We start from the raw sequence: 72,089 nt of genomic DNA on the forward strand, positions 1-72,089 counted from the left end.
CAGGAGATCAGAGTGGGAGTGGGGTGGAGAATTAAAGTGACCCTCCTCCTCCTCCCCACCCCCGTCTCCTCATTATTTTGAACACAAGCCACTCCACCATCTCCTGAACTCAAGTCTTTCCTGGGAGCTTAAAACTGTGGACTTCCTTCTGTCTGCAGGGTTTGGAAGGCCAACCTCTCCGCCACTACTCACATGTGTGTGGGATCCTGCCCTGTATTTGGCACCACTGGAAAGCAAGCACGCCCCTGGTGTTAACAATGAAGAGCAGACCTCTGGGGGGTGGCTCACCAATGCCCTGTTAACATGTGGCTCAGGACAGGCACATGGAGAGGTTTTAGACCTTTAACTCTGTGTCCCTTCTCTTTCCATGTGACGACGTCTCTGATCCGACCCTTTCCTTCCCACTCCTGGCAAGAGGGCTCCCCCACCTCCATAGGGCTGAAGACTGAGGAATATGAAATCAGAATCACCGCCAACACCAATGAAGCTGCAGGTAGTGACCCGCCCGAGGTCTGACTGGGACAGCCCTCATTCACCAATCAGATCATACAAGGATGTGATGGACAGCTGGTACACGTGACCCGTTCTCATGGAATCGGCAATAAGCTCCTCCTCCCTTACAAAACCAACACTGTCCCCATCTCTGTGGGACCTGGAGTCTGTGGAATTGAACTGAAGGTCTCTTTCTTCAGAAAAGAATATTTTGAATATAGTTCAGTGTGGTGACCAGAGCTGCATGCAGTACTCAAGCTGTGGCCTAACTGAAGTTTTATTAAGTTGTACCATGACCTCCCTGCTCTATGATCCGGCCAATGAAGGCCAGTGTCCCGTATGCCGCCTTCACCGCCTTACCCACCTGTGTTGTCACCTTTAGGGATCCATAGACTTGTAAATCTCACCGCTCAGCTAAATATTTGACCATGGGAGAAGGGTAACTTCTCGTCCTTTTACTGTGAGCAATTGTGCTACCACAACTCAGGCTGCTTGGGCGTGTCATCGAGTCATACAGCACGGAAACAGGACCTTCGGCCCTACTCGTCCATGCTAACCCAGGTGCCCATCTAAACTAGTCCCATTATAATAAATTAATGTCATAATAAGCTAAAATGATACCGTTCAAATTCCATCTGTATTTCACGACCTGGGTCAAATGTGGTTGATTTGAAGGCCCCAGCGGAATGTGTAACGTTGTCGACATCAGGATTGTCCGCATAAATGAGCTCTTCCAATATAAATTGCAAACTCTGCCGGCAGGGTAAAGACGGATTTACGTCGCTTTTGTTAAGGGCGGTAGTGAGATTTAAAAAGAACAGTTGAAAGCTTCTCATTATTTGCAGATTCTTATCGATTTGGGGGGAAATGAAACTGTAACCACACCTCGACCACGTGCGGGAGGGGGCGGGTTGCTACATCCGTCTAGACGCTTTAATAAACTCGTGTCAGGGAGCAGCTCCCACTTTGGTACTTGGAGGCAGAGTCGTTGTTCGATTCCATCCGGTTAAAAGAAAATTAGAATGAGAATCGTTGGAAAATGACTTTCGAAGAGTGAAGAGGTTAAGTCGCAAGGAGGATTACGGCAGCGCCGATTGCGCCGCGTCTTGTGGGGCCGAGAACGAAATTTACAAAAGCAGCAGTGAAACTTACAAAACCGGCGCTGAAACTTACAAGGCGTCCGAACTTTACAAGACCCTCGCCTACTCGGGAGGCACGCTGCCTCGCAGTCACAAGCAGGTACGGAAGCAACCAAACACACGCTGAAAGTTCCACTTAAAAAAATAAAAACCGGTACCTCTATTTCAGAAAGACTGAAATGATTAATTACATTCACTTGCAAATTATCCAAATTGAAACATTACGTATTTCAGTAACGGGCTGTAATGAGGGAGATTGTTCCTGGTATATTGGCGGGCGCGCCCGTTTGAACCGTGACAAAACTTCTTGGCGAGGACTATTTGCCATTTTGCAAACGTTCTCTTTTTTGTGTGGTTGTTGCAGAATGCCCGCTGTTTAGAAAATATGTAGATCTGTGCTGTATAAACATACAGCCACAGCAGGCGTGTGCGTTCAAGGATGATGAACCTCCAGGAGACACATCCACCGCTCTTGTTTATGTAATCAGATACAATAAGTGGAATTTATCAACAGTCAGCAATAGTGGGGCAATCTTAATTTTTAAATGCTTGTATTTAACGGTTTATTTGGAGCAGGGAGTTTTTTGTTAAGATTGGCATTCTGAGTTTTTAATGAAAGTAATTTTTTCTAAGGGAGTTTTCTAGTTTAAAAGCGAGAGAATTAACGCCTTGCAACCTATTGTTGCAATGATGATAGTCTGTCCCCTGAACAATGGGAGTCAACGAGTTAAAAAAACATTTTGTGGAAGCGAGATGACATCAATATGAAGTGAAACTTTTGATGAATCACAGTTAACTAAATGTACATGGAGCATGTATAGGTGCGCTTCCTCTTAGTATTTGCACGACCTTGGCCAATTACACGATTGCTTTTCATATGAAAGCTAAGTAGTTTAACCCATAGTTCGACGTAGATGATGAGGAACCAGGTGGGTTTTTTTTTCAAATCCTGCGCTGTTGGAAGGCGCCGTGTAAACTCGCATCACCATTGTGTTTGCTCACCCAGGCTCCCGTCGAAACAGCACCTCGATCCTTGTTTTCAGATCTCCCCGCGGCCTTGTCTATGCTGCCCCTCTGTCGAACAATCTAAGCAAGCCCATTCCCCCGCTCTTTCCCCATGACCCAGCAACTTTAAAATATATATCCACGACCCCTTCAAAAGCCACAGTTGAATCTGCGTCCACCGCATGTTCCTAGGATACAACTCACTGTGCAAAACACATCAAGCCTGGAACTTTTGTCAAACTGTATCTTCTGGCCCAGATGAAGGGTCCCGACCCGAAACGAGTCGACTGTCCGTTTCCCTTAACAGATGCTGCCTGACCCAGCTGAGTTCCTCCAGCGACTCGTTATTTGCTCCAGATTCCAACATCTGCTGTCTCTTGTGTCTTCTCTGTATCTTCTGATACTTGACCCCTCCGTTAATCGCCTCCATCTACCCCAACTTAACCTGTCAACATTTTGTCCACCTGCTCTGGACCTTCTTTGCTTCGAGATCAGCTCCAGATTCGACAGCCTATGCATGGAACTAACCCCCCCCCCCCCCCCCCCCCGTCCCGTCCCTATGGCTCTGGATTCCATGGATTTAAATTGCTCTACCACTTGTCATCGTGCGTTCAGATCCCCAAACCGTTAGCTGTGGATTTCCCTCCCGAAGTCTCTCCAGCTATATTTTCTACCCTGATATCTCCTAGTGTGACTCAGTGTCAAGTTTTGTTTGAAAATGTTTCTGCAAACCCTTTCGTGATATTTCGCTGCAGTAAAAGTGCTGTATGAGTGTTCGTTGTTGTGTGGACAGAGCGAATCAGACGGTGCTTCAGGTCGGTCATCTTGGATGCATTAACTTTCAAAAAAGAATTGGATTAATATGTAAAGGGCGAATGGGAAGGATTGGTAGGAGGACGGTGGGTGGGGGGGGGGTGCGTGTAATGAGATACCTCAGCCAAACAGCTGGCACAGGCAAGCAGAGCCAAATAGCCTCTTTCTATAACAATCTGATGAGTCACAAAGTTCTTCTGGACCTTCAGAGGTTGTTAGCTGGGACTTCACGTTGAGCTGCACTTCAATGGAAATGGTTTAAAATTCATCTGACTGGGGAGGGAGCCACTGTTTAATTTCAGCCCATGGATACTCTCAGAGCGCCCCACTCCCCACCTTCATGGGCTCCTTACCACCTCTTGAGGTACTATTGTAAGAAACATCGGCAGAAATCACTATTGCAGGAAAACTTACCTCCTGGATTTCTGTAAGGTAAAAACATTAACATACTACGAGCCAAGGTACAGATCAGTCATTGGTGATAGTATTTCTATCAAATAAGCTATTTATTTGAAACACGATAACCCATTTGAAAGCAGATTGGGAACATCGGAAGAACGTGGACCCTTGCTGCCATTTAATGGGATCGCGATGAGCTTTCTCCTGCCCTTCTCTCATATTCCTTAAGACCCACCTCAAGCGAAAGCCGATCATTCTTGGTTTAGGAGCTGCCTTTGGCAGCTCTTTGTGGGAGAGAGTTTGAAGATGTCATCCTGGCGTGTAACTTTTGATTTAACATTCTATGCTTGAGACAAAAGGTTGAGTGTTGCCACTCAATCTTCTCAACGCACATTGATCTTGTTCCTCATTGTAGGTGCCAATTGATCTCAAATCAGTGTACTTCACTGGGAGTCCATTCCACAAACCCATCCATGTGCACGCTACAACTTGATTTGGTTACAGTGGAAGATGGGCGAGTGTGTGGTGCATGGGGTGTAGGTGTTTCGGGGGGGGGGGTGTTTCTTCTCCATGTGTATCCCTGCCTCCATCCAAGTGTGATTGCTGACTGAGTTGAAATTCAGTCATGTCCTTCTCTTCAATGCCATCCCCCCTTACCGCCCATTAAAAAGAAGCACTAGGTATGAAAAGCAAGTCACTTTGGTCTGAAAGCTAGTCCCCTCCCTGTTTTTCAAAGTTCCTCCAACCCCACAGTCCTCTGTGAACTCTGCACTCGTTGTCTGTTGAGTTCTCTGATGTATTCCCAAAAACACTTTATTCCCCTGGAGAATTGTTGGAATCTGGAACACACTGCCTGAGGGGGGTGGTGGAGGCAGAGACTCCCACAGCCTTTCAGAAATATCTCCATAAGCATTTGAATCATCAAGGCAGAGAAGGCAAAGGACCAAGATTCATGGAATCGGAGAGTGATGGAGTGTACAGCACAGAAACAGGCCCTTCTGCCCACCATGTCCATGCTGACCTCTTTGCCGATCTATACTAATCCCATTCCCTGCTTTTAGGGCCGTAAAGTGCTATGTGACTTAATGACTAACATTGGAAGCCCATTACTTCATGTGGCTAGGCCCTATTCTCTGGAATTTCTCTGCTTCCGTCCTCATTTTAAGATGCCCCTTCGCACCTAATTCCACCATTCCAAATATCTCCTTGCGTGATTCGGCATTGCCTATGTTACTGCTGTTTAGTTTCTTGGGATGTATCCCTATGTTACAGGTGCAAGGCGTTGTTGTTGGAAGGCTATTACTTGAAGCAGGTCTAACAGGCCCATGGTGATTAGTGTTTCCATTTTCCTGTGGGGACGTGTGTGACTGTTCAGCAACAAACCACAATGTCATAGCTGAAATCAGGAGCTGATCATGTGGGGAACTGCAGACAGGGACTGAGGTAACTTTACATGTGGAGTGACATATTGAAACATTTGTGAATGTTTCGACCTAGAGACAGGCTGGGGGCCTGAAAACAAGTCTTAGATCTCAGATCTACAACAGTGGCGCAGCGGGTAGAGCCACTGCCTCACAGCTCCAGAGACCTGGGTTCGATCCCGACCTCTGGCTCTGTCTGTGTGGAGTTTGCACATTCTCCCTGTGACTGCGTGGGTTTCCGCTGGGTGCTCTGGTTTCCTGCCACATCCCAACAACATTCGGGTCGGTGGGTTGATTGGCCGCTGTAAATTGTCCCCATTGTGTGGGTGAGGGGTAGAATCTGAGGTGACTTGATGGGACTGTGGGAGAGAGAACAGGTTGAGGGGAATGGGATGGGATTGATGGGATGGTTTTGAGAATGGGCCAAATGGCCTCCTTCTACTCAAGAGGTAGATGAAACTAATGTACATAAAATTCCCATTGCTTTAACCTATTGGGTCAACATTGGCATTAAAATACTCTGCCAGTTTGTGCTTGAACCAGTCTGCTACCCGCATGTGGCTCCTGTGCCAACTCTGTGTGTGCCTCACTTTCCTAGTTCACCATAGCAGGATGTGTTGTAGTGGAGGCTGCCACTGAGCAGCCGGTTGCTGTCAGAGGGATTTACACTATGGTTAAATATCATTGATGTTCGAAGATAGAACCTAGCAGAGCAACAGGCCCTTCAGCCCCACGTTTTCTGTGCCAACAATGATACGAATCTAAACTAATCCCATCTGCCTGCACACGGTCTCTACCCCTCCATTCCCTGCCTGTTCATGTGTCTGTCTAAATGCCTCATAAGCATTACTATCCTATCTGCTTCTACCACTTTCCCTGGTAGCCCATTCCAGGCACCCACCATTCTCTGTGTAAAACAAAACCTTTGTAAATCTCCTTTAAACTTCCCCCCTCTCACTTTAAAGCTATGACCTCTAGTATTTGACATTTTCACCCTCGGGGAAAGACTCTGACTATCTACCCCATCTATGCCTCTCATGATTTAATGTATTTCTATCAGGTTGTCCCTCAGCCTCTGACACCCCAGAGAAAACAACCCAAGTTTGTCCAACCTCTCCTTATAGCTAGTACTCTCTAATCCGGGCAGCATCCTGGTGAACCTCTTCTGCACCCTCTCCAAAGCTTTCACATCCTTCCTGTAATGGGGGCGACCAGAACTGCACACAAGTGTGACCAAACCAAAGTTTTATACAGCTGCAACGTGACTTCCTGACTTTTATACTCAACGCCCCAACCAATGAAGGCAAGGATGCCGTACGCCTTCTTTACCACTCTATCGACATGTGTTGCCACTTTCAGGGAGCTAGGGACTTCCACCTCGGTACCTCAATGCTCTTTATGTTCCTGCCATTTACTGTACACTTTCCCCTTACATTTGATCTCCCAAAGTGCAACACCTCACACTCTTCTGGATTAAACGCCATCTGCCATTTCTCTGCCCACATTTCCAACTCATCTATATCCTGCTGAACCCTTTGACAACCTTCCTCACTACCCACACTCTGCCAATTTTGTGTCATCTGCAAACTTACCAAACGTTATGTTAAAAGCTTAAATGGATTTAAATATTTAAAAATGTAAAAAGCGAAAATAATAGATGTGGTTAAAATACATTGTACCATTGTAAATTAATTAAAAACACAAAAATATAAAGTTAAATAGAGAAAAATTAATATGAAGTCTTAAGCTAACTTACCTGTTTAATGAAGGTTGGTGACCTCCCCCCATTCAATGAATGGGCTTGCTGCTTGCGCACTGAGGGTCCAGGTGTGAAGTGCACACAGACCACCCCACCCCCCAGCTTGTGGGATCCAGAGCTGCCCTTGGGACTTGCTGCTGAGTCCGGCAGCAGAGTGGAAGTTCAGATGCACAAGTGAAGAGGCCAAATGCATGCTGGTCATTGCAACTTGGACAGAACAGCCTTCCTCACTGGAGCGTAATTTAGCCCATTGTGGTGAGAAAATCTAGATCACAGTGTGGCTATTACAAAACCTCAATCACCAATCTAATTTTTAAGACTAATTCTCCAGATATTGTCAGTGCTAGCAAGGCCTATTCCCAGGTGTCCTTGCAAAACTGGTAATCAATTTATTCTTGAATCGCTAAGGTCCATCTGTTCATGGTACTGCCAGATTACTTAGGGAGCTCCAAGGTTTAGAACCAGTGATATATTTCTAAGTCAGGGTGGTGGAGGGGCAGCTGCAGTTGGTGGTGTTCACGTGCACCTGCAGCCTTTTGGCGGCAGAGGTGGCAGGTTTGGGAGGTGCTGTTGTGGTAGCCTGGGCAAGTAACTGCAGTTACTACATGGCGGTGGAGGGAGTAGCAATAATTCTGGTATTTCAATCACACTTTGCACTACAGATGCTTCTTATATAAAGTATGAGAGCTGCTGTGTGTATTTGCTGTGGAGTTTCACTTCTGAAACAGACTGAAAACTTGTAATTATGGCAAAGCGTTTTCTCTTTTCATTTCAACACTGCGATCTAAACACAAATCCAGGCACATAAACACTAAAGTTTACTTGCTCTGTGGTCAAATGCAATTTGGTCTCAACCGATAATGGTTCTGAACCACATGTGACTTTTCTGAGCAAAAGATAAATTAGCAGCAGTTGTTTGAAAATGGCGCTGTGGAAACTGAGCAAAACAGGCTGGGTTCTGCAGTCGAGGTGGACAATTTCAATTCCTCATCTGAGATGCTGGCTGGGATTTGTGGGCTAGATAATGGGAAACATCACCGGTGTCAGGTTTGCCAGTAAGTGCAGATAACTTCCTTATTAACTGGAGGTCATTGTTTTCCTTAACTCTGTCTATAAAGGTTGATAGTTTGGTGGAAGAAGGTAACCCTGAAATTAGTCAGCAATGTCACGCCAGCAAAACATACATGCTAATACAATGATCAGCAGCACCTGATTGGATCTAATTGTTGAAATGTGATGACGTCATTGTCAGTACAGATTTTCTGATATGGACTACCACTTGTCCATGCAATGAAGTGCAATGAAATCTACCACACACACTAATGACTGAGAGGCTGTATTTATGTTAAGGATGGACAACAGGATGTATAACAGTCCTTTTATGTCCCTTGACTATGTGGGGATGTTCGCTAATAATTGCGCTATGTCCAATTGCAATTGTAAGTTCTTGCAAATTAAGCAGCCCACTCCTGCCTGCAGCAAGAGCTGGACAGCATTCAGACATGGGCTGTTAAGTGTCAACTAACATTCACATTGTAAAAATGCCAGGTGCTAACCATCTCGAACAGGAGAGAATCTAACCACCTACCCTTGACATTCAATGCATTATTGTTGCTAAATCCCCCCCACCGTCAACACTCTGGGAGTCACCATTGACCAGAAACTCAACTGGACCGACCACAAATATTGTTATAAGAACAGGTCAGAGGGTGGGGATCCTGCGGTGAGTGACTCACCTCCTGACACCCCAAGGCCTTTCCACCATCTACAAGGCATGAGCCAAGATTAAGAACATAGGACACAGAACAGAACAGCACAGGAACACACCCTTCGGCCCACAATGTCTGTGAACATGATGCCAAATTAAACTAATTCCATCTGCCTGCACATGATCCATCTCCCTCCGTTCCCTGTGATGGGAACACTCTCCATTTGCCTGGGTGATTGCTGCTCCAACAACTCTCGACACCATCCAGGACAGAGCAGCCACTCAGTTGGCACCCCATCTAAACACTCCCTCCCTCCACCACCGGTGCACAGTGACTGCAGTAGGCATTGTCTACAAGATGAAACTGCAGTTACTTGCCCAGGCTACTTCAGCAGCAACCTCCAAATTCAGGACCCCTACTACCAAGGACAAGGGCAGCAGGTGCGGGGGAACACCACCACCTGCTGGTTCCCCTCCAAGCCACACCACCCCCCCCCCCCCCCCCCCCCCCTCCCCCGACTTGGAACTATATCATCAACTTCACTGTCAATGGGTGTAAACCCTGGAACTCCCTCCCCAACAGCACAGTGGGTGCACCTTCACCAGAAGGACTGCAGCGGTTCAAGGAGGCAGCTCACCCCCTCCTTCTCACGGATGGGCAGTAAGTGCTGGGAAGGCCAGTGATTCCAACATCTTGGAACGTGAATGAGTTTAAAAAATGTCCTATTTATTCCAGAGAGACATCAGCTTCATACTTTCCAATGAACCTGGCACACATAGTCCCGTCATCTCTGGTACCTGAGTTTGGATCCAGTTTGCACCCACTCAGATGAAAATCTCCTGTCTGAAGTGAGTTTAGAATGAGTTCACAGCCTCTGGCCACAACCACGGTGCCATGTACCAGTCTCACACAAAGAGGGCATGGGGAGGGATGATACTCGAAATGGAAACTGTCCAACTGCCACAGTTGGGGTTTCTATTTACAGATTTTTGGGGCAAAGTGGAGGCAGAATACATTGCATTTATGGAGCTGCCCCTGCTGTGGGTGTGGACGACGGTGCGACACACCATGCCCGGAAGGGGAAGAGCTCTATTGATAAGGGCACACGTTCACACAAGAATTGAATGGACCCTGTGGTAACGTTTGGCTGTATGTCATCAAAGTGACCAAGGTTCCCAAGTGCTTTCAGCCCGTCTCTTCACCCCCAACGTTGCAGTTCTGGAAACGTGGTCAGATCTGGTCTGAGCTCTCGGAAGATCCCGCCAACGTGCAGACCAGGTGTTCTACATCCAGTGCAACCGTGAGTGTGCGGGCTGGAGCTCTGAGCCCGTGTGCATGGTTTAGCGATAGAAATGCTTGCAGCTGACACTCTGCAGCAGAGTGCCTCGACAGGACGCCAAGTTACTGGTAATTCTGCCAAGTGCGAGATGTCTCTGCCACTCCAAACCCCGGGGACAGTTTTAGCGCCACCAACTAGCTGCCACCGCACTTTGGAACGGGAGGACCAGCCTGTACCACACAGGGCACTCTCGCCTTGCTTCAACCCCACACACAACTCTCATTTATTCCAGCTCAGCGCTGACACACGCGGATGACGAGCTGCAGATTTGCAGCGGGAGTTTGTTCTTGTCTGATATCAATCAAGACTCGCTCCAAAGAAGAATCACTCCCCGCTGAGTGTGCAGTCGGCGTGACTGGGGCTGCAAGCTCGCCACAAATAGAAACGTGCACTGCCGGTTTAAATAGTTCGAGAGAGAGAGAGAGAGCAAGATCGAACTCTGGCAAAGATCAGCGAGGAGATGCATTGTTGGGTGGGATGTTCAGCGGGTCGAGGGACAGTTTTGTCTGGGAACCAAGGAATGAGGAAATTGCTTTGGCTCTTCAAGAGAGAGAAGGGCTTTAATGTGCCGATTTGAATCTGCTGCCAGTTAAAATAAAATCTAATGGAAACCAGAAGCAGCAACATTTATGATATTATAAATCATCCTCTTCCCCCCCCACCCCCCATTCGCAACCAATCAGGAAAACGGGCTGCGAGGAAACTGATGAAATATCCCTGCAATCCGCACACTGAACCCATCCACAGAGGCCACAGCCGTTAAATTACCGCTGCCTGGTTTTAACTGTAGGGCAGTCCGCACTTTGGCGACGGCGTTGCCTTTCCCCGTCGCATTCGGCGCTGTTTGCTCCCACCCCCGTATGGTTAGGTCCAGTTCTCCAACAGTGTGTTGTTCGAAACTCCGGCTCTTTCACCCCTGTGATCCTTGACATACTTGGCTCCAACGCTTAGAGTATTCTAAAGCTCCTGTTTAAATCATAGTTATAGATCATCCTGCACTGATCGCCCATCAACCACCCACTTTCACTGATTCCACTTTGCAGCCTGATGGTGCTCCCTGTGAAGTGCCCGGTGCATATTACTATGTTAAAGGCTCTATTTAAATACAGATTGTCAAGCCCATTATCCTGAAGGATGAAGCTTTCAGTGGACCTTTGGGTCCCACACAGCATGAGTGAATGGGGAACAGTCCTATCCAGAAGTAGGGAGTGAGCCCCTGAGGACATGGTCACTGGCATTTCCTGTACTTCCAATGCACCCAATCATTGCTTCTGATTAAATCTTTTTAATTGCACATTTTTAAAGCATTAATTCCAGTCGAACCACTGGAGGTAGTGAGTCTCAGGAGAGGACTTTGCTTTGATGTATCACGTTATTTTCCTGCAATTGCCCTGAGTGCATCATGAATTAGATCATGTGGACTTCAAAAGACAGGAGAGCATGTCACGTGGACCTGGTCCAAGAGGTCGAGGACAAGGCATGGCCAGGTGCCCCAGTTAGGTATGTGCCAACAGAGAAATAGAAATTTCATCAGCAGACATGGCCTTTCGCTGTTTGTTGGTGGCAGTGGAAATGTGCCAGAAGTTTTACTGTTGCAGCTTTCCTCCTGCTCTCCTGGTTGGACTTACCACTGAGCAACACCACCACTTGTCCCCCTGTCCTTGCATGGACGGCTGGAGATCTGCCTAATTGATTGGTAGCCAACCAAATCACGCTGCCTCCCACATCGTGGCCCTGGCAAAATGCTGCAATGGAGCAGCACTTTCAAGACTGCGCCACTGGAACAGCACAGCACAGATTTACCAACAGGAATTATGAGACTCCTTTCTCTATTGTCTGTGTGTAGGTATCTGCCTCTGCAGAAAATTAGAAAGAAACCTTTCCTGACAAGCCCAAGCACCGATCTTTTCACCCTTATGTGTCAAACCTTGTCCCTCCCAGTTGCTGTCAGCTTTCTGAGATATTTGCATTCCTCTGATTCTGACCTCTTGTGCTTCCTCTGATACCCTTTGATCCACCACCAGTGGCTGTACCTTCTGCTGCCTTTAAGACCATACAGCCCATCTTTTGGACCAAGCATTCAGTCACCTGGCTGTGTATACCTCCTCATAGTTAGGCCGTGACCAGAACCTATAGAGAAGGAGACACAAGAGACTGCAGATACTGGAATCTGGAGCAACACACAATCTGCTGGAGGATCTCGGCGGGTTGAGCAGCATCTGTGGGGGGGGGGGGGTGGGGAATGAACAGTTGACATTTGAGCTAGACACCCTTCACCTGGACTGAATGATAGAGGGGAGAGAGGTGATGGGTGGGGGGGGGGTGGGTGATAGGTGGATCCAGGTGAGGAGGGGTGATGGGCAGATGAGGAGGGGAGGGTGGAGACAGTGACAGAGGCCGGGAGGTGAGAGGTGGTGGTGACAAAAGGCAACCTCAAGAGAAGGGTTTTATTACAAAATAATCACAACTTCCTCTCAAGGTGGAAGTTTGTATCAAGCGATTTTACGAAGAAGCAGCCCAAATATAAACAACCCACTCAGCCTCAGGCCTTCATTGGATGGTTAATCAGTCCCGGGCCATGCTTTCCTTCTCGACGTTAAGCTCCTTGCCATATAGATGGAATGCTGCGACTGGAGTAAACAGTAATTACATTCCCTCGCCTTCTCCTTTGAAGCTGACTGTAATTTGTTGTTGCAGCCTCCAGCTGCAACATGTTTGCTGCATATGGTGAGCGCAGAGCTTGAAGGTCTGTGCTGGATTAAACCCGCCATTCTTTTTCTTTAAGAACATTGCCGATGGCACTGCTGGGTAGAATCGCGAGCCAGAGAGGCCTGTCTGCACTGAGTTAGTTGGTCTCAACTGGAAGTGTCCTAATTGGCCAAGGCAGCTGAGTCCCAAAGGAAACATATCAGCCAGGATTCCCACTCTGGATCGCTATTTCCTGGCACTGGATGCAACAGTCGTGCAAGTGGTTGTTGTCCAGACCTCTGCCAGCTTGCTTGTTGCAGTGGATTCAACAGACGCAGCAGAGTGAATCCCTCCTGTATTACACCAGGGTGTACGCCACTTCTTCAGAAGCTAGGTTTGAATAATGTGCTGACATTGCCTTGGTTGGTGGATGGCACTCCATCGAGGGGTCCACGAGGGTGCTCCTAAATCTTGTTCAGCTTGTTTGCTCAGGTGTCAGGTCCTGTTTCTCCAGCTGTTGGTACCCATGCATGGTGCCAACTGGACAAACAACTTCTGGCTGATCACTGATTGATGCAGCACTGGCCTGTTCTGCTGCTCTGACCATATAGTGCTGGTGGATCAGTGAGTCAAGAAAAATACACAGGCAAAGAGTGATTGACGAGTGACTTAGACCCCTTCAGCAGATATGTCCTGGAAAACTGTCGATCTACATTTATAAGTGATCTCAGCTGAGCACTTCTCCTTAATGACGTGCCAGCAAAGGATAAACTAGCCTTGCCAAGTCCTGATGTGCGATAAGCATTGTTTACTTTTCCTCATCGAATCCTACAGGGGAAAAGGCACTTTTTTATCAAGGAAGAGGCAGCCAATCTGAAACTTAACTGCATTTGGGAGTTGTGCTTGTGGGTGGAACTGAAGGTCTGTGTGGTTTTTCACTAAATAGCTAACTGGAAATTCAGGAGAAATGTTTTTACTCCGGAATGTGGAACAGTATCACTTGGAGTAGTTGAGGTCGATACCATAGATTAAGGGGAAGCTGGATGAGGAAGAAAGCAACAGGTTATGTTCATGGGGTGAGATGGTGGGGGAAGACTTGCATGGAGCTTAAACAGTAACATTGAGCTGTGGGGCTGAACGGCCAGCTTCTCTGCTGTATGTTCAACAGATCTCCATCCTGGCATCAGTTACCTGCCATCTCTTGAAGACCCTGCCGCACAATGGGTTCCAATACCAGGTGCCCTTGCCAGAATGACCCAATTAACAAAGGCCAGTGTGCTATTCAGCTATGGGAGAATTAGAGCCCAGCTCAATCCCGACATCACCACAAGGATCATGTGTACCTTTTGGCTGGACAAAGGTCAACAAAGGCTGATTTTGTTTTTACTCTTGTCTGGCCCAGAAGGACTGAGCTGGTTCTGACACCCCAAACTGTCAGCTTCAGCAGGAGGTGGGCTGTTTTACTGCAGCCCAGGTCTCTCTGGCTAAGTAACAGAGCCAAAGTGTGCATGTGTCAAGTGAGTTCATAAAATTCGTGGAAGATGGGGATTTGAGCTGGTGTATCAGTTGCGGTTGAACTGAAACACCCTGTGAAGATGAAAGCAACTTCTAGTCGCTGGAATGACCTGGCCACATTGCAGTCCCAGTCAAGACAATTAACAAAATGATTTCATTCCTTACAACAAATATAAACCAGAGATTGACTGTGTATAATGTCACTTCAGCCAGAGCTCGGGGCCAGACCAGAGACACATTCAGGAAACACATTGAGCTGACGAAGGAGCTAAAGAATTTCCTGTGAGGAGATAAGGGTTGTTTCACTGTGGAGATCTGACTCAATGTGTTAACCCCACATAGGTTGCTATAATTCCTGGAAACTGGAGATGCTCCGGAGTTTCCAGGAATTATAGACTGATTGCTCTGGCACTGGTTCCAGCAACTTGGGAGACAAAATAGTTAAAGTTATTTAATCTGAAGTGAGTGAAGGAATTAATATTTTGAGGGGAGGCATCTGCATAATAAATCTGAGACAGCCCAAGAAGGGACCAGTCAGGAGAGGAAGCACAGGTATGCACGTGAAGTGTTGTAATCTCAGGGTCTAGATTTGATCACAAGCCCATTCTTGACATCATGGCACAGACACCAGTTCGTTCAGTGCATTTTAGGTCATAGGGCCAGTCAGGATATTCCCTAATTGTATCAGGAATGCTAATCCAGCTTTTATTTTGGAATTTAATGGTCTGACTTTTTTTGCAGAGGTCATTAATGAAATGGAAAACACTGACAGACGCTCCTGAGCATGAAAGGTAAGATGCATCTTTATTTTTGGGATTAGTTTCAGACTCGGGAAGATCCCAGAGTCAGCGCCTTGACTTAGAGGAGTAAGCTTATTGATAATGTTGGACATTGGGGAAGTATGTCAGCACAGTGGGTAGAGCTGTTACCTCCCAGCTCCAGAGACCCGGGTTCAATCCTGACCTCCGGTGCTGTCTGTGTGAAGTTTGCACTTTCTCCCAGTGACTGGGTGGGTTTCCCCCAGGGTGTTCCAGTGTCCTCCCACGTCCCAAAGCTGTGTGAGTTGGTGGGCAAATTATGCCCAGTGTGTAGGTGGGTGGTAAAATCTGGGGAGTTGATGGAAATATGGGGAGAATGTGGATTAGTGTAAATGGGTGCCACATGGTTGGCATGGGCGTGGTGGGCCGAAGGGCCTGTTCTGTGCTGTATGGCTCTGTGACTGGCAGCAGGGGGCTTCTGTGCTTGTGCACTGGGAGAAAGAGCTAAAATCAGTCAGGTTGCTTCAGATCACCACCCAGTGACTGTTAGAGGGTGCACAATGTATGACGGTGGGATGTTTGAGTGAGAGGTGGAATCAGGTTTGTTAAGTTACCTGATTGGGGAACGTACCTGTGGGACAGTTCCTCGGTAGCTGGGGTGATGAGAAGGAAGAAATTTGGAAGGTAGAAAAGATATTGTTAAAAAAAGACGCATACAGTATTTCCAATGGATGGTATCATTTTTTGTTTTTCTGTCTTTAGGAGAATTATTACCTTAGAAAAGCAAGATGATGAAGCTTTTGGATTTGAAATTCAGGTATGATTCATTTTACTTTTCACCATCTCGAAACTCTGTTTCGGCCCTCTCATTGCATCTGGCGTATTCTCTGAGGAGAGGAGGTGAACTGACAGAGGTTCCTGCAGCCAACGGTCTCCATAAAGACTTATGGTTGTAACCATGTGAGACAAGCATATGTAGCCACCTTCTCCTGCCAAACACTCCCATCCCCCTTCTCTCTCTCACTGCCCCTTGTGAACCGTCATACCCTTGTACATTTCTGTGTTATTTCCCTGTACTTTTATTGAGAGGCACACTTTTATGTTTTCTGTTCTGTTTGCAGACATATGGCTTACATCACCGAGACGAGAACACACTGGAAATGTGCACATTTGTGTGTCGGGTCCGTGAGAACAGCCCAGCCCAGCTAGGTGGGCTGAGACAAGGTAACTAATAGGCAGAGGGAGACATGTAAATCCACCCCCCTTTGTAACCTTTTCTTTATAATAAATGTCTGTCATTAACTTCCTTTGCTTCAGTGATTCTTAACTGTGCTGCAGTCTCCTCCCAATTTATTGTCATGTCTCCTTGTTGGATCAAGGCACCTGAGCAATTCGGTTACACACGTTTGACCTGGAACCCTTTGGCCAGTTCAGGAAAATTGCAGGATAATCTACTTAAAGATACATTAACTGGCAGCTGCCAAAGTTTTGTCTTTTTTGCAAGACTGTCACTGAGAAAGCAAAATAGTAGAGTTTTTTCTAAATCCTTGATTAGGCCTTGGTAGATGAATTGCATCTAAATCTGGGCATCAGACTTTAAAGAGGATGCCAAGCCTTGGAGAGGCTGCAGAGGAGGTTTACCACACGTGGTAAAGTTGAGGTTGTACTCTTTGGAGCAGTGCTGGGCCCGTTGCCCGACAGTTGTCTCTTCAAGTTGTCTCTTCAAGTACATGGCAAAGTCCTGTTTAAGTGTGATGACAGTTTCTGCCTCTCCCATCCTTTCAGACAGTTGAAAGGTGTTTGGAGTGCGGAACTTCAACCCACAACTGTCGTACTTGGAAGTTCAAACATTACTGATGTGTCAAAGTGATGGCTTAAGGCAAAGATTTGGACAGAAATATTAGAGGCTATGGAGAAAGAGCAGGAAGATAGGATTATTGCTCAAAGTGGAGCTAGCCCAGAACATTGGGCCAAATGGCTGTTCTCTGCAAATATTCTCTGTGATTCTGCAACAAAACTGTTTGTCAAGGGAGATTTAAGAAACAGGAAATGCAGGCAATGCAGAACCGAGCCATCAGAAGCCACCTGAGGGAGGGGGATTGATTCGATTCTGAGTAGGTGGCCTTCAGAAGACAGGACCACGAATTCTGGCAACAATCTTCACTGGAACGCTCCATGACCCAGAGGTTCCACCGTTGCAGCTCGCCATCACTTGGCAAGAGATGATAAACAGAGTGGAACAATAATGTAGCTTCAGTTCTCACACTGGGGGGAGGAGAGGAAAAATTCAGGGGTGGGGAGAGACAGGTTGCATGTTGGTGGTGAGGATGTTAAGAAAAATAAATTGACTCAAAATCTGTTATTAATGAAGTTTCCATTCAGTAAGAAACCAGGCCTTTATATATTGATGGTCTATCACCTGATAACGATCTTGTTCTAATATAGCTAGCCAGAAAAGTCACACATCTCAAGTGCTTGAGGTGCTCATTAAATCCACTTCAGGATGTGACTTTTGTTTAATGACCGCAGCAGATCATGGGTTCAACCCTCACTCTGGATCCCGACCACATATCCTGGGCTGATTTACTGGCCCAGTACTGGGTGCACGCTATGCTGTTGGAACTTGTTTGGTCCGGTGGTGGTGCAGCGGTTAAATAACTGGACTGGTAATCTGGAGGCCTGGACTAACAATCCAGAGGCGTGAGTTCAAGTCCCACCACACCAGCTGTGGAATATGGACCAAGTAAATAACCACAAAAACTAACAGATTGTCATAAAACCTGTCTCGTTCACCAATCCTCCTGAGGAGAGGAAACTTTACCCATCCTGGCCTCAAAGTCATTGAGTCTGAAATGGCCCAGCAAGTGACTCAGTTCAAGGGCAATTAGGAATGGGGCAATAAGTGCTGGTCTTGCCAGTGATGCCCAATCCCAAAAAAAGTTAATAAAAAAATTGGAGAAAACTTAAACTGAGTCCCCTGACTGCCTGATTCTGGTCATCAGAAACACCTACTTAGACATTAGATTGTGCCCATTTTCGGTGTGCTAAAACATGGGTGTGTGTAGTATAAATGCCTCATTAGGTCACCAACAAAAACTCACAAAACTGGCCACACTCCAGCCTGAGATGGCGTTAGGGGGTTACACCCAGAAACCAGCACTGAACTGCGGCTCCTGATTGGTCTGAACCCTATTTCGTGCATCAGCTGACAGCTTGTTGCACAGCAACCAGACCAGGGCATCAGCCCTTAAAGGCACAGTCCCCACAGCAGCCACACACTCGGAGGAAAGGGAGGCTGTAGGGGAGAAGGGGGCTGCTCCCACATTCACCCAAAGGGGACACGGAAGTCCTGTACAATGGGAGACAGGCCAGGAGAGAGATGCCAGGAGAGAGGTCCTGGGCACTGGGGGATGGGACTATGAGATTCACCAAGCCCAACATCAGAAGGTCCTGGCAGGAGGTGTCTGCAGTGACCTCCTCCGGGGGTGAGGATCCCCACACACTGGAGTTACACTGAAAGAAATGTCAAGGTGTTCTGCACACCACTGTCTCCACCTGTAGAGTGGGGACCCACAGGGAATGCATTCCCTGTGGGGGTCCCAGTGAGGTGTCACTCATCAAGGATGACAGGGATGTTGCAGCAAGTTGTTAGGAAGTAACTGGGGCAGGGGTCCACTCATTGAGGTGCTAATTGGGGCAGGGGTTCACTCATTGAGGTGCTAATTGGGGCAGGGGTTCACTCATTGAGGTGTTGTGGTCGGTGTAGGTGGACCAGCACAGCAGGATGGGAGTGGATTTATAGATGGTCAGGGCTCCCCTGGCTGGCTCCTGGGGTGGTACATTGGTGGTAATGATTGGGGTGTCAGAGGGTGGGGACTGTGGTTCCTCAGGGTGACTCAATCAGGGAGTCCCTTCTGCCCTGTGTGGACACTGCCTGCCCTCTGCTCAGTGGGAGATGAGTCTGTGGATGGTATCAGGGGCATCCCCCCGCACTCTCCTCTTCCTCCTGTTCATCCTGCTCTCCAGGCTCCACCTCATGGCCCTTGGGCTCCGGCTCTCCTTGCTGCTCTTCCTCCGGCGCTGGTTACTGCCAGGGATTGGCCGGGCTGTGCAGATGGCGGCACACGGTGATGGAGTCTCCACAGCCACCGGGCGTGGACCACGGGGCGTCCCTGCACTGATGCAGCTTCCGGAACCGCATCTCGAGGAGACCAACGGCGTTTCCACAAGGATTCTAGTCCTTGTCTCGGCGCTCCGCCGGTATGGTTGGACAGCATGCCGGAGCAAGGAGCTAGGGCAGGAGAGCAGAGCACTTGTCCCCCGGGATCCATTCCTCCAGACAGTGGGAACGTCCGGCAGTGCAGACTCCCTCAGGATTAGGGAGTGATGGGTGCCTCCAGGAAACGTGGCGTTAACCATCAGGAAATTCTCCTGGTGATCCACGGCCACCTGCTCACTGAGGGCCTGAAACCTTTCCTGTTGGGGAGAAGGTTGCTATTATTCAGGAGACCCCGATGGGTCCATGGGAGCGATCAATGGCTGGTGGCAAATCCCAGTGTCCGAGATGTTACCATCCCCTGACTGAGACCTGTGTGGGTGAACTCGTGTCTCTGTGGACACCGAGCTGGGAGCCCTCTGTGAGGCAGAATGGGAGACATGACATCATGAGGACTCAAGTGTAACACAAAGGTGCTGGAGGAACTCAGTGGGTCAGACAGCATCTATGGAGGGAAATGGACAGGCAACAGTCTAGATGAATGATCTCGACCCAAAACTTCGACTGTCCATTTCCCTCCATAGATGCTGCCCGACCCACTGAGTTCCCCCAGCATCTTGTGTGTTGCTCCAGATTCGAACATCTGCCGTCTCTCCTGTCTCCACAAGAAAGTGTAAGTTTTTAATTTGCATCTGGCATGCAGACGAGTCATTTTGTAGCAGGAAACTGTCCTGCCCAGCCCAAAGAACGTCAGGGACGGTTGTTGTACCTACACAGACCAGAAGCCACTCCTGGGACCTTCCTGGTCTGTGCAGGTCAGTTCCACATGGGGCAACTTAATTTACCAACTAAGCTCAATTCAGTCACTCCTGTCACCTCTGGGTAAGAGTCCTTGCTTCTTCAACTGCACCTCACTGAAGTGATTACTCTTTGTTCCATTTCTTGTGCAGAGTTCCTGTCTTGATAGACAAGTGGGAGGGTGTTTCACCTGAGGGACTGTCACAGTTGTAAGTTGTGGTTACTTTGAGACTCAATGGTTGTGTTTTCTTTCCAGGCGACACCATCACCAGCATCAATAGGACATCTGTTGATGGTTTCCGCCATCGAGATATTGTGGATCTTATCAAGTCATCTGGAAATTGCCTGAGGTAATCAAACACAAGGAATGGTACTGATCCTTAGCCTAATGATGTCTGCAGTTATCTTCTGTCAGCTTTAGAACAACAGGAGGCACTGAACTGGAGGAAGGCTGGTGACGTAAGGTCACGAATGGAATCTCAGGGTGACCTGTTGCTCCAATTGATTCCTGTTCACACAGTTAGAAACCTGTCTTGCATTGGTTGCGTCGCAAGGACATTTACTGTAGTGGCTGAAAGTTGTACTCATGGAATTTGACTCTTTCCTTCCGTAAGATTAAATTTTGGAAAGGCAGCACAAGGCTGGTACAATGTACAAGTGAGTGAGGGCTAATCTCTGACTCCAGTGGTCTCTTCTGCTTTTTTTTTTGATAATACTTCCTCATACTGTAGGTTTCCACAACAACTTTTAAGGCGTAAACTTCATATAGTGGGTTCGCCAACCTCCTACTGGGTAGCAATTGCCACATTAAGCCACTGATGACTCACTTAGCAAATTTCTATTCACTCACTGGACCATCAGAGGGAGGAATGGGTCCGGAGAGTAGCATCCCGGGGGACAAGTGCTCCGCTCTCCTGCCCTGGCTCCTTGCTCCGGCATGCTGTCCAACCACACCGGCGGAGAGGCCTGGAGAGGGGGAGGCACAGAGTGACTATGTCAGATATCCACCTCAGCTGTTCTTCTGTGTGCAGGTAGTTGGTTATAGAGTAGCATCAGGATAGAATGAGGAGCAGCTACAACCAACTACTCAGGGGAAGATCATGGAAGCAATAAGATAGTGCTATGAAGTGGCCAAAAGAAGAAATGAGTGTGGAAAGAGAGGTAATATTTGGAAAATCTGCCCTTCAGTGTTTGACTGCTACCTTTCCACTGGCAGGCTAGAGACTGTGTACGGAACTTCCATCAGACGAGCAGAGTTGGAAACCAGACTGCAATACCTGAAGGTAAACTGCTTTCTGCCTGCCACTATCTATGGGCTGCGGAGTGCTGTCCATGTAACGTGCACAGTGAGTGCAGAATTAGGAGGCACAAAATGCAATATCATCATATTTCTCACAGGACTTGAGATAAGGACAAATTCTGGTGACAACAGGTTCCCAGATTAAGTACTTCTTTGGCATTAGTAGCGTCAAAGGAAGATCTGGATTGGTTTTTGTGAGATTGAGGGTTGTCAAGCTGTATAGCCAGAGGATGTAGAGGTTTTTAAGTAGATGTTCCAGTGTTTGGTATGATTTCTCATTGAAGCTCCAGCAGCACATTCCCTCATGCTCTTGGAAGTGTTTGGCTCTTCCAAGATCTGTGATTGCTGGATCTCACCTCTTCAGTGCCATTCCATGTATAATGTACAGGTGACTGAAAACTGGTCCCTCCTTCTAATAGGTCCTCCAATATCCCATCAGGACCGGGTCCTGTGGCCCACCTGCACTGACTTGGTTCAGCGTGTTCCACACTCACCCACAGAACAGGCACGTTGATGCATGGGAGCACCTTGGTGTTAGAAACCTTGTGTGCCAGGGAGTCATGGTGTGATGTTCTTAAGTTCATCCCTTGAGCTAGTCTGAGACTGGTAACAACGAAACCTCATGGCAGAAAAGCATAGCTTATTTCAACATCTGCCTCTCTACGTCTGACCTCCCTGGATACTAGAGGTAATAAACACGTCTAAGTAGACTCCACGATAGATCAGGATTGAACATAGTCTGTAGGCGGATCACCTCATTGGCCTGTTCCCATTCCATGATCAGTCATGCTGGGGTTTGAGGCCCCGGCCTTTTGCCAGAGCTGTTACGTCCTTTTGAAGAATCTCAGCATCCCTCCCCCATTGTCCCCACCCCACTTTTCCCCTACCCCCCACCCCCCATCTTCTGTTCACCTCTCGGCTCTCTTCACAGCGACTCACTCACCAATGGGAATTGGTAGCTGGTTTATTGTTGTCACCTGTACCGAGATACAGTGAAAAGCTTTTGTTTGCACGTCATCCAGACAGATCATTCCACACATAAGTACATCAGGGTAGTATAAAGGAATAACAGAATGCAGAATGTCGTGTTACAGTTACAGAGAAAGTGCAGTGCAGGCAGACAAAAAGGGCCGTGACGAGGTCATTTGGGAGATGAATTTCTGTCACGTTTGCAGCAAGCTTATTTTTTCCTTTGTGTGTGAGATTTCATTGTTGTTGTTCTTTGCCAGCAAACACTGCAGGAGAAATGGGAGGAGTACAGGTCACTAATGGCCCAGGAACAGAGACTGGTGCATGGTAGGTGAACTCATCATTTCCTTCTCAGTGGTCAGGCCAGGCACAGCAAGCTGATTATATTGGGTAACTGTAGCTTGGGTCATACACAGCAAGGATTTTCTGATTGATGCAGCTTTGATCCCAGTTTTAACCAAGAGGCATAGCAGCAGCAAGCACAGCCCCAGTTGCAAAATAAAGGGCGTGAGGTGGAGTCATTTTAAGCATTCATAATTTTGGCACTGGGGCCATGTGATTGAAGGTCAGCCTGGGATGTCCAGTTTGTGGCTCCTCACATTTATTCATCGAGGTTTTTGGGTCAGGATGGAGGTAATATGTACTTGCCTTTGAACGAATGCATACGCAGATGGCGAGATCATTGCGGGCAGCCGTTTTCTTCACACGGCATGGATACGTTCCCTGCTGCTTGTAGTGGGCCAGCGCAATGTGTCCACTGTGCATGGCGGGGATGTGACAGAAAACCCGTCCCAGAAGCATGGCGAGAATCTTCATCCAGCACCCCATAATAACCAGGCAGGAGGGAGGGAGGGCCTGCAGCCTTTAATGTTGGAGAGCTGGAGGGGGCTGAAGGGTGCAGCAGCATTTCAACAAGGCGCGAACAGTCCGCAAAAGTCGCCGCGCTTAACACGCATTGACCGCCTTTGTGACTGGTGCCTGTGATGATGGCAAATCGTCCAATGCAGGTGGCTGTCGGCAATAAGATAGGTATAAGTGGCAGACCAGTGAACGCATGACGTAGCGAATGGCCAAACACAAGCTTTCTTTCATTTGCCACCAGAGATTAGCACCTGACCCCTCCCCCTACCTCCTGAAGACTGCCTTCCACTCGATCTTGCCCGGACAGCAAGCCCAAATTATGACCAGGCATATTGCCAGCACAGAACTCAGCAGATTGGTTAAGTTCTTTGCAGGCAGGGCTCCAGATCCCAATCCACTGGCTTTGCTGATCTAGACCCTGTGGTCACTATGTCCACAGTGTCCTGACTGGGTTCCTCACTGGATGAATTCAGTGGCTGATGTGTTGGAGATCCAGCGGGGCCACTGAGTTGTACAGGGCAGAAGGTAACGCTTCCTTCTGAGTTTGTGCTGAGGTTTCTGGGGTAGGCACCGAGGGTGCTACAGTAAGTCTCAGCACTCTCGGCCAAATGGGGACATGACGTGGCATGTTGGGGGGGACCTATTGGGGTTCCTCCCCTTCCCTTGTCATCGCCCACTGCACCTTGCTGGAAATTGCAAGTGAGTGAACATGGTTGGGCTTGGTGTTGATGTCCTCACAGTAACAGGAACTTGGGATCATGGCAACAGTTAGACAGAGAAAGGCCAGGGTTCATTTAGATCCTGGCAGTTAACACTGGTAATTAACATGGTTGTTCAATTATTTCAGGCATTGGGTGACCTTCTTTCATAATCTTTCCCTCCGCACTTGATCTGCTAAATCTCGCTCCTTCGTTCTAGTAGCAGAGTTGTAGATTCAGTGCGCAAACTGAATCTGGTAGCCTGCCCTGAAGATGAGAGCGCTGGATTTAGTGACATGAGTGGAAGGAGCTCGGGTGAAAGGATGCCAGTGTTTTGGAACCCGAGTGGCAGCATAAATGTGGCAAACCGTCTAGTCTGTCGACCTTACCGCCTGGTGTTTGTGCCCTCTCTCCAGGGGTCGTGTCAAAAGATCCGAGTGTTTATGACGTTTTCGAATCGGTCAGAGCCAGCCTTTTTGGTCAAGGTCTCTACCACGGCCCAGAGGCCCAGAGGCAGAGCCACTCGAGTGGCAGCAGCACCAGCACCATGGAGGGCAATGACGAGCCCATTTATCAGACTTGTGTCTTTGACCCCTTAGACATGAGCAGCGATGACAGCCGCAGCACTCACAGTAATGAGGTGGTCCTCGCCAAGAAGGCACTGACAAGGAGTGTGAGCGCCAGGGCTGGTCACAACGGAGTCAGCTCCTCCTCCTCCTCCTCCTGGGAGAAATGCAACAACCAAAATGCCTTTGGGACACTTCCAAGGAAACCTAGGAGGAAGAGCTTGCGGAAGAGGCTGCTCAAGTATATCCCTGGACTCAACCGATCAGTGGAAGAGGAAGAAAGCCACTTGTAGGCAAAATGTCTGCCTGTTTATTTATTACGTTTCCTATTTTCAACGCTAATCACCGCCACCAGGAGTCTTAAAGAGAGGTCGCCAGAAGAGGGGAGATGACCAAACCGCTTAGATCTACCCGCTTCACCCAAAGTGGTGGGCGGGATACACCCGAAGTCACCGTGGAGTTGGACGGTATCGGCAAATGCAAAAGTGAGCTGGATAGTCTCTGTGCCAAAGGATGTGACTGAGGGGAGGGTAAGAGATAAGTTTAATGGTTTTTCTGAACTCTGGGATAAACCGGATAGACTGTGATGGTCCTTTTGTGGTTTCCCCACACTCTTGTCTTCCTTTGGAAGAGTGTACTTTCATTATACATTTTCCAGTTGCTTCTACCTTCTGAGGCAGTGGAAGGAGTCAAGAGTTATGGGGCTCTAGGGAAAGAAAAAGGGGTTGGGAATAATATAGAGTGTGAGGGGTTGATCGGCGTCCATGCTGCATCACTCTGTCATTTTCACCCTCCTGTGGGCACAGACTCCCTCTTGGGCGAGCCTGTACAGGTGGCAGCAGCCTTGCTCAGGTGTGGGCACTGAAAATCCCACAGAGTAGGACTGTGAAGCAGGGCCACATTTTGCACCAAGCTTGGCTCTTCTAACTGCTTGATGTCCAAATTCTTTTTTAATGTTGAATTTTGTTCTGTTTTGAGGGTGGGTGTGACTCTGACCTTTTAGCTGTTTCCATTACAGCTCCATTGTTAGGAGAGCTGTGAACAGGCTGCCTTGAGGTTGCTGGCTGATCTCACCTCACTCTCAGTTCTGCTTGAGGGAAAGGAACTTGATACTTGGTGGCTGTGCTGTCTGTGGTCACCAGCACGCAGGCTCCTTCTATCCTTTGTCCTCTCACGACTGCCTGGTCCCCCTTTTTTGCCCTTTGGCCATTGCTAGGTGATCCCTCCTCTATCTTGGGATAACCTTGCAGCCCCGCAGCGCCTTTGAAAGCTCCCAAAGCATTTACGGCGGTGCAAATGAGAAGTGAGTGAAGTTTGGGAAGGTGGTGACAGGAGGAATCTCAGTCAAAAGAGGTGGGGAATAACTGGGAAACCGTGGGCTTGCTATCTGCCTGTTTCCAAGAGGCTGAAGCTTTGGTCACATTTTTTTTGGGAGGGGTGTGACTGCAGGGAAGGAGAGGATTCCAAGAAATCTTTCTTAGTGTGGGTGTCAAATGGAGTTATTCTGCCAATTGGGATGTCCGAACGTCAGCATGAGTGGGATAAAGTCAGGCCCAAACGCACGGCTCACAGACTTTGCCACCAAACAACCTCTCCCAATCTGAATCCAGCCTTTCCACGCCGTGACCTAAGACCACATACAACTGTGGTGAACCCGCTGGGCATCCAAAGCTGAACGGCCAGTGAGATCAAACTTCAGCTGTGCCAGTGGTAAATTTCTGTGCAGCAAATCGTCACGGCAACGCTCCTTGATAACATGTGATTTGTCAGAAACCTAACACAGCGACTTCCCAATTTTTGTCTTTAATCTTTCCTCTTTTGAAGACAGTGGTGTCGATTTTTTTGCCCCTGCAGTAATCAATGCAGTGAAAATCAGAGGGGGACGGGGGGGGGGGGTGGGGGGGGTGATGTGCTCTGACAAATTAACCAACTGGTGAGTGACGCCAAAACTTTATGCCACTAATACCTAATGTTGACAGACCCTATCCTCCCCCATCTCCCACTTCCAACCTAGATCCTCATGTCAAAAGGCCAGTTTTCATGTTTTGTTTTTAAGTGGTGAGAACTATCCAACTGTGGGAGCCCCACAGCCAAACCTTTGTCTACGTTCTCTGACTTATTATCAGGGAACTGTGGATTTAAGTCCCACAGCAGAGAGTTCAAGTTTATTGTTATCGTAGGGTATAAATGCCATGAAAATTAGCTTTTTGCAGCAGGAGCACAGTGCATTATAAGACAAGGGCAAAGATAAGTTAACATAAGCTTAAATTAATATAAATGATAAGTAACTTACACGTGCAAAAAAGCCATCAACATGAACATAATGACATTAGTGCAAGATTGAGAGAGAGAATAAAATGTAGTTCATCACAATCTAGGTATTCTGAGGGACTGCTCCACTGTCCGTGGTACTGTGTGTGCCAAGAGAACACAGAACATAGAACAGTACAGCACAATACAGGCCCTTCAGCCCACAATGTTGTGCCAACCTTTAAACCTCGCCTAATACTATCTAACCCCTTCCTCCCACTATTTTTATAGAGGTTTAAACTATCTCATGTTGGTGGAAACAAAAATCCCATGACACTATCTCAGTGCAAGGGATTTCTCCCTGGCTTCCTGGCCAATACTTATCCCTCATTCAATTTACTGAAAAAATAGATGATCTGATCATCGCTGGCCTGTTGTGTGGGAGCTTGCTGTCTGAAAACTGGTGGTTGTGTTTCCAGTGTTACAACAATGGCTACGCTTCTGAATGCTTCATTAGCCCTTCAAGATGTTCCACGGCTGTGAAAGCGAGTTTAGAAATGCAAGGCCTTCATCTTCTTTGCTCAGTGAACTGTCAGAGGTGCATCTTGCATGGAAGGGTTCAGTGCCACCCTAGTGGATATTGTAGTGTGTGAAAGAACTTGCCTCCAACCACTTGTATCCCAAAGGTGACCAGAGACAGAGAAAGAGTCCACCGTAGTTTGCCTGTAGTTGAATTCCCTCTGCACAGCACTGATTTGATCACAGCAGTAGATTTGTCACTCAAATTTGTTGTTTTGGCTCAAATAACAGACCTGATTTGATGAGGTTTCACAAAGGCCTTGGATCTGTTTTGTTCGGTTCAATCTGACTGAACAGCAGGTAGAAACATGATAAACTCTTGAGTCCTGTGGGACTGAATGGTTAAAAGGAATAGCAAATGAAGGGACTGGGTCACTGCCTCCTTTAGTAGCCTTTTACTGCATGTCGAAACTGATTGCCTCACTATACGCTGATCTCTAAGTAGCCCCTTGGTAATGGCTTTATTCTACGACCACAAAGGCTTGCAAACACCAGCTATGCTGAAAAACGATATATTGTTGTCAATACATGTGTGGGAACTGTCAGGTTTCAGACCAGAATCTTTCACAACTTGAGACACAGTTAAGACAGGAAATAAAATGGTTTGGGAGGGGGTGTAGGTGGGTGCCAACATTAGATGCAACAGTCTAAAAACAGCAAGTGCTCAGCGGAAAGGAAGCCAGGCAACAACACCAAACAATGCCTGGACCTGAAGGGCAGTCACATCCTGTGGAGTGCAGCTAACCTGAGAAGCTAGTTCTGCACCATTATGTTTAATTTCTAAGGCGTGACGCGCTCTGACCAGCTGCCTTTCGGGGTAGGACAACGAAGATCACACAGGCAACTAATCCCATCTTTTTTTTAAAGAGGTCAAACCGTACCGGTTGCCCTCTTATTGCAAATGTTGGCACAAAATTCCACAGAATTTTTCACTGTTTAGGAACACCCAGAGTAACCTTTTACAAACAATATCAGAAAGACCCAGTAGGTGATCTTGACTGTGGCATTATTGCTATAGGTATCAGTGGGTAGGTAACCCTTTCTACTCAATATCTGGAGACTGCAGGCTCAAATCCCACTTCAGAGACTTGAGTGTTACATCTGGGCTGCACGTCCAGGAGAGTACAGTGCTGCACTTTCAGGTATATGTAAAAGAGTGTGCAGCAGTCTTTAAAAGAAGGATTGTGGAGTTACCCCTGGTATCCTGGCCAATACATATCCCTCCAAGCAGTGTCAGTAAAACAGATTATCTGTTCATTTGTGGGAGCTTGCTGTGCATAAATTGCCTTTTGCATTTCTTAATTCCAACTGTGACTTCAGTTCAAAAGTGGCTGGAAGTCATTTGGGATAGCCCAAGGTTGTGAAAGGCGCAAAATAAATGCAAGGTTTGTCTTTATTTGCCAAAATGCAATTGGCCAACAGTCTGGCCCCAGTGTTTATGTCCAGCAAGTTGTTGCTAGCAGGGGTCCAGTCTCCCTCTGTGCTGGAGGGTCCAGAATACCTCTGTGCCTTCCAAAGACTATGGTGGCAGAATCAAAACCACATCAAGGGTTCTTTCCCCTTTCTGCTTTGTTCCAAGGCTATTTTGAACAACCAATGTTGTACCCTCTTTATATTTATTCAATCTACTTTACAATCTCATTTAAAATCCATAAGAGTATCCTTGCTTTGCACATTGCAGGTAAAATTGTGCCTATTTTGAAAGAGGGAAAAGCCATTTGGGCAATAGGTTTGTTCTCAGTTCTGTTTTGACCAGCCTCTCTCCCTCCTTTTGTCTAACTTGCTTTCACTCAATCTTCTGAAGCCCAGAGAAGCTAACTTCTTTGGAGAGGATCACCTCTTCCTCTGTGGGGCTGGGTCTGAATATTGATCTCCCCATGGCCCGAGAATGCCATTTTGTGTTTCTTGGAGATGGTTATATGCAGCAGAAACAGGCTATTCACCCCAAATGGGCCATGGCAATGCTTCTATCCCACTTGTAAGCCTCTTCCTATTCCATTTAATCTCAGCACATCCTTCACTCCTTCCTCCTCCTCTCCCACAAGTATTTCCCCTTAAGTGCTGTTCACCTCAACCGCTCCCAAGTTCCACATAAAGAACTTCTCATTGAACGATCAGTGATTGCTACAACAATCTCCCACACAAGCAGAAACAAACTCTCAACTGTGGTATTATATATTGGTTGAGTAAAAGAAGGAACTTGATTACAAGATTAAAGCTTTCTTCCAAAATGTAGCAGTTTGCATGCACTATTGCTCCCGTTTAAAGCATGTCTGATATTAAGCTTTAGTTAAAATTGGGTATCCTGTGACAAGATAGCACATGGTCAGGTTTGTTGAGTGACCAGCTGTTTATGATGATCAGTTTTCTATTGAAGGAGAGTGCTTGTTTGAACCGAACTGTTACAATGCCCCATCGACCACACCTATTTTAGCAACCCTTTACAGATTGTACAACAGTGCCTTCAAAGAAGAAAATGAAAGAAGAAGCTGGTCTCAATTCAGTATTACGATAGAAGTTGACAGAGTTCTTTTAGGTAAGGGTCATGGGACCAAGGTGGGTAAATGGAGTTAAGGTACAAATTAACCAAGATCCAAATGAACGGAGGAACAGGTTCGAGGGCCCGAGCTACCTCTTGTTTCTGAGGCTCAGTTTCATAATAAACAAGGAAAATCTACACCAGGGGGACATGAACATTGAAATTTCCATTTTAGTAAAATAATGTGTGTTGCATAAAGAATATAAATTTTATGTCATGGAAAGAGAACCTTCAACTAAATCACATTCAAATGTTCAGTTTAGACATGTTGCTGCAGCAGTGGGGTCTAAAGTCAACATCGTTGTGCCCTGTTTTATGGGTGGTAATGAGCAATTTAGTTATTGCACACCAGTTAGGGCCACTGCTAAATTGGTCAGGGGCTTTTTATCTGCTACTGGAGGTTGCCTGAAAAGAACCCAGGAGCCTCATTTCAATATCGCGGTCACTTTCCCTCTAGAGTCCTAAATTTCTTTGCCACAGCTCAACTTGAGCAGCTTAATCAGTGCTCTGTAAAGGAACCACTCAGGCTGATCAGAGAAAAAAAAGTCACAAACCTCCAGCTCATTGTCTTTTGTGGATGACTCTCCTGGCTTCACAAAAACAATAACAAGACACAACAAAGGCGCCCTCAACTTCCATTTCCCCTCCACCCCTTTCGTCCCATTCCTTCAATTCATAATCCCCTCAGCACGGGCAAAAGCCCTGGCTGGCAAGATACATCAGGGTACCTCTCATTAGCTCTCGTAGATTGCCTGATTTATTCTGATGAGGGATGAGATCAACTCTACTTTGGTCTCCTGACCTCTCCTCTCTGGCACGCCATCGCCACCAACCAGGATTGCAACTGCTTGGCCATGCGATTGAATTTATACCCCAGTGTCTTCAGAAACACTGCATGTTGGACTGACCATTGGTTGTTTCGTGAATACGATACAGATCCTTGCACACATTCATTATCAGACTCTCTGTCTTCAGTCTTAACATCAAAGGAAAGAATTTAAAATAAATACATTAAGGGCTCATACGATAATTACATGGCGTAATTTCCAGATTTTAGTTAATAATTTCTCTGTTCAGAAATAAATGTCCAATTTATTCAAATCTACACTGTCACTATTATCTTCATATGAATAATCCTGTAATATTTTGTAAATAGCTTTTTTCATTGTTTAATGTTCTACTAATATTTATTTTAATATTGTTTTTTGCTAAGGTTTATGATGTGATAAGTTCTACAATAAACTTTTTCATTGAAAAGCAGTGACAGAATTCAGATGTGAGGTTTTTTGTAAAATGTAAGATTTGACAATAAAAGTCTTGAAATGTTCTGAGGAGTGTTGGCTTCTTTTTTCAGTCAGCCACAAGAGGACTAAGGGGAAGTGACTTTGGAAGTGCTCAAGACAGTTTTTGCTAAGTCCGCTCCAATCAGTTGGCTCAGCAGTGGGAGGTTGAAGACATGAAGTGAAATCTTTAGCAATCTGTTCATTTCATCAACCCTTATCCACTTCATATGATTGTGAAGAACCACAGCATCTGGCAGTACTAGTCCGGGCAATCGTTATTTTGTAACCAATTATTAGTGCTGGATTGCAAGTGGCTTAGTTCCTGGACTAACTGACATGGGGGAAGTGACTGTAAACACTTGTAGAGGGGCAGACTGTGGTTCCAGGTGCATCTGAGGTGTATGGACTGATGAAGTAACAGAGAGGATGTGGTCTGGGGACTAGTAGTACATGGACAGCAAGAGCCAGCAGCTGCTGGGCTCAAGAGAGGAGTTATTTATAAGCATCTCGATACAGGGCAAGAGATTCCGTCTACAATCTGATGAGCACTAAATGAAAATCACAGAAACCAGCCTCCCCTCCACTGGCTCTGTCTACTCTTCCCGCTGCCTTAGGGAAACAGCCAGCATAATCAAGGACCCCTCCCACCCCAGACACTCTCTCTTCTTCGCTCTCCCGTCGGGCAGAAGATACAAAAGTCTGAGATCACGTACCACCAGGCTCAAGGACAGCTTCTATCCTGCTGTTATCAGACTCTTGAACAGACCTCTCATACACTAAAGATGAACTCTAGATCTCCCAATCTACCTCTTTGTGGCCCTTGCACCTTATTGTCTACCTGCACTGCACTTTCTCTGTAACTGTAACACTATATTCTGCATTCCGTTTACTTTTACCACTTCGATATACTGACGTACAGTACAATCTCTCTGGACGGCATGCAAACAAAAGCTTTTCACTGTATCTCGGTGCACGTGACAATAACGAGCCAATGAAAGGTGCTCCACGTCAGAGACCACTATAGCCATTATTCACTTTACAACTTCATATCCCCGAGAGTAATTTATTAAATTATTCTTGAAAAGTCAGAATCGTTCTTTGCTTGGCATGTCTGGCTTTTGGACAGTGCGGGTCCTTGTAGTTCCTGGAAACCATAGTGTGAGAACTCCTCTGCTTGCGATCAGTAATCACCAATGTGACCACGCAGGGAAATGTCTGGGATGCTGTAATAGACTTTATTTGTCCAAACATGCTGGTACTTTGGACCAAGTGACCTCATGTCATGTGTGGGCTGGAATGACGAGTAGAATGATGACTATTCAACTGCAGGAGGAACCACTGAAAAGGCCGATCTTGTTCTCGGTCGTGAAGGGAAGTCTGTGCTTTTGCCCAATTCTCAGCTTTAGTGACATCCTTGGCGTGATGGGAGACGTGCATGTTTTGGGGGGGATCTGGGGCAGGGATGCGAGGCTAGTGGTTGAGCATTTGTCTTTGTTCGGAAGTAAAACAGGGTTGACATGCTTGTTGTTGCTGACTTCCCTGCAGCCTCTATTATCAGTCAGGCTAGTGTAATGTAACTGAGCTGTGAACAAACTTTCCAGCAGTTACAAGCACAGCAGAGCACAGACTGATATCTCACTGCAACTTCCTGTTCAAGAGATTCCTGGAAAATAAATTCTGTGACCTGCTTATGTTTTTTTTTGGCTCTGGTAACAGGAAACAAATGTACAAAAAAAACCTTTGCATGAAAATTTGACAGACTGAGCAATTGGTTAGCAGGATCCACGGCTGAAGAAATATTCAGAGCTTTTGAGGTTGAACTTTAAACAAGGCAGTGATTATCTTTTCCCGCCCTTCTGAAGCAGGTTGCATGAGGTCAGGGCCATCCTGATTTTTGGGGAACATGCAGTGACCCAGACAATGCAATTGCCCCAGATGGTGCCAGGCTTTCCATGAGAGTGAATGACTGGCAGGAAGGAGGCAACAATCCGTGCAGGAAGGGTGGTGCTTCAACTCTGCGGTGCCTCAGTCAAGGCAAGCAAGAGTGTGCCCTCTGAAACTCACCAGCCCTACCTCCCCTCCTCATCCCCACTTTGGAAGTGGATTTTGGAGGCATGATTGAAGCCAGGTTAAAGTTTTTGGAGTTAATATTAGTGCTCAGAAGTCAGTCCACTAGGTCTTTGAGGATTTGCAAACACAGCATGGTCACTGGGCGTATTGGTGACGCTGCAGACCCGGGCTGAAGATTCTCCTTGGTCGTAGCGTTGTGGAACATTTATGGTAAATAGAAAGGCCGGGTGGCTCAGTGTATCTGTGCCCACAGCTTAACCCCACCTTCCTGCACAGGGTCTGTAGCCCTGCAAGTCACGGCGCTTTAAGCACACACCCAGGTACTGCTTCAATGTGACGAGTATTTCTGCCTCCATCAACCCTTTCAGGCCGTGAGTTCCAAACCCCACCCCTCATCATCCCTCTTGGTTCAGATCTGTGCCACTACGTCTTGGGCCCTTCAGCTAAAGGGAATTGGTTCTTCTTACATAACTCTATCTAGAGCCCTCAAAAATGCAGTCACTTCAATTAAGTTTCCCTTCAGCTTTTCCAGTCTTTCAGCCTGGCTAGATATTTCCAGTCCTGACAAAATCTCTTGTGCACTCCTGGTCACTGGATCTTCACGTCCTGGAAAAAAACATTATGGAGATTCCCGCTGGTCATGGGACCTTGTGACATTGACTGAGCCTTGTCAAAGATCTCCTATGATCCTTAAATAGCTCATATACATGTCCTTCCGCATTGCAAATCTCTTCTCTGCCCCCGAGTTAGGAATCTCCTTTCTCCTCGATCGATTTCAATCCCTCATGAATATCCTTACGACCACATTGTAAACACAGTGGAAAATGCCCCTGGTCGCTGTGTCTTAGTTACATCGTAAGCACAGTTTGAACATGCACCCCATTCACTGTGACTGGGTGGCGTTAGAAACACAGTGTGAAGATTCCCTCTGGTCACCGTGTTCAGTGACATTGTAAACCCAGCGAGCCTTGTCAGTCGTTGGGTCTCAGTGACAATGTAACCACATTGGGAAGATTTCCCCCTGGTCTCCGGGTCATAGTGTAAATGGGAAGGTTTCACCTTATGGAATAGAGTTCTAATGTTTCTGTAAACATAGTGGAAAGAATTGCTCTTGTTACTATGTCTTTCTGACATCGTAAGTTCAATATTTGCTCATTGCAGCTGTTCTCTGGAAAACTTATGCAATGAGACTTGGATCTGGCCTTTTGGACGAGAGATGAGGGGCTTCCCATTTGTTCTGCTGTGTGGCACTTTGACCCAATTTGCAACTCTACTGAACCTTGTCCAATGGAATTTATAACACTAATCTCAAATCATCTGCAATTCTTTATCCTGAGCAATAATGGCAATGCTTGAAACTCGTCTTTCATCACACAGGTCCACCAGGGGAACAGGAAACAAGCTCAAAGAACTCAGATGCAATCAGCACAATGATCTCAAATTAGAATAGATCAAATCTATTGGTGTAACAGGATCTGCCCTCTTCCTCTGCCAGAATGCAACAAATGCAAATTTTTCTGACCTACTTAAACATAAAAAATAGAAGCAGGAGTCAGTCATTCAGCCTTGCCCGTCTGCTCTGCCACGCAACAAGATCTACTACCTCAATACCATCTTCCTGCTCTATCCTCATATCCCTTGATCTGTCCAATATCCAGAAAAGTTGGCATTAAGTAGCTGAGGGTGATCTCGAACTGAATTGGCAATTTGCTTCAACCAATTAATCTCTGAAGAGTCACAGAGTCATACAGCACAGAAACAGGCCCTTCGGCCCAACTCGTCCATGACGACCAAGATTCCCATCTAAGCAAGTCCCATTTGCCTGCATTTGGCCCATATCCCTTTGAACCTTTCCTGTCCATGTACCTGTCCAAGTGCCTTTCAAATGTTGTTAATGTACCTGCCTCACCCACTTCCTCTGGCAGCTCGTTCCACATCTGCCTCAGAATAAAGGGACGTCCCTTTAAAACTGAGATGAGGAGGAATTTCTTCAGTCAGAGGGCGGTGAATCTGTGGAATTCGTTGTCACAGAGGGCGGTGGAGGCCAAGTCATCGGGAGTATTTAAGGCAGAGATTGGTAGGTTCTTGCTTGGTAAGGGAGTTATGGGGAAAAGGAGGGAGAATGGGGTTGAAAAAAAGTCAGACATGATTGAATGGCAGAGCAGACTCGACGGGCCAATGGCCTAATTCTGCTCCTATGTCTTATAGTCTATATATCCACCACCCTCTGTGTGAAAAAGTTGCCCCTCAGGTCCCTTTTAGATCTCTCCCCTCTCACCTTAAAACAACACCCTTTAGTTCTTGATTCCCTAAGCCTGGGAAAAAGACCATAAGGCCATAAGACAAAGAAGCAGAAGTCGGCCATTCGGCCCGTCGAGTCTGCTCTGCCATTCTATCACGAGCTGATCCATTCTCCCATTTAGCCCCACTCCCCCGACTTCTCACCATAACCTTTGATGCCCTGGCTAATCAGATACAGTACCTATCAATCTCTGCCTTACTGTGCGCATTCACCCTATCGATGCCCTTCATGATGTTATACACCCCTATAAGGAAAGCTAAGCAAATGCAACCTGTGGCCTTAAAGAGCCAACAAGTTCCACAGAGCTGCACTCTAGCAGAAGAATAATGCATTGCATGTTACATGGTATAATTGTCCTGTCCTTTTCAATGAGTAGTTCATTGTTTTTTGTTTGAGTATTGGAAAGTCAGTGAGAAATATTTCAAGAGAAGTGTCTGGTGGAGATTTTCCAACTGACTCCTACACTGGGGCAACTCCACTGGGGAAGGACCTCTTAGCACTTCCCAGCTATAGCCCAGAACCCAGCAGCAATTCCAGTTAGAATTGGGGGGCTACGTGGGAGGGAAGGGTTAGATAGATCTTAGAGCAGGATAAGATGTCAGCACAACATTGTAAGCCAAAGGGCCTGTACTGTGCTGTAGTGTTCTATGTTCTATGTAATTCCTTGTTAGAACAATGAGAGGTGATCTCGTTGAAAAGTACAAGATTCTTACGGGGTTTGACAGAGTAGATACGGATCTGATGACCTGGTTGGGTGTCTCAAACCTGGGGTCGCAGTCTCAAAATACAGTTCAGGACAGAGGTGGGAAGAAATGTTTTCACCCAGAGGGTGGTGAATCTTTGGAATACTCCATCCAAGGAGGGCTGTGGAGGCTTAGTCACTGAGTGTACTTAAGGTGGAGATCGGTAGATTTTTACATGTTAAGGTAATCAAGGGATCATGGAGGCATAGAGTAATACATCCTTTCAGCCCAACTCGTCCATGCTGACCATAGGGTAGACAGTCAGAATCTTTCTCCCAGGGTGGAAATGTCAGATACCAGAGGGTAGGCATTTAAGGTGAGAGGGGGAAAGTTCAAAGGAGATGTGCGGGGCAAGTTTTTTACATTGGGTGGGTGCCTGGAATGTGCTGCCAGGGGTGGGGGTGGAGGCAGATACGATAGAGACGTTTAGGAGGCTCTTAGACAGGCACATGAATATGCAGGAAATGGAGGGATATGGCTCTTGTGTAGGCATTTAGTTTGATTCAACATTGTGTTCAGCACAGACATTGTGGGCCGAAGGGCCTGTTCCTATGCTGTACTGTTCCATGTTCTGTGTTCTATGTCCTATGTTCTAGGTTCTAGGTTCTATGTTCTAAGATGCCCATCTAAACTAGTCCCATTTGCCTGTGTTTGGCCCATATCTCTCTAAACCTTTCCTATCCACATGGGGTTGGCGCAGGGAATGGTACTGAGGTCAAAGATCAGCTGTGATCTTATTGAATAATGGATCAGACATAAAGAGCTGAACGGCCTCCTCCTGTTTCTAATTCCACTGTCCTGTTCACCGCAGTGTTCCCATCTGTGACTTGGGACCAGTGTGGGAAGGGCGATGTTGCTCTAGGAGGATGGATAAACTGCGATGGCCTCCAGGGCAGGATCTAAAACTCTTCCTTAAGCAGGGCAGTCACCTACATATCTGAATGGTGCCATAGCAGGGACAGATCCCAGGAATTCAATGGAATTCCAACTAGCCAGTGTTGCAGAGGTGTGGTGTAGGGAAAATCAGCATCTGATGTTTCTCATGTGACTTGCATCTCTTTAAATTAGCTACCACTCGGTTATCAGAGGGAATGTATCGTCACCGCTCGTGGGAAACCCCGACGATTGGGGGGGAGAGGCAGGAAGCTGGTGCTTTGCTTCCCCACAAAATGTTCCACTTCTACCTACTGAAGTTGGCATCGCTCCAGAGGACAAGCTGCTTCCACACGCCAAGTGCCTTTGCCACGATTCACATACCAGTTGTTGGTTCTCCGGATGCTACACCTCAAACTGTCTCACCTTGTTACGGATGTGGAACAAAAAAAGAGACAGTCACAATTACCACTGCATTCTGGTTGGCCGTGCAATGAGAGGAGGTTTGTTATCAGCTACGATCACCTGGATGTGTCCACTGAAGCCACTTGCTCATGGGGTACAATGAGCACTGGCCTCGTAGGGACAGGCCAGGTTAGCATTTAAACGTCACAAGTACGCTCTACACTATGAACAGTGTCAAAGTATGAGCCCTGGCACAGCCTGGATGGTGCATATGAACCTACGAAGGAGGAGTAGGCCACTCGGCCCCTCAAGCCCGCCCCACCGTCCAATAAGAACATGGCTGATCAGGTTGTAACTTCAACTCCAAATTCCTGTCTCTCCCTCCCCCCACCCCCCACCCCCGTAACCAACAATCTAACTACCTCTGCTTTCAAACATTCAAAGTCTCTGCCCTCACCGCACTTTGAGGAAGAGAGTTCCAAAGACTCACCACACTCTGAGAGAAACAAAATTACACTTAATTCTGTCCTAAGTGGGCAACCCGTTATTTTTAATCAGTGACCCCTTGTTCTAGATCCTCCCACAGGAAGAAACATCCTCTCCACACCACTCTTTCCAGACCCCTCAGGATCTTATATGGTTCAGTCAAATCTTCTTTCGCTCTTCTAGACTCCAGCAGATACAAGCCGAGCCCCTCCAACTGTTCCTCATAAAATGACCCACCCGTTCCAGGCATCTGTCTGGTAAACCTTCTCTGAACTGCTTTCAATGCATTTACATCCTTCCTTAAATAAGGGGAATTGGAATTGGTCTATTATTGTCACACGTACCGAGGTACAGTGAAAAACTTGTCTTGCGTACCGTTCATACAGATCAATTCATTACACAGTGCATTGAGGTAGTACAAGGGAACACAATAACAGAATGCGGAGTAAACTGTAACAACTACTGAGAAAGTGCAGTGCAGGTAGACAATAAGGTGCAAGGACCTAATGAGGTAGATTATGAGGTCAAGAGTCCAATTTATTGTACTAGGGAACCGTTCAATAGTTTTACAACAGCGGGGTGGAAGCTGTCCTTGAGCCTGGTGGTACGTGCTTTCAGGCTTTTGTATCTTCTGTCTGATGGGAGAGGGGAGAAGAGAGAATGTCCGGGGTGGGTGTGGTCTTTGATTATGTTGGCTGCTTTACCGAAGCAGTGAGAAGTGTGGACAGAGTCCATGGAGGGGAGGCTGGTGTCCCTGATGCGCTGAGCTGTGTCCACAACTCTCTGAAGTTTCTTGCGGTCTTGGGCAGAGCAGGTGCCGTACCAAGTCATGATGCATCTGGATAGGATGCTTTCTATGGTGCATCGATAAAAATTGGTGAGGGTCGATGGGGACATGCCAAATTTCTTTGGCCTCCTGAGGAAGTAGAGGCGCTGGTGAGCTTTCTTGGCCGTGGTGTCTACGTGGTTGGACCAGGACAGGCTATTGGTGATATTCACTCCTAGGAACTTGAAGCTCTCCATATTCTTGATGTAGTCTCACCACTACTCTGTATAAATAGAGTTCATAGATAGAGTTTATAGCTCTTCTGCACACTGAATCCATCAAACACCCACTTATCCCCACATTCCCCCAGATTCCACCTGCGCACCAGGGGCAATTCACTTTGGCCCATTGACCAACCAACCCGCGTACCTTTGAGATGTGGGAGGAAACTGGAGCACTCAGGGAAAACCCATACAGTGACAGGGGGAACGTGCAACCTCCACACAGACAGCACCGGAGGTCAGGATCAAACCTGGGTCACTGGAACTCTGAGGCAGTGACTCCACTAGCTGCACCACTCTGCAGCTTACTGAAGGATAAACTCCCTTATTTTGTTAACATTTCAGGTTGGAGACCTTTGCTGTGATGCACCAGTTGTTACAACTTGCCAACTAGGTAAAGACCTATTCATGCCTAGTCTCTGTTTCCCTTTAACCAGCCAGACATCTATCCTCACCAATATGTCATTTCCATGAGCTTTGTTTTCCACAATAACCTTTGATGTGGCACATTATCAAATGCCTTCTGGAAATCTAAGTATACTACATCTACCGGGTCTCCTTTATCCACAGCACTTGTTTCTACTTCAAAGAACGCCAATAAACTGGTCAAACATAATGTCCCTTTCACAAAACCTTGTTGACTTTGCCTGATTACCTTGAATTTTTTGAAGTGCTCTCCATCTACCATCACAGAGTTTTCTCACTGCAAACTTCCTGACCAGAATCTCAACTGGACCAGCCTCACGGATATCGTGGCCACAAGAGCAGGTCAGAGGCTGACTACCCTGCAGCAAGTTTCTCCCACAGAGAGCGGAGGGTATGTAGAACAAGCTACCAGAAGCAGAAACAATTACAATGTTTAAAAGGCATTTGGACAGGTATCTGGATAGGGAAGGAGTAGAAGGATGCGGGCCTAATGCAGGTAGGTGGCATAAAGATCAGATATCTTTATTCGTATGTACATTGAAACACACAGTGAAATGCACCTTTTGCGTAGAGTGTTCTGGGGGCAGCCCGCAAGTGTTGCTACGCTTCCAGTGCCAACATAGCACGCCCACAGCTTCCTAACCCGTACATCTTTGGAACGTGGGAGGAAACCGGAGCACCCGGAGGAAACCCACGCAGACACGAGGAGAACGTACAAACTCCTTACAGACAGCGGCCGGAATTGAACCCGGGTCGCTGGCGCTGTAATAGCGTTACGCTAACCGCTAGGAAGAGTTGTGCCATCGTGCCTATTTCTGTGCTGTATGATTCCAATATACATACATCTAATATACAATATACATATCACATACTGTGCTGTATGTGCTCTATTACTCCAAGTGACTTACCTCCTGATACCCCGAGACCTTTCCATCAACTACAAGACACAAGTCAGGAGTGTGACGGGACACCCTCCACTTGCCTGGGTGAGTGTGGCTCCAACAGCTCTTAAGAAGCTCAACACCATCCAGGACAAGGCAGCTGCTTGACTGGTGCCCCATCCACTCCCTGAACACTCCCTCCCTCCACCACTGATGCCCAATGACTGCAGTGTGTATTATCAACAAAATGTTCTGCGGTTCTTCACCCAGGGTAGTCTGATAGAGCCTCAATCATCAAAAGGAGCAGGGGATCACCACTACGTCACACACCATCCTGACTTGGAAACATGCCACTGGTCCTTCATCGTCAGTGGGTTGAAATCCTGAAACCCACTCTCTAATAGCACTGTGGGAGCACCTTCACCAGAAGGACTGCAGTGGTTCGGGAAGGTGGCTCACCCCCGCCTTCTCACGGATAGCTAGGGATGGACAATAGGTGCAGGGATAGACAATGATGCCCAGATCCCTGAAATCAATAGAAAAGAAAAACATCTTTTAAGACCCCAGGATGAAGCCCACCAGACCAGGGATGTCAGTCCACAGCTCCAACTGCTCAGTACCATTTCCCTGGTGACTATAATTTCCCTGAGTTTCCCCCTCCCTTCCAATTCTGGGATGTTACTTGTATTCTCTACAGTGAAGACTGATGCAAAGTATCTGTTTAATTCACCTTATACTTCCTTGTTTTCCATTACTAATTCCCCAGACTCACTTTCTCTAGGAGCAACACTTTAACTTTTTTAAAAAATCTCTCAAAACTCTCACTCTGTTTTTCATTTCTAGCTCGCTTCATTCTGTAACTCTCATTTCTCCCTCCTGTTTAACCTTTTATCCACCCTATGCTGTCTCCTGACCAACGACCTGTTTCTGAACAACAAAGTACTTTTTCATTAAGTTTCATACTACCTTTAACTGGTTAACCACTGATGGTGGGTTCACCCCTTGGAATTTTCATCCTCACTGGAACGTATGTGCTCTGTGTGTTCTGAGAGATCCCCATCAACAGCTGCCACTGTGTCTCCACTGACTGACCCCAGCTCACTTCAGCCAGCTCTGCTTTCATCCTTCGTAGCTGCTCTAATTTAAGTTTAAAGGACTCATCTTGGACCCACTCTTCTGTCCCTCAAACTGAGTGTAAGATTCAATCATTTTACGATCGGTGCTACCGAGGGGTGCCTTCACTGAGAGGTCATTGACCCTGTTTCATTGCACAATACCCGGTCTAGTGTAGACTGATCTCGCCTTGGCTGTAGAATGTGCTGTTCTGAAGATACTCCATGAACTCTTTATCTGGGCCACCTTTTTCTGTCTGATTTTTCCAGTCTGCATGTAAATTGAAATCCCCTAAGTCACACCAGTTTTATATTCAGGGAAATATTATTGGGATGAAAACTGTATGCAAGAGTCACTTGGAGAGAGGCCAAGAAATAGTTTGCTTGGCTGTCGGATGTGAAATACAATAATTATATTTCTCAGTTCATAAACAAATCTTATGCCTATGCACAATTCCTGCTCAAACTCGCTTGCAGTCATCACATTTTTCTCGAACTTTTGTGCCAACTTGACCCATTATAAATTGTTGCATTCGTATTTATAACGACATGCTCCTCTCCCAGCCTTTTTTATCCAAAGTAAACTTTATTCATAATAAAAGACAAACTATATACAATTATAAAACAGTGCAAACCTTTACATTCGTGTACAGATCAATTATTAGTGTTACTTTCTACACAAACCACAGCACCGATGCCACTCGTGTGGCTCCCTGGGGTGATACCCTAATCCCATATTTACAATTTATCCCTCGCCTGACCCCGCCCCTCCCTCTCCTGTGGCAGAAGAACCCTAAACTGTCGTCCTTCCCCACTGAGCCCTTGCGTTGGCTGCACCCAGCTTCAGTGCGTCCCTCAGCACGGACTCCTGAAGCCTGGAATGTGCCAGCCGGCAGCATTCCCCTACGGACATCTCGCAGTGCTGGGGGACCAACAAGTTTCGGGCAGCCCAAAGGGCATCTTTCAACTGTCCAAGTCTGTCCCATGATAATTACACCCTCCCACCAGTGGTGGCATTGCCATGCATTTGTTTTGCTTTCCTATCGAAAGTGGCACAGCAGAGTCAAACTAACCCGTTAATGCATCGGTAACTAAGTAATACTAACAAGTCAAGCTGCTGTGCCAGAATTTAAGGCATCTCACAGCAAGTGTAGCAACGTAGATTTTTTTTCCTTGGAAGTTGTTTTTGTAGTGAGGGCAAATGGCACTCTGGAAGCTCAGTGAAGGACTAGATTAACATCTTTCCCCTTAACCAACGAGATTTAAGGATTAATAAAGCATCAGAGGAAAGAAATGAAAGCAAATTGGACTCAAATCAGATTAAAAAAAGAGAAATAAAGAGAGAAAGTGTGTATAATCAAGGGAAGGACAAAAGACAGAACAACGTAAAATTTAAAAATTAGTGAAAGGTTGATGTACAATTTACTATCTTCTCGGGAATGAGATTCCTTTTTGGGTCAAAGAAAACTGCTTGCTTAGAAATTCAATCACACAACGTTGCTTTATTTCAGTTTAACACAATTGCAAATTGCTTAGTTCTGGAGTGAAATGCAGAAATGTACCAAGTCTTTAATTCTGTCTTTTCATGATGCCTTATCTGCTGATTTACTCTGAGACATGTACTCTTTATCCCTTCGTGCCACAGTCTATCGTTTCCCATATTCTGTGTCCTTTCACATCGAGCTGGCACTTCCGGGCATTAGTCACCCTGGCCAGCGATCACTCCATGCATGATATCCGCACCAGTTACTTGTGTGATGACATCACTCCCTGTGTGATGCTGCTTTTAGAAATACTGTGGGGAATGTGGACTCACATGTCCTGAGAGTGCTATTGTTGGACACTCCCATGACCACACACTTTAGTAACACAGCTCAGGGGTGGGGTCCCTGTAAGTCTCTTTCCCATTATCTGGGATCTCACCCCCACACACCCCTGCAGTGGCCCACAAATTTTGTGCCAACTCACTTAAGGTCTAAGTCCCGATCCCCAGCCCTCTGATTGCCTGCCCCCTGACCCACAACTTTCTATCCAACGGCTCAAAAACCCCCTGAGGCCTCACTGATGGAAATTCTAGGCCCCATAAAGATGGACGCTCAGAAATTCAATCACATAACGTTGTTTATTTCAATGCTATGTGATTGAAAATGCACTAACCATGGTGTGAAGTACAATAGTGAGCATTTCTGTATGATTCTGCTGCACTCTCAGAAATTCAACCAGGCACTAGTATATTCGACACTGTTTTCCCCTCACTGTCAATGAAATTGGATCACGTTGTCCCAGGAGTGACCATTGTTGGCAACACCACACTGGAAGCACATTCAGGTAAAACCCCTACTTACCTCTTCTCCCCCTCTCCCATTGGGCAGAAGATACAAAAGCCCGAAAGCACGTACCACCAGGCTCAAGGACAGCTTCTTTCCCACTGCTGAACAGTTCCCCAGTACGATAAGATGAACTCTTGACTACACAATTTACCTCATTACAACCTTGCACCTTATTGTCTGCCTGCACTACACTTTCTCTGTAACTGTGACACTTTACTCTGCATTCTGTTATTGTTTTCCCTTGTACTACCTCAATGCACTGTGTAATGAATTGATCTGTATGAACAGTATACAAGACAAGTTTTTCACTGTACCTCGGAACGTGTGACAATAATAAACCAATTCCAATTCCTAATTGTTTGGACTTTCCTTTCCCACCCACTGACCCCACCAACAGGCCAGCCCCTGATCCCTGAAGGCTCTGTTCTCTGAAGGCTCTGTTCTCTGATATCCTGATCGCCTGACTCCCCAAGTCACCTCTAGACCCAACAGCCCAATACAAGACCTCAACTGGCCAAGGCCCCCATTGGAGGCCTTGATCTCCTCCTCTAACTCCCTCACTTATCTGATAGCTGAATTCCCACCCCCCCCGTCCTCTACCCTCAGGATATCAGGCCTATGTTGGATGGACTAACCTCCGCACTCCCCATCCCCACCCCAATCCCCAGCCGTTCTCATGTCTGGTGGTGCATTTCACATTGTGTGCTCCGTACCTTGTGTTGGTTATAAGGTCTTGGGCATTACTAAAGTCTGCAGCAGCAGCCTCACAACCAAAATAACTGTGGGCAATGAACCATGCTGCAATTTCTAGGCAGGTCTGTCTAACAAAGTGAGAGCTGTGTGCGTCTGGTCTAGTTATAATTCCTCCTATCTTTTCCACCAAATCTTTCCCCATCTTCTCTCCCTTGCCCATCTCATTGAGACCATGACAGATCGTTCAATAAGCTTTAGAACTGTGCAAGTGGACATGTTCCCAAAATTGACCACAACAGGCACACATTCTGGTTTGACCATTGGCCATTCTCAGAGTTCAATATCTTCAACCGTGAGGTGTGGCTTTTCAGGTTCCCCCTGAGAGAGGCATTGGGGGTAGGGTATCCGAAACAAATCAACAGTTACCGAGCTCTGGAATGACTAGAAGGGGTGGGGGCAATGGCACAGCTGGTAGAGCTGCTGTCTCACTGCACCAGAGACCCGGGTTTGATCCTCATGTTGGGTGGTGCTTGCACGTTCTCCCTGTGACCGTGTGGGTTTCCTCCGGGTGCTCCGGTTTCCTCCCACGTCCCAAAGACGTGCGGGTCGGTGGGTTAATTGGCCGCTGTAAATTGCCTCCGGTGAGTGAGGGGTAGAGGGTAGAGTGTGGGGGGGAGTTGATGGAAATGTGGGGAGAATAAAATGGGATCAGTGTAGGATTAGTGTACATGATGTTTGGCACGGACTCAGTGGGCCGAAGGGCCTATTTTCGTGCTGTGTGACCTCACATGATGTGGTGTGATGGTTCAATACAGCCCAAGATCTTAATCATATTATCACAGGCCACACAGATCAGACTCATGCCGTTGTTTCCTGTCACTTGTCTTTTTTATTGAAGGGGTTTGGTAGGGAGGGGACAGGGAGGAGGGAGAAAAGGATGTGGTTTAGAACTTGGGTTACTGCTCAGCATAAAAAGAAATAGTCAAACATCTTTTGCATTGAGAAAGGAAATGGGAAGACACCAAGATGACCACAGAGTTTATCGGTGCAGTCATAACAGATCAACGGTTGGACTCAATTCACGTCACTGCAGCTGGCTGGTCTTCAAACCTTGACGGGAAATTGGACCAGGAAGGTCACGTATTATGTTGCAACACATAAGTTTAAGACTATTACAATGGTAGGCTATAAAAAGCTTTGATGTTGGATGTGTTACCTTTATTGTGGATAGTTTACTATTTTTGAGAGTTACATCATTTTTAAAAAAAAAATGACCAGATGCCACATACAAGGAGTGGCAGAGGGGAGTCCTTGTGAGATTCAAGCTAAATTTACAAACTAGTCACTAACAATTCAGAATTAATCATCGCTTTGACAGTTTCACTGCCCGGGAGTATTTGTCACTTGTTCTCAGGTTGGGGAAGATGATATTCACTGCCTACCACTAGGTGCCCTGAGAAATTGCTAGCAAGCCCTCGAGCCCTCACGTTTGGACCAATACACCTCTGCTCTTCCCCAGAACTGCACTGGGAGTGTCAGTCTACATTACATACATATTATAATGGAAGGCACAAGAGACTGCAGATGCTGGAAATCTGGAGCAACACACAGAAAGCTGGAGGAACTCAGCGGGTCAGGCAGCATCTGTGGAGGGAAATGGATGGTCGATGTTTGGAGTCAAAACCCCCTATCAGGACTGGAAGGAAAGAGGGGAGATTGTCAGTGTAAACAGAGGGGGGAAAGGGGTGGAGCAAGAGCTGGCAGGTGACAGGTAGATCCAGGTGAGGCGGGTGATAGGCAGGTGGGGGCGGGTGGAGAGTGGGAATGATGTCAGAAGCTGGGAGGTGATAGATGGAAGTGACAAAGGGCTGAAGGAGATGGAATCTGATAGGAGAGGACAGTGGACCATGGAATAAAGGGAGGGAGGTGGGGAGGGGAACCGGAGGGAGGGGTGTGTGGGTGACGGGCGGATGGAGAGGGCAGGGGGGGGAAGAGACAAGGTGATGGGACAGTGGGATCAGGAAATAAAAGGGAAAGGACAGAGCGAGTGGTTACCAGAAGTTAGAGAGATTGAGGTTACAGTTAGATTCTTCAATGGATCTGAATATTGACCACTGCTTTCATACATTAACGCTTTATGCTCTGGAATCAAGAACGTGATTCCTAAACGAAGATATGGGGGATGCTCAATACTGAGGAGGTTTGCAAAAAAAAATCACAGGAAGACATTAATGAACTTGTAGAATGGGCAAGTAATTGGCAGATGAAGTTCAACACCGATAACTGTGAGGTGGCACATCACAACTGGAAGAACAGGGAGGTCACTTATTACATAGAAGATGGGAGTCTCAGTGGGGTAGAACAACACAGGGATCTCAGCACATACAAACACCAGTTACCAGAGGATGTGACACATGTTAACAAGGCTATAAAATGTAACCCAACACGAGGGTTTATTTCTAGAAGGACAGACCTGAAAAGTGGGGAAGTTATGCTAACAACAACAGAAACGCTGGAAGAACAGAGACACAAGAGATTCTGCAGATGCCGGAATCTGGAGCAACACACACAAAGTGCTGGAGGAACTCAGCGGGTCGGCAGCATCTATAGAGGGAAATGGACAATCGACATTTCAGGTCAAGACCCTTCATCGTCGACTGTTTACTTCCCTCCATAGGTGCTGCCTGACCCACTGAGTTCCTCCAGCATTTTGTGTGTAATGGTTGACGTGACGCTATTACAGCGCCAGTGACCCGGGTTCAATTCCGGCCGCTGTCCGTAAGGAGTTTGTACGTTCTCCCCGTGTCTGCGTGGGTTTCCTCCGGGTGCTCCGGTTTCCTCCCACATCCCAAAGACGTACAGGTTAGGAAACTGTGGGCATGCTACATTGGCACCGGAAGCGTGGCGACACTTGCGGGCTGCCCCCAGAACACTCTACACAAAAGGTGCATTTCACTGTGTGTTTTGATGTACATGTAACTAATAAAGATTTCTTATCTTATCTTATCTTAATGCTGGAAGAACTCAGCTGGTCAAACAGAAGCAGGAAAGAGAAACCAGTCAATGCTTCAGAAGTGGGGGACAGTGGAGATTATATGGCGATAGGATAAGACAAGACAGGTGATGAGGAGGAGTACTGACCATTAGAGAGGCATTTCACAGTAACAAGGTGAGAAAGGGATGAGAGCAGGGTAATGGGAAATGATGAGAGAGCAGTTCACGTGAAGTTGGAGAACTCAATGTTCATTCCAGAGGGTTGCAAAGCGCCCAGACAGAAGATAAGCTGTTGTTTCTCTGCTTTACATTGTGCCTCACCATGACAGTGGGCAAGGCCAGATAGACAGCTCAGAGTGGGGAGTGGGGTTGAGAGTTAAAGTAGCAGCTACAGGAAGCTCAGGGTTGCCCTTGTGGACCGAGTGGGGGTGCTCCGCAAAGCAGTCACCCAATCTGTATTTGGTTTCTCCAGTATAGAGGAGACCACAGTGTGAACACTGACCGCAGTTCGCTAGATCGGAAGAAGTGCAAGTGAATCCCTGCTTCACCTGGAAAGACTGTTTGTGTCCCTGGATGGGGGGAAAGGGCAGCACTGCATCATCTCCGGTTGCATGGGAAAGTGCCGTGGGTGGGGATGGAAGAGTGGGGTGGGGAGTCACAAAGTGAGTGGTCGCCGCGAAATGCAGGAAGAGGAGAAGAGCGGGAGATGCGACTGGTAGTGGGATCATGTCAGAGCCAGCGAAGATTGTATAGGAGTTGAAGGAGTTACGTTAAACCTTTTTCCGACCTTAGTTAGTCCACACACAGCGTGCTGTGTACAGTTACGGTCACCATATTATGGTGGGTTTATAGAGGAACTAGAAGGTAGGATGGTAGGAGGAAAGTAAGGGTGTACATATCCGAAAACAATGAACAGACTCTGTCTCCTTTCCCCTGAGGAAAGAAGGGGTGGTGGGGGTTAGGGTGAGCTAATGGAGCTCTTTGAAACGATGAAGGGTTTTCATCGAGCTGATGGAGAGAGTTTCCACTGGTGGGGACGAGCAGAACCAGAGGGTGTCTATACAGGACCGTCACTGAGAAATCCGATGGGGAATTCAGGAGAAACCCATCTACACACAGCGCAGGGAGACGGTGGAACTCACTCCCAACCCACAGGAGTGCTCAAGGTGAAGAGTATGGCTGCACCTAAGGGCAGGGTGGACAAGCAGATGGGGGTAAAGGGAGTAGAGGGTCACACAGGTGGATTTAGGTGGGGAAAGGTGGGCGAGACTCAAGTGGGCCATAAACAGTGGCGTAGACTGGTTGGGCCAAATGGACAATTTCTGTCCCCTATATCCCATGAAATCAAATAAAATACAAAGTGACAATTATGAGATCAGTAACCATGTACTAGCCAGGGGAGCAGTGATCTTTATTTCCCACTCATCCCGTTGACGATGTTGATAACAATTGGATTTCACCACGGACTAAACACAGGGTCCTTGTGCCCTAAGGCTTATCACAGTACTCGTCATTAGATTAGATCTTAAACCCACAACTTTCCGACTTAGAGGTGAGAGCACTGCCCACTGAGCCAAGCCTTCTATAAATAGTCGAGAGGAAACAAGTAGCATTTTCCTGAGAGATTAAGGAACTTTCAAAACACTAATCAGCCAGAAAAAGCTTGCCCCATCATTACAAGCCAAGGCAGGAGCCATTGACAGATCTCAGCTTGGCTCAATTGCTACCTTCTCACTTCAGAGTAAGAAGGGTGTGTGACTATGCCCTATTCCAGAACCTAAGTGCACCTTAACCAGGAGGGTGATGAGAATGTGCAATTGGTTCGCACAAGGGCAGTTGTGACTTGGACCATGTCTGTGTTGTATTGTCTGTGTATAATCTGGGTTGACATTTCAGAGTGGCAGTAAGGGAGTGCTGCATCATTGGTGCTGGTGTCCAGCAGGTAAAATTTTAATCTGGGGGTCAGTGTACTGGTTTGGGAGAGGTTGAAAGTCCCCTGGTGCTATTGGAAGCAATGGCCGGGGATACATCCTGCCAAACATTTCCCCTCCCTCCCTCCCTCCCTCAACCAAAAGCAGATTGTCAGGTTTCCTCTTGATTTATGGAATCTTGTGATGTGCAAATTGCCTCCTGTGTTTACACGCACGTTGAAAATAACTGCACTTTGGAAAGTAATTTGCTGGATTGGGAATGACTGAGAAATTGAGTAAGGTGTTTCACGAATACAAATCCTTTCAATACCTATGCAACTTCCCATCCATAATCCTTCAAAACTTTACAGTAATAAAACAGAATATTCCTCCCTGGTCATGATTCAACGCTGAATTCAACAATTTCAGGTAAATGGCATTTCCAGTTTGTGTCAGAACTGGCTAGTTCCAATGAAATGTAATCAACTCCTTTTTGCCTTTCTCCACAGATGCTGCCTGATCTGCTGGGCAGTCCAGCATTTTCTGTTTTATTTCAGATTTTCAACAACTGCAGTGTTTTATACCTCACAATTCCAGCATGTGCTTTCTTTTACTCTATCTTCAATCTCCTTCTGTGTACTCCTCCTCCAGATAGATCAGCTACGATTAACAAGCCTTCACCACTGTCTCTCACCTGACACCACTGCCATTTGCATCAAGTCTTCCTTGGTTTCACCCTATCTCAGACATTCCCCTTTGCTCTCTCTATCACCTCCCCAACCCCCTCACCGTCACCCTCCATCCCCTACAAATTCTCTGCAACTTAAAGCAAGTTTGATTTCCCTCCTGTTCAGTTCTGAAGGAAGGGTCTCGGACCTGGAATATTAACTGTTTTTCTCTCCGCAGATGCTGCCTGACCTGTTGTCTTTATTTCAGATTTACAGCATTGACACACTTTTGAATTTCCTTCTTCCCTGGCAAAAGCTTCACAAAGGACCTGGATGCATGTCTCGTTGGAGATTGAGGTAGGCTGAGCTGAATCAAGAGGCAGGGGAAGCTTTGGAGCTCTCTGTTGAAAGAGTGGGAGCACCTTCACCATGTGGTTAGCGGAAGTTGAAGGTAGCTCACCAGCCTCTTCCTAAAGCCAGTAAGTACCAGCCTTGCCTGTGACACATGCATATACAGGAAAAAAAATTGAAACATACGAGACTAGAAATTGGATCTTGCGCTGCCCGTTTTAAACACTAATCGCACAAAATTTGAATTTTACTTGATCACGCAAGTGAACATTTCTGGGTGAAATCCTGCTAATACTGAACTTGGGCAGAGCCCTCCTGTGTGAAATTCACCTCCTTAGGTGGACACCAAGGAGAATCATTACTCACATAACATTCATTTTTGCTCATACTGACGATACTGAGAGCTCCTCTACACCTGTCCAGGAACGGTCCCAGTGGAACCAGGACCACCGGCCGTGAGGCTGTTACTTTGAAGGAACCTCGGAGACACCAGGAGACCTGACTGGGCAGCTTCAGGACTCACTGCCGACTGCTCACACACTCTCCACACCCCACCGGGTGTGGTGTGACCAACAGGGAGAGATTTCTCCCGTCGTTGGGATACTCAATCCATGGGGGGCTCCGAGTGCTGTCAGCTCTCCATCACTGGAGGGCCCCACCTACACTGACCACAACACCTCAATGAGTGAACCCCTGCCCCAATTAGCACCTCAATGAGTGGACCCCTGCCCCAGTTACTTCCTAACAACTTGCTGCAACATCCCTGTCATCCCTGATGAGTGACACCTCACTGGGACCCCCACAGGGAATGCATTCCCTGTGGGTCCCCACTCTACAGGTGGAGACAGTGGTGTGCAGAACACCTTGACATTTCTTTCAGTGTAACTCCAGTGTGTGGGGATCCTCACCCCCGGAGGAGGTCACTGCAGACACCTCCTGCCAGGACCTTCTGATGTTGGGCCTGGTGAATCTCATAGTCCCATCCCCCAGTGCCCAGGACCTCTCTCCTGGCATCTCTCTCCTGGCCTGTCTCCCATTGTACAGGACTTCCATGTCCCCTTTGGGTGAATGTGGGAGCAGCCCCCTACTCCCCTACAGCCTCCCTCTCCTCCGAGTGTGTGGCTACTGTGGGGAATGTGCCTTTAAGGGCTGAGCAGTTGGGAAATGTGCAAAATTGGGTCAGGTCCCATCAGGAACCCCACATTTTAGCACTTGTTTTCGAGTGGTTTACACCCAGAAACAATTTCAAACAAGATTTTGGCCAATTTCAAATTTTTTTTAATGAGGAAACCTATTTAGCATTCATGCCAAACAGAATAATATCTCTGTGCACCAAAAATAAATGAAATCCAAATTCCAGGCAATGGATCCTGCGCATTTGGGGTTCTAAGGAAACTGCTGACTGGGGCTGAATACTGGGCAGTTGAACAGTCAGGAATTTGGCCCAGATCACTGAGAGGAAATTAGAATGCAGAACCTTCCTTTGTGAGATTCAAGGCATTAAATTCAATCGCTGTCTGGGCAGAATAGGGAAGGTCTGTGGAAGGAGCAGCGCTGATGAATGAGATAATCACTTCTGTTTTATGATTTCTTAAATTAAAAATATAATTGCCCTGCCTGGTCTCAAGCATCACTTCTGCAATGATCTAAACAAAACTGGTTTAGTGGTGACACATCACATTCTCATGTACAGATGTTGTGCATTTTCTCACAATCTCATGCACTCTGTAACATCCCATTTTGCTATTGCTTCAAATTACTACACCCTATTCCCACTTCCAGATACTCAGGGCCAGCACTGTGAGAAAAGTGCAATGCAGACACATTGAGTGCACGTTAAAGCAATTCTTACATTTCAGGGAGAGGCCATTTGACTCATCATACTTGTTCACTGTGGTGTAGCGGTTAGTGTAATGCTTTACAGCGCCAGCGACCTAGGTTCAATTCCGGCTACTGTTTGTAAGGAGTTGTACGTTCTTCCCATGTCTGCGTGGGTTTCCTCCGGGTGCTCCGGTTTCCTCCCACATTCCAAAGTCGTACGGGTTCGGAGCTGTGGGCGTGCTATGTTGGCGCCAGAAACATGGCGACACTTGCGGGCTGCCCCCAGAACACTCTACGCAAAAAGATTCATTTCACTGTGTGTTTCGATGTACTAATAAAGATATCTTATCTCGTCTGTCTCTTTGAAATAGCTCTCCAATTCATCCAAACTTTTGTTCATTCCCCACAACCTGCATTTTTTTCACTTATCAAGAAATTCCCTTCTGAAAGGATGCCACGGGACGCAAGGGAAGAGGTTGCTGGGGCATTGCCAGAGATTTTTGTATTGTAGTTAATCATGGATGACGTGCCAGGAGACCAGAGGGTGGGTAATGTTGTGCCTTTATTTAAGAAGGGCTGCAAGGACAAGCCAGGGAACTAAAGGCCGGTGAGCCTAACATCAGTGGTGGGGAAGTTACTGCAGGGGATTCTGACAGACAGGATCTCCCTGCATTTGGAAAGGCAAGGACTGATTAGGGAGAGTCAGCACGGCTTTGTGTGTGGGAAATTGTGTCTTGTGAACTTGATTGAGTTGCTTTGAAGAGGTGACCAAGAGGATTGATGAGGGCAGGGCGGTAGATATTGTCTACATGGACTTTAGCAAGGCCTTTGACAGGGTCCCACATGGTAGGCTGTTCTGGAAGATTAGACCACGTGGGATCCAGGGTGAGCTCGTCAATTGGATACAAAACTGCCTTGGTGGTGGGAAGCAGAGGGTGGGAGTGGAGGGGTGTTTCTCAGACTGGAGGCCTGTGAGCAGTGGTGTGCCGCAGGGATCGGTGCTGGGTCCTCTGTTGTTTGTCATCTATATTAACGGTTCGGATGAGAATGTAGGTGGCACGGTTAGTAAGTTTGTGGATGACACCAAAACTGGTGGTGTGGTGGACAGTGAAGAAGGTTGTCCAAGGTTACAGCAGGATCGGGATCAGCTGGGGAAGTGGGCCAAGGAACGGCAGATGGAGTTTAACTCGGACAAGTGTGAAGTGATGCATTTTGGGAAGTTAAACCAGGGCAGGACACACACAGTGAACGGCAGGGCCCTGGGGAGTGTTGTAGAACAGGGAGACCCAGGGGTACAGGTACATGGTTCCCTGAATGTGGTGACACAGGTAGACAGGGTGGGGAAGAAGGTGTATGACACATTCACCTTCATCGGGTGGGGCATTGAGTACATGAGTTGGGACGTTATGTTACAGCTCTACAAGTCATTGGTCAGGCCACACTTGGAATGCTGTGTGCAGTTCTGGTCACCACACTATAGGAAGGATGTGGTTAAGCTGGAGAGGGTGCAGAGAAGATTCACAAGGATGCTGATTGGATCGAAGGGTTGAGTTATCAGGAGAGATTGGACAGGCTGGGACTGCTTTCCCTGGAGCGAAGGAGGTTGAGAGGTGACATAGTAAAGGCATATAAAATTATGACAGGCATGGATAGGGTAGACAGCCAGTGTCTGTTTCCCATGGCTGGGGTGTCTAAAACTAGAGGGCACAGGTTTAAGGTGAGAAGAAGGAGGTTTAAAGGGGATCTGAGGGGTATATTTTTCACACAAAGGGTAGTTAGAACATAGAACAGCACAGGAACAGGCCCTTCGGCCCACCATGTCTGTGCCGATCATGATGCCAATCCAAACTAATCCCATCTCTCTGCACATGGTCCATATCCCTCCATCCCCTGCATACTCATGTGTCTGTCTAAAAGCCTCTTAAACGCCTCTATCATATCTGCCTCCACCCCCACCCCTGGCAGCACATTCCAGGCACCCACCGCTCTCTGTGTAAAAAACCTGCCCCGCACACCTCCTTTAAACTTTCCCCCTCTCACCTTAAATCAATGTCCTCTAGTATTTGATATTCCACCCTGGGGAAAAGACCCTGACTCTCTACTCTCTCTCTGTCTCACATAATTTTATAAACTTCCATCGTGTCACCCCTCAGCCTCCGCCGCACTAGAGGAAACAACCAAAGTTTGTTCAACCTCTCCTTATAGCTAATACTCTCTAATCCAGGCAACATCCTGGTGAACTTCTTCTGCACCTCCCCATCCTTCCTGTAATGGGACGACCAGAACTGCACACAGTGCTGCAAATGTGGCCGAAACAAAGTTTTATACAGCTGCAACATGACTTCCTGAATTTTATACTCAATGCACTGACCAATGAAGGCAAGCACACTGTACGCCTTCTTTACCAGTCTGTGCACTTTGGCACAGAAGGAGACCCTTCAGCCCATTGAGTTGATGCTGGCTCCTAGTAGAGCAATCCCATCAATCCTACTTCCCTGTTCTTTCCCCACATTCCTGCAAATAATCCGGTTGGTATCGGGAATGAACGGCCAGAGGAGGTGGTGGAGGCAGGAACAGTAACATCGAAGAGACACCTGGACAGGTACTTGCGTGAGCAGAGAGGGCATTACGGTAGCGTAGTAGTTATTGTAACGCTATTACAGCGCCAGCGACCCGGGTTCAATTCCTGCTGCAGTCTGTAAGGAGTTTGTACGTTCTCCCCGTGTCTGCGTGGGTTTCCTCCGGGTGCTCCGGTTTCCTCCCGCATTCCAAAGACGTACGGGTTAGTAGGGTAACACGAGAGTAATTGGGCGGCGCGGGCTTGCTGGGCCGGAAGGGCCTGTTACTGTGCTGTATAAATAAAGTTTTAAAGTTTAAGAATAGAGGGAGATGGAATTAATGCAGGCAGGTAGGATTAGTATCGATAGGCATGATGGTCAGCATAGACACAGTGGGCCGAAGGGCCTGTTTCTATGCTGTACAAATTTATGACTCTGTAATAAAGTTACACTCAGACCTGCTTCCAACCCCACTCTTTCAGCAACTGTATTCCAAGCTGTAACAAGCCCTTATGTAAAAACAATTCTCACTGGTTCTTTGGCCAATGATCGGAAACATGTGCCCTTGACACCAACATACTTGGTGGAACATTTTGAGAAAGACCTTGATCCTCGCCCATTGATCCTCATGTTTTCCACGTGTCACTGTTCCCAACCAATGGCCTTTCTGAATTGGACTGTTCAGTTCAGAGCTGCATCGATGCAGTTTGGAGATTGGCTTGACTCTCACCAATTCATGAAATTGTCCGTGCGCGGAGGAGTTTGACATTGGACTTGTGTTAACATCAAACCCGGGTCTCGGAGGTGATAGGAACCCAGTCCAGCTTCATACCTTTCACTGAAGATACCTGGTCATTTACTTTCCTGTAAAATTTAGGATTACTTGCAGGACTGTGGGGAAAGAACCAAGGGATAGATGGGACTGCTCCATGGTTCTATGCTGAAATAATTCTATGAAACTGTGCCTCTATGAATTCTCCCTGACAGAGGAACTCTAGTGTCAAATGCACCTGGCCATTCATTAGCTGCACAAAATGTTAATCAAACACTTCTTGTTTGTTCTTTGAGTAATAATCACTTAACTCGCAAATAAAGAGTCAGCTTCTGACCTCACCCATACCCAGGGCTCAGGGAAAATCTCCTCCTCAAAGTATCAAAGATTTAAGATCAAAGACAGACTAATGGAGTTGAGACGCAGACAAGCCATGATCTAACTGAATGGCAGGACAGGTTCAAGGGGCAGAATGACCTCTTTATGTTCCTAAGCTGCCAATCTGAGTCTTCCTTGACAGATCACAAGAATATGGGAAATGGAAATGCCACAGTGACAGCACAGTGTGCTCTCGGGAGGTTGGGGATTAAAGCGTGCATGCTCTAGGGAGAGTGGAAGAGGATGTACCTGGCCCATGGTCTTTAGTTAATGTAAGAGATGTGCCAGAGTTGATGACTGCACGTTGCCTTGAATCAGTTTGTGACTCTCTGGCCTCTCTTGCCTTGAGGCAGTAGGTGACTGAATTACTGGTAATTCATTTTACCTGTGGGATCTTGCTGTGTGCAAAATGGCTGCTCTATTTGCCTAGATAACAGCAGGAGTATCTCAGAAGAATTGCAGTAGTTTTAAAGCACTTAGAGACCATCCTGAAGATAAAGCAAATTATTTCTTATTTAGGAGTGGTCCCGTTCCTGCTAAGAATAAACCGATGGGGCCACCTTGGGGTTTATTCTGGGGTGGGCTGGGGGGGTGCGGAGTGGTGCATTTCACGGTGACCCCATCGGTTAGGTCTTCCCCCTCACCCTTCGGCTCAAGAACCTTTCACCCGCTAAGTTGCTCTGTAAGCTGACACCAGTGTGAAGTGTGATGGCAAAGTGAGGGGAACTGGGGCCTTAGCCAACAATGGAACCAACAGTCTACCCCGACATTGCTCAAGGAATAGAAGAGAGAGGGTGAATGAGAATCAATCGAGGTGCAGCAAGGGGAAAGGGGATAGTATGTACAGGAGCCCATGGCACACAATGACCAACAGCCACTGCACATTACACATTTAGAAGACTGAAATTCCGATGGACTTCCTTTCAGTGCCAAGCGGGAATCAATCCTGTGACATGGGATGTCTGCTTCAACCTTCCTGAGGTTACACGTGTGGAGGAATATGTCATCCACTTGCCATGTGGACACTGGCATTCATCAAGCACAACTGCTAACATGGTGATGAAACAGTGTGGTAAAAGCAGGACGTGATACGTTTCCCATCTGAGGCAATGCCATGGGAAGTTATCAAGAAGACATCAACAATACCAGTAGGTTTTAACTCATTCTGAGCCAGGGGTGTTGGAGATGCATTGTCAGTAAACATAGCTGCCAACTGTAGTTGAGTAGACCCCTGGAGACTTCATCACCTGATCTCCTGACGCCCCACTCCCACCACTGGTCACTTGACATGCCCATTTTCGTAAGCTCCATCTTCCCAGATAAATTGGATGATTCAGCATTTTTGAAACTAATAAACAGAAACATTCAGCAAAAAACAGACCTTTCTTTAACAGCTCTACTGTGCACTTCCAAAGTGTGATCACTGATGTGATGTAGGAAATACAGCAGACAGTTTGCATCCCGGAAGGTCTAACGAGTGGCACAGCGGGTAGAGCCGCTGCCTCACAGCTCCAGGGTCCCGGGTTCGATCCCGACCCCCGGCGCCGTCTGTGTGGAGTTTGCACGTTCTCCCCGTGACCGCGTGGGTTTCCCCCCGGGTGCTCCGGTTTCCTCCCACATCCCAACGACGTGCGGGTCGGTGGGTTAATTGGCCGCTGTAAATTGTCCCCAGTGTGTGGGTGAGGGGTAGAATCTGGGGGGAGTTGATGGGAGTGTGGGGAGAATAAAATGAGATCAGTGTAGGATTAGTGTAAATGGGTGCTCGATGGTCAGCATGGATTTGATGGGCCAAAAGGCCTGTTTCCATGCTGGATGACTCTTTGACTCTTAAGCAACAATGCAATAATAGGCAAATGTTGATACTGATTTATGGATAACCATTGGCCAGGACACCAGTGGCACCTGTAATCAGAAGGAGGAGGGGGAGGGGGAGGGGGAGGGGGAGAGGGAGAGGGGGGGAGGGGGAGGGGGAGGGGGAGAAGGAGGGGGGAGGGGGAGAAGGAGGGGGGAGGGGGAGAGGGAGAGGGAGAGGCAGAAGCACAGACTTGTAAGGATCAAGCTGGTAGGAGGAAATACAAAGATGAACTAAATTTCACAAACTGGGTCATTATTTTCAAGACCAGACGAGTATGCAGAGCAATATTGACAAAGGTTTAAAATTATTGAGCAAACTGTTTCCAGCTGTTAAGGACCCATGTTGAGAGGTGGAGACATAATATCAAAAAGACTTAGGATGGAGAGTGGGTGAAATGTTCTCACAGAGAAGCTTGCGAGGCTGTGCAGGACATTGTGTGTGATGGAAGCAGGGATGGAGGTTAGAGGGGTAGTTGAATAAAAGATACGAGGCAGGTATATGGTCTTTGGACACTGTTTGTGTGGAGGATAAATAATATGGACTAGTTGGGCTACCTGACCTGTCTCCACCTTACAGTACTTTTGAAACTCAGTATAATACAATGAAGCAGTCAATGTGCAGGCAGATATCAGGCATGCAATCCCGAAGACACCAGCCTGTGAACTCCACCCTAACGTCCCAGACATATGGCCCAAACAATGGAGAGCCTGTGCTTGGGCTTTTGCTGCATGGAGGTACTGAAGTTATATTCCAGATCTAAAGCTTATTAAAAAGATATTTGTTGGAGAATTCTCACCTCAATGTGGAACAGGACTGTTTCCCTCAAACCCCCACCTCTCTGTTAACACCACCCCACGGACCCACCCATACACCTGCCGCCAGCCACCCCTCCACCACTGAGCGGCACTGATGGGTGGCATGGTAGCACAGCGGGTAGAGCCGCTGCCTCACAGCTTCAGTGACCCAGGTTCGATCCTGACCTCCGGCGCTGTCTGTGTGGAGTTTGCACGTTCTCCCTGTGAGCTTGTGGGTTTCCCCCCTCGGGCGTTCCGGTTTCCTCCCACATCCCAACGATGTGGGGGTCAGTGGGTTAATTGGCTGTAAATTTTACCCAGTGTGTGGGTGAGGGGTAGAATCTGGGGGGAGCTGATGGGAATGGAATAAAATGGGAACGCATTTGTAATCCTGATGCAGGGGTTCAGCTCGAAACATCAACAATTCCTCCCCCAGATGCTGCTCGACACGCTGAATTCCTCCAGCTGATCTTTGGTTACTCCAGGATAAAAGTGGGATCAGTGTGGATGGGTGGTTGGTGATCAGTGCGGACGTGGTAGGCCGAAGGGCCTGTTTCCGTGCCAGATGACTGTGTGTCTGCACGACTACTTGTGGTGACACCGTCAACTGACACAGACTATTGGTGAGGTCTCAGTCCTGGCTATCCAGCTACAGAAATGGCTCCCTCACCCAATTCAGGCCAGCACGTGGCGAGTGCAACTCTGGAAAAGAGAAGGGAGGTAGATTGCTGAGAAAGACAGCACGCAATGCTCATAAAGGGAAAAACAAGAAAGTAAATTGCATGCACTGTATGAGGTTAAGTTTGAATGGGTCATCATCCTCTTCCTCAATGACCTTCAGACAACTGGCAAAAGACCAGAGCGGAGATGAGCGGCATTTCTTTTTGATGCAGCAACTTGCTATAATATGGAACACACTGCCTGAAGAGTGGTAGAACTCTCGTCAGAATTGGAAAAGGAAAGATTTGTTAGGCCAGGGGTTCCCTCTCCGTCAAAAATCTCCATCAAAAGACCCTCCAGTAGCCACCGGGACATTGAGGAGCAGATATGTAGGCAGATTAGGGAAAGGTGTAAAAACAACAGGGTTGTTGTCGTGGGTTACTTTAGACTACATTAGCTTCCCAAATGTAGACTGGGACCTCCTTAGTGCAAGAGGTTTAGACGGGGCAGAAGTTGTCAGGTGCAGCCAGGAGGGTTTCTTAAATCAGTATGTAGATAGGCCGATGAGAGGAGGGGCAGTACTGGACCTGGTGCTGGGAAATGAGCCTGGCCAGGTGACTGACCTTTCAGTGGGAGAACAGTTAGGGAACAGTCACCACAACCCCTTAAGTTTTGAGATAGCTATAGATAAGGATAAGTATGGACCTCGTGGGAAAGTATTAAATTGGGAGAGGGCAAATTACGAGAGTATTCGGCAGGAACTAGGGACAGTTAATTGGGAGGAGCTGTTTTTGGGCAAGTCCACATCTGACGTGGAGGGTGTTTAAAGACCAACTGCACAGAGGAAGTTGGATGTCGAGAGAGGTGGCGAATTTAGTCAAGAAGTAAAAGGAAGAGTATGTAAGGTTTAGGAAGCTAAAGTCAAACAGAGCTCTTGAGGATTATAAAAAAGCTTTGCATTAGTATTTACCAAGGAGAAGGACGTAGAGGAGAGTGAGATCAGTGTGGAGTGTGCTAATATGCTGGGACATTTTGAGATAAAGAAAGAGGTGGTGTTGGGTCTCTTTGAAGAACATTAAGCTGGATAAGTCCTCAGGGCCTGAGGACCCCAGGTTATTGAGAGAGGTAAGGGATGAGATTTCTGAGACGTTGACCAAGATCTCTGTGTCCTCGTTAGCCACAGGCGAGGTCCTGGAGGACTGGCGAGTAGCTAATGTTGTTCCATTATTCAGGAAGGGAAATAGGGATGATCCTGGAAACTATAGAGGGGTGTGTCTCACGTCAGTGGTAGGGAAGGTATTGGAGAGGATTCTTAGGGATAGGATTTATGAGTATTTGGAAAACCATGGCCTAATTAGGAACAGTCAGCATGGCTTTGTGTGGGGCAAGTCGTGTCTTACCAACTTGAGTTTTTCAAGGAGGTGACGAGGGTGATTGACGAAGGTAGAGCTGTGGACGTTGTCTACATGGATTTTAGTAAGGCATCTGATGAGGTACCTCATGGGAAGCTCATCCAGAAGATTAAGATGCATGGGATTCACGGTAAATTGGCCGTTTGGATTCAGAATTGGCTTGTCCATAGAAGACAGAGGGTAGTGGTCAATAGGACTTATTCTGGCTGGAGGCCCGTGACTAGTGGTGTTCTGCAGGGACCCGTACTGGGACCTCTGCTGTTTGTGATATATACTGTATATATATATATATATATATATATATATATATATATATATATATATATATATATATATACACAGTATCTTTTTCCCAGGGTCCAAATGTCTAATACCAGAGGGCATGCATTTAAGGTGAGAGGGGGTAAGTTAAAAGGAGATGTGTGGGGCAAGTTTTTTTTACACAGAGAGCAGCAGGTGCTTGGAATATGCTGCCAGGGGTGGGGGTGGAGGCAGATATGAGAGAGGCATTCAAGAGGCTCTTAGACAGGCACATGAATGTGAGGGAAATGGTAGGATGTGGTCATTGTGTAGGCAGAAGGGATTAGTTTAGTTAGGCATTTAATTACTAGTTTAATTAGTTTGGCGCAACATCGTTTGACACCTACCACCACTGAGTCCCCCACCATCAACAGCCTTAGGGTCACCATTGACCAGAAGCTCAACTGGACCAGACACATACACCGTGGCTACAAGAGTGGGTCAGAGGCTGCATGTCCAGTGACAAGTGACTGAAACCCTGAAGGCTTTCCATCATCAGCAAGGAACAAGTCAAATAAATGTAGTTCTAAGAATCTCAAGGGCAATTCGGGGTGGGCAATTAAATGCTGGCTCAGCCTGCAAAGCCCACATTCCTTGAATGAGTAAAATATAGTTAATAAGCTTGACACCACCCAGGACAAAGCAGCCACTCGATCGGCACCCCATCCACACCCCTAAACACTCCCTCCCTCCACCACCGGCGCACAGTGGCTGCAGTGTGTACAACCTACACAACGCACTGCAGTTACTCACCCAGGCTACTTCGACAGCACCTCCCAAACCTGTGACCTCTGCCACCAAGAAGGACACGGGCAGCAGGCGCAGGGGAACACCACCGCCGGCAGGTTCCCCTCCCAGTCACACACCATCCTGACGTGGAAACATGTTGCGGGCCCTTCATTATTGCTGGGTCCAAATCCTGGAAGTCACTCCTCAACAATACCTTCACCAGAAGGACTGCAGCAGTTCAAGAAGGTGGCTCACCCACCTCCCCCACTTCCCCCCGAGCTTCTCAGGGGGCAGTTGGGGATGGACAATAAATGACAGTGATGCTCACATCCTGAAGAATGAATAATGAAATAAAATTACAAGCACTGGAAACACTGGCGACACTTGGATTTCCTGCATCATATCCACAGTCACCAGCAGCACCGCAAGACTGCAGAGTCAAGAGTAGCACAAGAAGTGGAGAAAATAGAAGATGTGCCACTTAAAGAGCATTCAAAGTGGGACACCAGACAAAATAAATTGTACAACCCTGTTGCTTGGAATTGAGATAATTAATTTCATCTGCAGTACGAACAGCGGCGTGTATTTATATTTATATTTAGGAGTGGAAATTGTCCAGAAAGCATTGTGGCCTGGAATTTCAGAGACATTGCACTATGTATCTGAAACTGGATTTTCCCTGGAATCTGAGTCCGCTAGTCTGGAGATTCAGCCAGACATTCCCAGGTGTGAATCAACCTGTGTACATCAGACAATATCACTCCCTTCTCTTTGTTCATTAGTGCACATTGTTCCGAGCAGTGGGCCGCTCCCAGAACAGTTGGCTTTTAATAATACTGGGACCCCACTCCCCTCCCACACAAGTAACAACAACTCTATCTGCCTCCTGATCACCCCAACTAAATGTTCAATCTCCCTGACTGACCCCACCCCCTGCCTTGCACCAATCTCCGGCCAATCACCACAATCTACTCCCACAGCAGGACTTGATTGATAATTGGTCATTGGAAATTGGTTTATTGTTGTCACATGCACCGAGATACAATGAAAAGCTTTTGTTTGTGTGCCATCCATACAGATCATTCCATACGTAAGTACATCGAGGTAGTACAAAGGGAGAAAAGCAATAACAGAATGCAAAATATAGTGTTACAGTTACAGAGACAGTGCAGTGCAGGTAGACATTAAGGTGCAAGGGCCATAATGAGGTAGATTGGGAGATCAAGAGTTCATTTTTATCTTATAGCAAGTCCAGTCAATAGTCTGATAACAGTGGGATAGAAGCTGTCCTTGAGCCTGGTGGTACGTGTTCTCAAGCTTTTGTATCTTTGGCCTGACTGCAGAGGGGAGAAGAGAGAATGTCCGGGGTGGGAAGGGTCCTTGATAAAACTGGCTGATTTCCCGAGGCAGCGGGAGATGTAGACGGAGTCAACGAAGGGGAGGCTGGTTTGTGTGACGGACTGGGCTGTGTTCACAACTCTCTGCAAGTTCTTGCGGTCTCAGGCAGAGCAGTTGCCATACCAAGCTGTGATGCATCTGGATAGGATGCTCTCTATGGTGCAGCTGAAAAAATTGGTGAGGGTCATCAGGGGCATACTGAATTTCTTGAGCTTTCTGAGGAAGTAGAAGTGTCAGTGAGCTTTCTTGGCTATGGTGTTCACCTGGTTGGACCAGGACAAGCTGTTGGTGATATCTACATTGAGGAACTTGAAGCTCTCAACCATCTCCACCTCAGCACCACTGATACAGACAGGGGCGTGTACTCCACCCTGCTCCCTGAGGTCAATGACCAGCTCCCTCATTTTGCTGATATTGAAAGAAAGGTGGTGCCCCAACTATCAGTCCTGATCATCTAGAGCCAGGCACTTTGCAGTACGTGAGGGAAAGCACGCAACAATTGTTCAGCAGCACCCAAGGCTGGTGCTCGCAGCAGCTGGAGGTTACTGGTGCGCTGTGGTGCACCTGGGGTACATATCAAGTTCAAGCCCACGTCAGGAAGTGCAATGGATGTGAGCTGTGAGCTGACACAAGTGAGCTGTGTCAGTATCTGCAACCCAACACACAATGAGAGACTCAGAAACATGAACTGAGTGAAATGTGGCTCAGAAGTGGTACATACGGCCAGTTGATTGGCTGAGTTCTTCCAGCAGTTCTGTTTTTGCATACAACCACTTGTATGAATTGAAACAAATTGTATGGGGGTGGGTAGGATGTAGGCTCTTTGGGAATTGTGCCCTGCACACTCAAGTCCAAACCATTAAAATATATTAGAGCTCAGAGGTCCCGGGGAACTCCACTGTGCATTTCCCTTCAGTCTGAAAAACAACCTTTCCCTACTGCGCTCTGCCTCCTTTTGTCTATCCCTGCTGCTGCAGCTTTGTTTATTCCACAGCCTTCAGTCTTGGTGACAATATGCAGCACCTTTCAAATACCTTTCATATATTGCATCGACCACATTCCCCACATCTACCTTCTCTTGTTAACTCAGCCAAAGGTTCTATCAAGTCAGTTCAACACAATTCCCCTTTAACAAAACCTTACTGGGTTTCCCTAATCAATCCGTGCTTTTCCAAGTGACGCTACTTCTGGCTTTGATGGTGGTTTCTGGAACTTTCCCCACCATCAAGGTTAAACTGACCGGCCTCTAATCACTGGGTTTATCCCTATTCCATTTTTTGAACAAGGGTGCAACATGTCCAGTCTCCAGTCTCCAGTATCAACAAAGGTTTGGAAGGTGCTGACCAATATCTCCACAGTTTTCACCGTTACTTCACCCCAGCTACTGAGGACGGATCCCATCTGGACCAAGGGGTTTATCTGCACGAGGCCCATCCAGAATCCCAATTCCATCTTCCCTTGCTGAGACTCCAGCAGCATCCTCTTCCTTGGTGAAAACCAATGTAAAGTGCTCATTTGTCTCTCAGCCATGGCTTCTCTACCAACCGTTGATCTTTGATTCGTCCCACCTCTTCTATTACTTCCTGCTTACTGCCCTGTAAAATAATTCTGGATCCCCTTTTATGTTTGCTGCCAGTCTCTTCTCACTCACTCTCTTTATCCCTCTCATATCTTTTTTCACCTCCCCTCCAAACTTCCTGTAATCAGCTTTGTTCACAAGTGCTTGGCATCTGTCGTATCGTCTATTTTGTACCTCGACTGCAGCTGAAGTATTGAAGGCCACCCATTGTTTAATTCTAGTACCAAACATTGATTCCAATTTTGCCAGGCCAAATCTGTTCTCATCCCATTGGAGTGGACCCTTCTCCAATTGACCACCTTTACCTTGGAGTAGCCTTTATCCAGAGCTATTCCATGGCCATTCTAAATCTGATGCCGTGATACTTGCTCCGTTTGGCCTGTCTCATTACCCAGAACCAAGTCCAGCTCTGTCACCTTCTTCCTTGGACCAGAAAGGTGTAAATATCCTCTAAAGTTGCCTCCTCACTACCCTTCCCAAGAGTTGGGAATGCTTCCCGTAGGGCACAGCACCTCTAACCAAATGGATACTATCCTGGATTGATCCAAGATGTCCTCTCTCTCTCTGCCACTGTAATATCCTTCAATGCTACCACCCTCCGATGGGGAGGTGGAGGATTTTGTTGGGGTTCAGGGCTCAGGGGGTCGAGTTAGTACCGAGGCGCGGAGGGGAGGCAGGTAGCAGTACGTACATGAGTGGGGAGTGGGGTCCCGGCTTGGTACGGCATTATTAAATGTGGGGTGGAGTTTCCTCCCAATTTTCTTTCCTTCCCCATCTTTCCTAAGTAAATTGTACACAGGGATATTTAGTATCGAATCCTGCACCCTTTAGGCAAGCTCTCCGTTAATGCCACACAAGTGGTTAATCACATCTGTAGTTCACCAACCTTATACAGATTGCGCATCTACCTACATGTACAGTGAACCTATTCTATTCTCCTCCTACTCTCTCTTGTTCTGGTCCTGAATAAGTTTGTGGATGACACCAAAACTGGTGGTGTGGTGGACAGTGAGGAAGGTTGTCCAAGGTTACAACAGGATCGGGATCAGCTGGGGAAGTGGGCCAAGGAATGGCAGATGGAGTTTAACTCCGACAAGTGTGAAGTGACGCATTTTGGGAAGCTAAACCAGGGTAGGACGCACACGGTGAACGGCAGGGCCCTGGGGAGTGTTGTAGAACACAGAGACCTCGGGGTGCAGGTATACAGTTCCCTGGAAGTGGTGACACAGGTAAACAGGGTGGTGATTAAAGGCATTTGGCACACTTGCCTTCATTGGTCAGGACACTGAGTACAGGAGTTGGGATGTGATGTTACAGCTGTACAAGACCACTCTTGGAGTTGGAGAGGGTGCCAAAAAGAGTCACGAAGATGTTACTGGGACTGGAGAGTTGAGTTATAAGGAGAGACTGGACAGGCCGGGACTGTTTTCCCTGGAGCGAAGGAGGCTGAGGGGTGACCTTATAGAGGTTTATAAAATCATGAGGGGCATCGATAAGGTGAATGGTCACTGTCTTTCCCCCAGGGTAGGGGAATGTAAAACTAGAGGGCAGAGATTTAAGATGAGAGGGGAAAGATGTAAAGGGGACCCGAGGGGCAAATTTTTCACCTAGAGGGTGGTGGGTGTGTGGAACGAGCTGCCAGAGGAGGTGGTAGAGGCGGGTACAATTACAACGTTTAAAAGACATTTGGACAGGTTCATGGGTAGGAAAGGTTTAGAGGGATATGGGCCAAATGTAGGCAAATGGAACTAGTTCAGGTAAGCACTTTGGTCGGCATGGACATGTTAGGCCGAAGGGCCTGTTTTTGTGCTACATAGCTCTATGACTATGCTACATCTACCTCCCAAATTAGATTAATTCCCATCATCCACACCCTGTAGACCATCCCACCTCCAATGGTACTGGTGAACTATGAGAGCATCGGTCCCAGCTTTGCTGGGGTGCAACCTATCCAATTCGTACAGGTCCCACCTTCACCAGAACAAGCCCCAATGCCCCAGAAATTTAAAGCCAACTTTCACCAGCATCTCTCATACCACACATCCTCCTTCTTCGAGACTCTCTAAATAATCAAACTTTTCCAACAAGATTATAAAAGGGCAAACCACCTCTTTTCAGACCAGTCCACCACTGGTGGGCAAGTGAACTATCTCATGACAAGGTTGTGAAAAACTCTCCAAATCCAGTGTGAGATGCCCTTAGCTAAAGCTGTATTAATCACCAGCACAAGTTCTAGAACCTTGGCGGCTGTCATAACACTATGGGACTTTAGAGGCCAGCAGGAGACCATTTGGTCCAGTGTGTCAATGCTAGCCAAGAAAATGTTCTACAGATGAAACCTACTTCCCATCTCTCAGTCCAGAGACTGCAGGTTACAGCTCTTCAAATGATAAGAAGTGGAGTTGTTTGATCCATATCTTTAAGATATACAGTAATTCAGCATGAAAACATGCCCTTCTGCCCACTGAGTCCATGCCAACCATCGAACAGCCATTCACGTGAATCCTCCACTAATCCCATTTTATTCTCCCCAAACTCCCATCAACTCCCCCCAGATCCTACCCCTCACCTACACACTGAGGGCAATTTACAGTGGCCCATTGACCAACCAACCCACATACCTTTGGGATGTGGGAGGAAACCGGAGCACCCAGGGGAAACCCACAGGGTCACAGGGAGAACGTGCGAACTCCACACAGACAGCACTGGAGGACAGGGTCAAACCCAGGTCTCTGGAGCTGTGAGATAGCAGCTCTACTAGCTACACTACTGTGCTGCCCTTAGTGTGAATGTGCTTTATAGTTTTCAAGCTGTCCCGGATATGTTCCTTGTCCCGACTGCCTTATACACACATTATCATTTGCAGCACTTCCAAGAGTCAAACAGACATTTTTGCTTCTGTAGTACACTTTTGGAAATTACAAAACCCTCTTGTGTTCTAGTCTTGGGATACCAGACCCTGCAAACTGTGTGGCCTTGGTCTCTAACCCATGAATTAGATTCATTGAAAGCTTTCATTAAACAACAACAGACAGCAACAGATTCCAGAATCTCATTTACAGCGCTGTGGCTCATCAAATAATAAAGGGTGCAATGCTTCACTGACCCTCATATTATCACTGAACAAAGTTTATTCATGAGTTGAACTCCCTCATGAGATCTCCACATGCCCATACTTGCATGGGCTAAAGCTGAACAGGAAGGGCCAACAAACAGAGACTCCCTTCAGTGCCACAGGGATGCACGTTCCTTAATCTCTGATGACTAAGGGAGATTGTCAGATATATTGTGGCACAGCTATCAACAGGGAAATGTGTGCTAAAAGCAATGATGAACCCATCCACAGGCATGAGGTCAGAAGTGCTGGGCTCCTCCTCTCCAAGAGGAAGAGCAGAGAGATGGGAGACAGCCAGCTACTACTTTGGATATCTAAAGCTACAACTATGATGGGGAACTACAGGCCCTTCACTGGTCAAAAATTAAAGTCTTAATTCTCACAGGGAAGCTAAGTTTGAAGTACTTGATCTCCTTCCACAGAGGCATAGATAGGGGCATAGACAGGGTGAATGCACACAGTCTTTTGTCCCCAGGGTTGGGGAATCAAGAACTAGAGGGTGCAGTTTTAGGGTGAGGGGGAGAGATTTAATACGAATTTGAGGGGGCAACGTTTTAACACAAAGGGTGGTCCGTATATGGAATGAGCTGCCAGAGGAAGTGGGTACATTAACAACATTTAAAAGACATTTGGACAGGTACATGGATAGGAAAGGTTTAGAGGGATATGGGCCAAATGTGGGCAAATGGGACTGGCTTGGATGGGTATCTTGGTCAACATGTACCAGTTGGGCCGAAGGGCCTGTTTCCGTGTTGTCTGACTGTGTCATTCTTCCTTTCTATCATCAGGAGTGGATCCCTCTGAAGGGGAGGGGCAAAGGGGGTGAGGGGATGGGAGCTCAGCGAATGAACTTCCCAGTTAGCGTGGGCAGCAGTGATCATGTGCAATTTTATTCATTTGTATAGCTTGAGGAACGGTAAACAATTGCCGAGCCTCATTAGGGAAAGTGCACCTTGGTCACCCCCACATATTCAATGTAAAAGAAAGCAGTGTGTTGTCCTACTTCACCAGGGACTGGTTTTGCCACAGTGAAGGAAGAAACTTCCACTCCCTATGTGAGACCACATCATCCAGTGCACACAGGTTACAGCTCTCAGCTCCCCATTGTTTATTCAGACGATAATGGGAAGGGGACATGTGATTTGCTTATCAGAGTGATAAGGAACCAGAGGGAACATTGAGAACAACACTGCCAGAATTTGCTAACTGGTTATTGAATGGACAGAGAAGAAGATTGCTCCTCTATGCCTAATAACAGAAGACAGGCAGTGCACATTTAGCATTTGGTCTGTTGAACTACTTTGTTGTCTAAAAATAAACGAGCTTTACATTTGTTATGCTCATTCAGAAAAACGAATGAATGAAAAACCATTTGCGTGTGAGCTGCAGTGTCTGTATTTGGAAGTCCGCTGCAAATAATTTCTACAGATGTTGTAGGACTGAAAAGGTTTTCACATTTGGAATCTACCCTGGAAAGTTAGTCTTCAGAGGTTTGAATTGGATACAAAGCAGTCACTTTAATAGCTGCTATTTCTCAGATGGTAGATGTGCAATACAGCAGGTGTGGATCGAAGGGGATTGGATTTCCTTAGTTATTATCCACCAAGGTGTCATTTTTTTTTGGCTGTTTTTGTTCTTGGGTTTGATATTTTTGGGCATTCTTTTTTTTTCAAAAGAAACAGGTATCTTGCAACGATTCTCAACTTTTCACAGTCTGTAGGAGCAGAAAGTTAAATCCACAGTCATCTGTTGCTGGAAGCTAATTGAGTAAACTCACTGTGCTGCGGAAGTACATCCATTTCTTTCACACGTGCCTTTCACATCAGTTTGAAATCCAATGTACTTCTTCAGGTAGAGCAACCCTTGTGGCATAGTCAATGCACAGCAAGGTCCCAGCTCAGCACAAACCACACAAGCACTGCTCCTGGGGTCACTGGATGCCTTGGTCTGTAGGTGCTGGAGTGATATGGCTGCAAGGAAATTTGGCCAAGTTGGACTGCCTTCCTTCATTGACCTTCTCATCCTCAGTTAAGTAAAAGATGACAAAAGACTTTGCTAACACAAATGTAAGGCCAAATGAACTGGGAATTAGGAGGCCAACTACAATCAAACAAAATTACAAGCAGGAGAGAAACACTTTGAGTAATATGGGAGGATTCTGTTGTCTTTACAAAATGGCTGGCTGTGGGTGGAGCAGATCAGATGGCCGTTGTACAAGCTGCTTGTTGCTTACCCTATCAATGCACAATCATCCAAAATTTACTACCTCTTGTAGTTGACCCCTCTGCTAAGGGAAATAGATCTTTCCTATTTACTCTACTGAGGCCCCTGATAAATTTATAGACCCAGTTAAGTCTCTCCTCATCGTCTGCTGTTCCAAAGAAAACAACACTAGCTTATTCAGTATCTCCTCCAAGTCCAGATGAAGGGTCTCGACCCGAAATGTTGACTGTCCATTTCCCTCCACAGATGCTGCCCGACCCGCTGAGTTCCTCCAGCATTTTTGCTTCTTGCTCCAAAATCTACTGTTTGTCCTGTTGTGTCAGTGCTGGGTGAGACAGGCCTCTCCAGCCTAACCTTACCTTCTTTCTCTGGATCCATAGCTCTTGAGGTCACAGCTCTGCAAGTCCTGGCTAATTGAGGGAGGGGTTTTCTGCCTCTCCCACCCTTCCGGGCAGTGTGTTCCAGGCATCCACCCATAACCACATCCCCATCCCCTGGGTGAAAACATTTTTCCTTCTCCTGCCTCTAACCCGTCCACCAATAACTTTAAGTCTCTGCCCCCCTGGTTTTTGACTCCCATACTAAGAGAAGTAAATCCTTCCTATTTACTCTATCGAGACACCTGATCATTTTATACACCTCAATTCAGTCTCTCCTCGGCCTCTCTATTCCAAAGAAAATAACCCCGGCCTATCCAATCTTTCCTCAAAGCTACAAGTTTCCAGTCCGGGCAATATCCTGGTAAATCTCCTCTGCACCCTCTCCAGTGCAATCACATCTCTCCTGTAATGTGGTGACCAGAACTGTACCCAGTACTCAGGCTGCGGACTGACCAGTGTTGTAGCATTACCTCCTTGCTCTGATGTACGAACAGTCGGCTAATAAAGGAAAGTATCATGTCGGCCTTCTTAACCCCTTATTGACCTGTCCTACCTTTAAGGCAGTGTGGGCGTACACTCCAAGGCCCCTCTGTCCCTCCACACCACTCAATACCCTCCCATTTATTGTACATTCCTTGCCTTGTTGCCCTCCCCAGGTGCATCACCTCACCCTTCTCCGGATTAAATTCCATTTGCCATTTCCCTGCCCAACTGAGCAGCCCGTCGATTACCTGCAGTCTGCAGCTTCCCCCCTCACTGTCAGTCACACCACCAGCCGTTTTATCATCTGCAAGCCTCTATAATGCCCCCTAAGTCATGAATATATACTTCAAAAAGCAAGGGACTGAGTGCTGATCCCTGTGAAACCCCGCGGGTAACACACTCCCCATCACAAAACACCCACCAAACATTCCCCTCTGCTTCCTGTCACTGAGCCAATCTTGGATCCAATTTGCTGTTCTCCCTCAGATCCCACAGGATTTTACTCTTTGACCAGCCTGCCATGTGAGACCTTGTCAAGAGCCTTGCTAAAGTCTATGTAGACTACATTAAGTGCACCACCCTCATTGACCCTCTCGTTAGCTCTTCAAAATACTCAATTATGAGTCAGACACAATTTTCCTTTATCAAATCCATGCTGTCTGTCCCTGATTGATCTGTGGCTTTCCAAAGGAATGTTTCTCCTGTCCCGTAGAATGGATCCAATAATACCTGCGCTAGCTCTTTTAAAGAGCTCTGAAGTTAGTCCCACTACACAAAGTACAGGACAGGTATGTACCAGTAAGAAGGAAGGACAAGGATGGCAAGGTATGGGAACCTTGGATGTCGGGAGAGGTGGTGAATTTAGTCAAGAAGTAAAAGGAAGCGTATGTAAGGTTTAGGAAGCTAAAATCGAACAGAGCCCTTGAGGATTATAAAGAAGCTGGAACAGAACTCAGGAAGGGAATTAGGAGAGCTGAGGAAGAGGGGCAGGAACAGGGTCATGAAAAGTCCTTTGCAAGTAGGATTAAAGAGAATCCCAAGGCATTCTATACATACGTCAAGAGCAAGAGGATAACTAGCGAGAGGGTAGGACCACTCAAGGATAAAGGAGGGAACATGTGCTTGGAGGCAGAGGATGTGGGCGAGGTCCTAAATGAGTAGTTTGTGTCATATTTTAATTTTTTATAAATGTATTGAATTATTTAAATATTTTTCAACTGTCTCTAAGTTTCTGCAATTCAGTGC

At 47.1% G+C, this 72,089-nt stretch overlaps 1 protein-coding gene across 1 annotated transcript; it reads left to right on the forward strand.

Moving 5' to 3' along the window:
- Positions 1 to 1,481: 1,481 nt before the first annotated feature.
- On the forward strand, positions 1,482 to 26,296 carry tamalin (trafficking regulator and scaffold protein tamalin). The gene is made up of 8 exons (XM_052009719.1): positions 1,482 to 1,731; positions 15,021 to 15,070; positions 15,800 to 15,854; positions 16,159 to 16,261; positions 20,308 to 20,401; positions 21,268 to 21,334; positions 22,581 to 22,647; positions 24,296 to 26,296. The coding sequence occupies exons 2-8, from the start codon at positions 15,030 to 15,032 to the stop codon at positions 24,736 to 24,738; spliced, it is 870 nt and encodes a 289-aa protein (XP_051865679.1). The 5' UTR covers positions 1,482 to 1,731; positions 15,021 to 15,029; the 3' UTR covers positions 24,739 to 26,296.
- The last annotated feature ends 45,793 nt before the right edge of the window (positions 26,297 to 72,089 follow it).

This window comes from Pristis pectinata, chromosome X (genome assembly GCF_009764475.1).
Source record: "Pristis pectinata isolate sPriPec2 chromosome X, sPriPec2.1.pri, whole genome shotgun sequence".
NCBI lineage: Eukaryota > Metazoa > Chordata > Chondrichthyes > Rhinopristiformes > Pristidae > Pristis > Pristis pectinata.

Excerpts from the sequence above, each read along its gene's own strand:
- tamalin (XM_052009719.1), top strand. The coding sequence starts at position 15,030 with ATGAAATGGAAAACACTGACAGACGCTCCTGAGCATGAAAG. Across the intron at positions 15,071-15,799 it reads GACGCTCCTGAGCATGAAAG|GAGAATTATTACCTTAGAAA; the intron begins GTAAGATGCATC and ends TTCTGTCTTTAG. Across the intron at positions 16,262-20,307 it reads GCTAGGTGGGCTGAGACAAG|GCGACACCATCACCAGCATC; the intron begins GTAACTAATAGG and ends TTTTCTTTCCAG.